We start from the raw sequence: 72089 nt of genomic DNA, 5'->3' as shown, positions 1-72089 counted from the left end.
CAGCTGAAGCCCAGATGTGTCAGGAGCCCAGCCCACTGGGACCTTTGATTCTAGGTGTCTGGATCTGTTTGGTTCCAGATTCCTCGACCCTGGGGTCCCCAGAGTACTGTGATCCCAGGTTTACCAGTTCTCAGAGTCCCTTCAGAGCCCTAAAATCTTGAGCCTAGCTCCCCGCTCCCACTCACAGCTTGTCAGCACGTGTCCCACCCCAGCAGGCTGGTGGCAGGCGGAGAACCCGGTCCTGAAATAGAGGTATCCCCCCCCCACGCCCCTTCCCGGGACCTGTTACCAGGCGGAGATCTACCGGAAGGTGTAGTGCTCTCCGGTCACCCTGCTAGAAGGTGGGAGAAGGGGAAACGCACGGGCAGTCACCTGCTCCATAGAACTAACCCCTTTCTATGGGGCTGTAGCTTTCAGCTGGACGGGGGTGGGGGGAGGGTTGCAGGCACATTTTTCAACTGAGCTCCGCAAAGAGAATTGTGGGGATCGCCTGAGAGAGGTTTGAAAGGGGGGAGTGGGCCAAGTCTCCCTTTTCCCACGTGAGGACAAGTGAAAGCAAAGTGTCTCAGATTTCTATCAGCAGGGCTGGACATTTAGTGGCTCCGGAATGTGGCGTGGAGATTTATGCCATCAAGGGGCAAATGTCAAGTGTACTTTTAAATGGCAGCTATACGCACTGAGCAGTAGTGGGGAGGAAAATGCGAGATCCCATGTGAGGTTTTAGGGTTGAAAACGGCAACTTGAGGGTTGTAAATTGTCCGAACGCTCTGTGCTTATTCCTGCGGTTAAGATCACTCAACTCTTCCAGCCACGGGTAGGACGATCTCGGACGTGTGGGTTTCAAACAAGAACAAATCTGTTGCTCCTCTAACTATATCTGAGTCTGAACTGGCTTCATGTCACATGGGACAGGCACGTCAGAAAGGGAGAGGAAATGTACCAGGTGGGTAAGAAGATGTCAAAGGACGGCCACATCTCGGCACTACCTGAGGTCCAGAAATTGTTCAGTCAGAAAGCTTTTCATCAACTGATAAAATTGCCAGTTCTCCTTATTCCGTCAAAGGGGCCAGGGCACTGGTTATTTCAAATAGGCAGCTTTGAATCCGATCAGATAAACGTTGTTTGCTCACTCTTGTAACCTAATAATTACAGATGAAGACATAATCCTAAACCATATTGGCTTGCTCCCAATGCAAACAGTCAAGAGGGTGGGAAAACCAGAGGAGCGAGGGAAGAGTGCGATGTGTGTGGGGGGGGGGCATAAAAAATTCTAGAAATCTGAGAAAGACGGATCCTTTTTTAGAAACTTTCAGTCCATTTGTTTTCCGTTTTACCGTGCAAAGAGCACAGTAACGGTGAAAACACCCCTTGCTCTCGCTCACCCTTTGTGGTAGGGTCTTACGGTGTTTATGGGCTTTGCTTCATTATTTACCTTGAAATCAAAGACATGGCTAGGGTGGAATCTGTGTCCTCAGACAACACATTCAAAATCTGCCCCCTCTCAGCTTATTGCTAACCTATTTCCAGAGCTCAACAAATGTACTGTATTGCTAAAGCACACAAGTGGCTGTTGGAAACACGGAATTACAGAAAATACCATAGGGAGAAGTCAGCCTCCAGGTACCCTGGTGTTTGGAATTTAAATGTGCGTACACCTGAGTGTTATATTATTCTTTCGAATGTCCTTTTTGTTAGTTGTCTATGTGAAGCTAAAATATTGCGGTGGGAGACGGATCTATCTGGATTCAAGCACGTGGCACTGGTGGGGAAAAGAAACAGCCTGATGTAGACCCTGCCCTTTCAAGCGTGTCCCGGGAAACGAATATGCTGATCGTGTTTTGCCTTGCGGAATTTTGCGTGGGACACCTTCATGTCACTGCTTTAACAGAAGAGTCTGTGGGAGAAATGCCATCTGAGCTGGAGCTGGAAGGGTTCCCTCCTAGGAGCCCTCCTGTTATGTACATTTCCTTTACTTTGTGGTTGTGGTGGTTTTTACCATCTCTAGGGTTAAATTAATTATTTGCACGGGATGTTTCCTTTAACTCCCTGTGTTAAACGACTCCTGCTTCCCGAGTTCACTTTCTAGCAGGCAGACCTGAACTCCGAGGAAAGGCTGGGATTAATGAAGGCTACACAAAGTTTCCCTTTTCATGGCAAATCAGGTACTGGGCTTCCCGCCAATTCATTAGGGCTCAAATCTTAACTTTACATCACTACAAATTATACCAAAACCACATTCAAGAAGAATTTTCTCTTTCCCAATTCTCTTTCAAGCCATATTTAAACTCAAAGCAAAAGCACATTTGCAGTTTAAAGACCGTTTAAAGACTCTCGTTCAACAATAATCTGAAAGTTAAAACATATATCCTCAGTAATCATGACAGGCTGCCTACACATTGTCTGCACAGTAACAACACTGACAGGTAGTACTTTCTATGCATGATGTGGGCTATAGAGTAAAGAGGCTAGCTCTCCATGTGTGGCATTTCTCCAGTTTGAATTCCACATCTCTGAGCGCCTTGCACTGGCTTTTTATTGCACTGTGTGACTAGGTTTAAACGTTTCATTCGCTCACTATCAGGTAACTGGGAAAGACCACACCTTCCTAGAATCTGTTCCTCATCCTGCCAAAAAGTGAACGAACTCAGGGTGATTATTTAGTGCATATTTTACAGTCAAAATGCCCACAGCTAGCGTGCATTTATTTTCTTGATCATTTTCTTCACTGAATCTATGCCTGAAAATACCGAATACTAAATCTTACATTTTAGCTGTCTCCCTCTGCTATGGCAATTCTGTTCTGGGTTTATCACCAGCCTCTTCCTTGCTCGCTCTCTCTCTCTCTCTCTCGTTTTCTCTTTAATCCCATGAACAAACTTCAACAAAGTGACAAAACAGACAAATGTACTCTAGCCACCAATCTGAAGTTATAGCCCTGTCAAACTGGACTGGATAATACAGTCCTTATGCAAGACAAATCCAAAGGGAGTTTAGCATGGGTGTTAGTGCCCTTTTATATAACACATTTAACAAAGTTAAAATCGCCCTCACTGCTTCGTAGAAGAGTAGGATGCATGCTAAAGCGAAATGGCTTCACTCTCAGAGCAAGTTAAGTGTGGTCCCTCCCTACGTTAGTCTGAATTATTTTCTTACCTAAATATTAATTTAAATAGCCCCCCAAATCCTAAAATATTCCTGTCCCAAAATTATTTGTTTTACAGCTCTTGGATTATTTCTGAAGCTAGAGATACAGAAGAGTAGAAAAACGAGACGAGAAATGTATGTGTGATAAAGACCAGCACTCATTTCAGCAAATTCGGGGCTTAAATTTCTGCCCATTCTTTAGCCTACCAGTTAGTAAAAAAATAAAATGTCCCCCTATAGTTTGGAGACCATCTTTTAGTCCTGTGGCCAGGGAACAATCGGAGTTCCCTATTGGCGAGGCTGACTAGCTCCAGAACCTATTGCTAGTTTGTTGCAAAACGCCACAGCAGGGCATGCGAGGAAACAAGCGTTTCCACATCGTCTTTTCTCTCTCTCTCTTTTTTTTTTTTTTTTTTTAGGATTAAGAAGTAATGACGAAAGTAATGAACGCGATGCGGCAGATCGCCTGATTAACGTCCCCTTACAACCCCACCGCTGCGGCTACTCTTGCTCTTAGTTCGCCAGTGGCAAACAAATATGTTGCATTCCGAATCTAGTTTGAGCGTTGCATGAGGAGACTCGGAATTCTAAAGGACTCGTGTACGTGTAAACAGTCTAAGAGGCGGGCAGGCGTGTGTGGATGGTAAGATTTCGTTCTCGATCTCCCTGATCAGTTCATATTTCATCGCAGGATCCTATGGCATTTTGCTGTGACCCTAGTTTTGCACAACATTCTGGGGAAGAGGGCAAGAAAAAGATGGGAGCTTTCTAAACAGCAATAACAATTCTGAAAACAAAGAGCTCGATCCTACAGTTCTTACCAGGGCAAATCTGTCCCGTAGGAAACAAGGGAAGGGTTGGGGGGGGGGGCGGGCGGGAGGGAGGGGTAAAGATTGTGGGATCGGGTCCAAAATAAGCATTTGGAATTACTTTAGGTATTTGGACTCCTTGATTTTCAGTTTGCACTGGCTGATTACTGCACACTGCATAGGGCTTTAAAGAGACTGTGTGTAGCATTTAAGATGTACCCGTGCCTTTTTATGAGGTAGCGACTAAGATCAACAGAATGAGGTGGTAAACGGTTTTGTTTGTTGCCCGATGAAATGGATGGCTAATGGAGGATTTATAGATCCGAATGCAAGTTGGTTGTTTTGCTTCACCTAAATTAAAAACGCCTAGCCAGTATCAAGAGTAGATGGAGTGATCTTTACAGATACAGCTGGATTACTGCTGCAAAAGGCCGGTGTCTTGTTCAAAAAAGACACAACAAACAAGGGAGTGTTCTGTGGCAATTGCTTTGCGACTATTCTATAACTTTTCTGTACCCTCCCACTTCTTCCCTCCCAGCTACCGTCCCAACATCTCCCAGCTCAGTTCCCAGGACTGACAGAAGAAAAACCACATCGCCCAAAGAGAATGTGACAAGAGGAATTGTGGCTGCCCCCACTCCATCCCCGGGAACAGAAAAGCCTCCCCCACCTTCTAGCCCCAAATCTAGTTCCTTTCTCTCGCTCGTGGCTAGTCGCAGGATCTCTTTCGAGACCTTTCTGTCCCTTGTGGTTAACAAAGAGACAAGATGTCCCCCACCCCAGTGGTGGAGGGTACTGCAAGCACACCGCCTTCCAACCTTCTCCCACCGCCAGTCCCTCCACTCTTTCCAAGGCTCTTACCAGGGAAATAAAGCGCAGATTGGAACCTTCTGCAGGCTCCCTCACTTTGGCCGTCTGGTCTGCATTAGTGTTTTTATAAGGGGCTCAGACAAATCGAATACAAGGTCACCAAATAATTAACAGTTGTGAATTCCCTCCTTCCCCATTAAAATACTTCCCTGCTTATATTTCATTTTCCTTTTGCCAACGACAACATTGCCTGGGCAAAGGCTCTACACTGATCACACTGCATTGCAGCCCTAGGTCCACCCAGAAACCCGCTGTTTTGCATAAACATGCAGCACAAAATGAACTTCAAGTGGGATTTACATTCCTTTTCTTCTGCCACATGAACAGCCGGGACATTTTCAGATTTTGCACGTGGATTTCCCTCCCCCCGCCCCACAACATAAAAGGGAAACAACACAAAATTACAATCAGATTCCTGTAAACTTCTTAATGAACTATCTTGCCCGTGCAACACAAACTGGGGGGAAGGAGACGGTCTGCATCTCTTTCAAATCCGGCAATAATATTCAGATCTTACTGTGTTTGTTGTGGAAAAACTCCTCCAATGTAATAAGGATCCTCTCTTGTTTGGAACCGACGTAGAAACTTTGCATCCAAAAGGGAAATCTGACATTAACCTAAGGGCCAATTGCCTGCCCCCTTCCCCTGTCCCCTCGTTATTGCTTGGAAAGAAGCTCTCCCTGACACTGCCTCTGTATGTGAACCATTCTGCATTTCTTCCTCTTTGCCAGTTTCCTTGTTGATTTCTCTCTCTCTCTCTCGCAGCTCCCTCCTTCTCTTACTTTTCTCCTGCCTAGTTCTCCTTCCTAATTGTCCTGCTTTACTGTGGCGCTCCAATGCTGGGGGTCCTGAGGCCAGAGAGCACCATCTGCGTTTTAATGAGTTACTTCATGTGCCAACAGTAATTTTCCTACATTCAGCTAGGTCCTGTGTGATCTTGCGACCGTAACAAGCGGGGTGGGGTGGCAAAATGAGGCGGGGGGAATCACAGCCTATTGCTCCCTTTCTGAATTATTTTTAACGCTTGAGACTAATACAGGCTAGCGCGGCTTCTTCCCCTATCCAACTGCCCCGAAAGCGATCTCACTCGTTTAGGGGAAGGAAGAAAGCAACGCCAGAAGGGATAGTATTTGGAGCTTCGATTTAACCGCTCTCCACTTCTTAACTCGTTACTGAGAAGATACCGGTGCACTATTTTGGGTGTGCAGTGGACAGATCAGAGGCTATGTTCTTTGGCTGCAATTCCATGCATTCACCCAAGGAGACACACACACACACGAGTAATTGCAAATCATCCAATAAGAAAGTCTCTTACTCCTGTTAACTCTTCTTGAAATTCTCCTCCCAGAGAACAGGTCTGGGAACCGAATTTCTTTATGTGGCCAAAGGATTCTCTACACTCCGCCCCAATTGTTATCCTTATGAACCCCTGCAATTAACAAGGTCATGTGGGCAGACAAGGTATGGCTACCACTGTCTCCTCCAGAATTCCTAGTTAGGTAAATAGCAGCCTATCTAATTGGGTCAATTGGGGGGCTATATTGTCTGTAAATGAATTGACAGAAACTTTTCTGAGCAGGGACTGTTCAGCAGCCGCACAACTCCAGCTCGGCAATTAACTGGGCGAGGAGCCCACAGGGAGGTGGGCAGTAAAAAAGCTACCACTTCAGAGGAACGGAAGTTCTCTTGAAGTTTTTGGTGATGTGCCATTGGCTGGTCCACTTCATTATGGGAGACTAGACAATATTTGATATGTTATGACATGAACACTCAATTAGATCACTGAGTTGAAATACTCCAATCAGCGGCTTGATGCTAAGCAACCCATAGAAGGTCCAGCACAAGGTCACAGCCTGTGACACATCAAATCAAAATCAATGAGGGAAAGTGAGGCTTTTCCTTCATCAAACCGGGACTTCTGTTCGCAAATCACTTCCCCACGGAGTAGAATCCTCCATGCAGCAAGATGAGCTAAATTTGTTAAATTAACTGTCTTTCCTCTGGTGATCAAGAATAAGATGATCTTGAAAGGGGTGTTTTTATGCGGCTTTCAGGGCTCTGCAAACAAGCTGGCAGTAGGCAGTGGGGTAATTGTTATGGCGGGGAAAGAAATCTTAATTTCAGAAAGCAACTTAAAAAAATAGACACAACCGGGAACCAAAACTAGCTCTCGGTTTCTGTCTTCCTAGAAACCCTATCCGGGACCTACGGGAGTTTCTGACACACACACACACCCCCCCGAGAGGGAGTAGTTACAAAACAAGCAAGCACCAAAAAGCACTACGCCTTCACTGGCGTTTTACTCCGCGTCCAAAATCGTTCAAAGCTCATCCCACGCATCCTATTCCTCAAAGCGATTTCAGAGTGAGCAGACGACTTCGGACGAGCGACGCTTTTCAAATTAACTCTACGGGGCCAAATATAAGGGGCATAAAAGGAGAAAATGTAGAGTTTGAAAACACATTTGCCGTTAACCCTCCCCACACTTTTCTTCTTTGACCATATGAAAACAAACTGCCTCGAACATTACCGCCTATTGTCCCAGGACCTCTTGGCTGTGTGGACCCCTGGCTCAAGAGTAGCGTGTGAAGCAAGGCGCTTGGACTTGGAGGAACAGCTCAGGTAGGAGATAAAGGATGTCCCTCCGCAGAGCAGACAAGAAGAGCTTCGGGGGCAAACAAGTCTCAGCTGCTTTTTGGTTTTGATTGAAGCTGGGGACTGAATAACCAGCTCATATAACTACAAAGGAGCCATGTGGCTTTTTAAAGCTGAGCTTTGTCCGAAAAATCATCAAATATCGGAAGGTAATTTGCTTTTCAGGGCTTTCAACAGCTAATGAACCCCCTGACCCAGCTGAAAGAGCAGCTTGCTCTTTCTATAGGGTCAGAGCTGCAGGCAGGTTGTAGTGTGCAGGTTGGCGGGGTGGGGGGGTCCTAAATAGTTAGGGGGGAAGGGAAGGAATTTACAACCCTCCTTAAGAACTATTTAATTCCTCTGTCATTAATAGATCACAAGCCCAGGTAACAAAATGTTTTTACACTCTCTGTCCCAGTCCCAAAGCATCCTCAACTTCACCTTCCCCAGTATAAGAGCTGGCAAAGAATCAGTGGGAGAGGCAGTTCAACAACCTTTAAATGCGAAAAGGGCTGAAGATCTGGGGTGGATCTTTCCCCCCGGCACACAGCTGTAGGGGGAGGAGGGGGTGACATAAGTGATCGAGAACAAGGCGGTCTCAGGCTGCCCGTATGGCTCGCTAAGGTTCTATCGGCATTTGTCACGTTAACCTGGTGCGGCGGACGAGGTTTACAACACCGGGAGAGAACAGCTGATGCCCGGGCAAAACAAAACACAAAGCAAAAGAGCGAGGAAGTGCAGATCCTGCATCCACTGAAATCCACGAGGGTTTCCCCCGCGGGCTTTAATGGAAGCAGGATCGGGCCCAAATAAAAGCAGGAGCAAATCAAAGCACCTTTCAATCCTGAGCTGGCTCCCCGCAAAGAGTTTTGCGCCTATCAGCGAACGCTCTGCTATAAGACTTTCCTGGACTTGAAGGGCAGCGTCCATGAACTAGCCGGCACTGCTTTAGAAGAGCCCAGTTAAAAGCCGCTTCCTACTCCGAGTGATTTCAAACGGAGCTGGGCTTGTTGCAGGCAATCTTGATAAAAGCAACCCTGATAAGCTAGAGCAGCTTTAAGCAGTAAAGCTTTGCCCTCGGTCGGTTTGAACTTTCTATTTGCCTTACCGTTGAAGCGATAAGAGTGATCCTTTCTTTGCAAGAAGGACATAAAAAGAAGAGCAGTTTTTAAGATTGCGTTTACACTCGAGAGCGCTTGTATCTTTTTAAAATATCTCTTGTGAATTCAGGAGCGATCGTGCATGCCTCACTCATGTAAACCCGTGGTCACTGCAATCCGGATGGAGTTGCTAATCTTTTTGCTACTAAAAAAAAAAAAAAAATCCACTATTTAGAATAAGATCCACCTTCCCGATCTTTCGCTCCTTTTTACAGAAAAATCCAAATCAAATATTCTCCAGAGATCGGCTGCAGAGAAACGCAGCCTGGCAAATAAATGATCTACAAACGCGTGGCTGTATTAAGAGCGCTCTGAAGGGCTTACTCGGGATTTGGGCTCAAGGCGCAGGCTCCCTTCTACGCACACGGGTACCCGGCGGCGGCAGTTTCGGGTGGGTAGAGGGATGCGGCTCTTTGAACTTACCTCGTCCCCTGTCTACAAAACTAGTGATAGTATTGGCGGATTTCGATGACTGAAAAAAGCTGGCATTGATCCCCAGTTTCTCCGCTATGGAGTAGGTCCTGTACAGAGACAGCATGTACTCGTGGGGCTCCGCTCGCTGCCGCGCTTTGCCCCCCGGCTGCGCCTCCCGCGGCAGCCGCGGCTGGTGGCTGGCCAGGGCGGGGATGCCTCTGGGGGACCTGGCCACCTTCGCCTCTCGGCGGCTCCTCGGGCCCTGGGTGGAGGAGCCGATGGAAGCCAGCTGGAAACCGGGTAAATCCCACAGGAAGCTGATGAGGAACACGGCGGAGAGCAGGGCCCGGGCTGCGTTCATAGCGAGCGGCTCCCCGGAGCAGAGCGCACGGAAAGCCCCGGCCGGCGTCGGATCGAGCGAGGGCGGAGCGCAGCAGCCCGAGCTCCAGCGGCCTTGGGTGCTGGGATGAGTGCGAGCGGGCAGAGCCGAGCGGGGACTGTACCAGCCCCGGGCGCGGCCCCGCCTCCCTCCCTCCCTCCTTCCCAGCGACACGCCCCTTGCAGCTGCGAGGGGGGAGCGCGGCCTGGGGGACACCGCTCGGGGGGGGCGGGGCCGCTGCCCGCCCGGGGGCGTGGCTGTGCGGGTGAGGGAGAGGCAGTCCGGAGGCAGGCCCCGCCCCCAGCAGCTGGCTAGTGGAGCGAAGGTGGCCGGGTCCCCCAGAGGCATCCCCGCCCTGGCCAGGGGTGGGGCACAGAGCTGGGCCTACGGAGGGGCGCAGCCCGCGGCTCCCCCTCAGTGCGGGAAGGGCTGGGAGCAGCCGCACTGCTGCTAGCTAATGCCTTGTAATCAAAAAAGGCTGGCTTCTCTGCCCGTCTGTTTGGGTTCTTGTGGGGCGCCCATCACCGGGGTATCTGAGCCTAAAACCAGGGCAGTGGGAGCTTAGGAGGGAAGAGTAAGCGGCAGCACCTTCTGCTGACGGGAGAGTGCAGCCCTCAAACTGGAAACACTCCCCACACTGGTACTAGGGTTGCCAACCCTCCAGGGTTGTCCTGGAGTCTCCAGGAATTAATTGAAGGTTATGTCATGTGATGAAACCTCCAGGAATACATCCAACCAAAATTGGCAACCCTAACTGGTACCCTGCCAGGCTGTGCCCCCACTAGCCAACCTCCATCCCCCTGGGACATTCAAATGAGATGTCATTATCTGTGCAAATGTGCCGTGATCATATGTACATTGCTGGGTCACCTAGACCTGAGCCCAGTTGGCGGAGGTTGAGTAACGCAACTGAGCACTACTGCGCTCGGTTTTTCTGGGTGAGGCTGGAATGGACCCCTGGCCTCTGTTCCTTCTTGCCTGCAAGATAGATGTTGGGGGGGGGGGGAGATAAATGGCGTTACTCTCCCAAGTGCTGCCTACTTGTGCCAAAGTGAGCTGTCACTGAGACAGAGTGCGCTGTACACATCCGTAAAAGAAAATTGTGCTTCTCCTTTGTTACATCCTTTGATCAGCTGTGAAGTAAGTAACAATTTTGGCATTTATATGGCGGTTCTCAGCTCTCCAGCTGTCGTTTCAGGTTGTGTGCAAACTCAGGCTAATAAATGGTATTGGTTACAGCTGATTCCCATTTTCCGTGTTATCTTTGCAACCGTAAGGGCTAAATAATTCTCTTTTTTAAATGAAAGCTGAGATTCCAGAACAAAAAACCAGAGAGAGAGAGAGGGAGATACCAGCTTGTCCAGCAACTCTGAGCCAGCCCAGTCTGACTCCCAAAAGGCTGAGAGGGAAATTACAGAAACTTGTGCCCTCCAGGTGATTCGTATTCTTCTAAACTGTAAGACCAAAACTGAGGGCAACACGGGCAGGCAGCTAGCACCAGGCCAGGGCCTGGTAGGGAGCACAGGCAGGCGGGCAGGAAACACTAGAGAAGGGGAAGGGGGGCACCAGGAGGCGCTGAGCCAGGAACAGGCAGGAAAGCCTGCTGGTGGGGCAGCGATTCCACACTCTGCTCTTGTCACACTGGGCACTTCAGAGTTAAATGAGAGAGCAGCAGCAGGCAGCAGAGGAGGATTCTTCCTGCTCTGTTCAATCAGGAGCCTCTTAGAAACCATTCCCCATCACCAGGCTTAGGCTGAGTGGATAGATTGTTCCATACAGTAACTCACAGGACATCCCAGCACAACTTCTTAACGCAGAAGAGCAACAAACCCACTTTACCCTATGCACCCACTGCCTCTCCCTCCCGCATTCCCTCTTTTTGCTTTACCTGCCCCTCCCACTGAATTCCATGCCGCTGCCTTCCCGTTGCCCCTCAACTTTTCCATTACTCTTCCAGACACTCCTGTGGTACCCAGGCTCCCCTCCTCCTCCCATTTAGCATGACCAGCTGTCCCAGTTTTATAGGGACAGTCCCAATATTCAGGGCTGTGTCTTATATAGGCACCCATCATTCCCCACCCCCATCCCGATGAGGAGAGCTGCTGTGGGTGGAGGGCAGTATGTTGTCCAAAGGTGGCCTATAGACCATCATTTAAAAGGTAATCTAGCCCTTTCCACACAGTGAATTTGACCCCCTGCGCTATGATATCTCTGCAAGCACATAAGCTTCTGCTCTTCTATGAGCCATGCACACAATCTCTGACCCTTAACCACAGCACTGTAATGCTGACTGTCTAGTGCCCCTGACTTCTCATTTTCCCATGCAGGATGTGGCGGCAGGTCAACAGCAGACCCCTGCACAAGGGAGGGAATTCATATCTGCTCTCCTGGTGCATCTGACATTACTCCCAGCACACCAGACATATTAGTGAGAGGAAGCAGACATAGCCACAGCAGCATGGAGCAGAGGTGTGTCCTGTTAACCACAGTTTGTCCACGTTGGAGTTCAGCCTGGCCCACCAACTTTTGGAGCCACATTTGAGAGAGACTTTCAAGGCCAGATCCACAGCTGGTGTAAACTGACATAGCTCCAGGGAGTTCAGTGAAGTTTGGCCAGTTTACACCAGCTGAAGTATTGCCTCTGTGTTCTATTTTTTCATAAACCAAGCACAAATAGTCTGTTGCCATTTGCCAGTGCTGTCCCCATGTGCCCTGCAGGTTTAGTATACAGCTCCCGTGCCTCATTCTTGTTCTGTCTCCTCTTATTCCTCTCATCAGTCCATTCTTTCATCAGCCTTCTGCTCTACTTTCCTAATTTAACTTCTTGGGCTAAATTCATTCCAGGAGTAACTTCAGTGACTTCCCTGGTATTCCACCAGGGATGGATTTGGCCTAGTGAATTTATTTCCCTCCTGTTGCCGCCTTCCTCCCTCACCTGCTAGTGGCATCCGTGTGTGGGGTGACCAGAACCCCCAGAGCCAGTCACACAAAGAGGCAAAGGTGGGTGACCACAGTCTGAGGACACAGGTGCAGGAATTACAGAGGTGGGGGAGGAAGTATGTTGTTGCTATTGGGGGGAAAACTAGTCACAAGTGAAGGAATCACCTCACAAAACCTAGCCCCCTCATTGCCTTCCTCTGCCACTCCCCTCTTGTTGCTCCCCTGCCACTCTGCCCTGTGTTTCCCTTGCTACTATTTTTCCTCCACTTCTCTAGTTCTCAAGCGCTCCTCCCTTACGACAGTTCCCCAGCTTCACAGCTCCCAATCCCCACGACTGCTTTCTGCTCTGGTGCTGTCCTGCCATTCCCTCACCTTCATCTCTTCTACTGTTCCACCCACCTCTCCACCTGCTGGCTTTCCCCAGCCATCCCTCCTGCTGTTTCCTTGACTCATCTTGCTACTTTGTCCTGCCGCTACTTCTGCCCTTCCTGTCTCCACTCCCCTCCTGACTCCTCCATCCCTCCCACTGCTCCTCCATGAGCCTTAGCACTACTTTCTGGTTCCTTCTGCCCCTTTGGTGCTCTCCCATTGTCCTTGCAGTTTCCCCTGTCCTTCTTGCTGTCTCAGATATGCTCAACAGCTCCCTACTTCTTCTCTCCTATCATCTCTTCTCTGTCCCCAATCATGGTCCACGCTGCTTTTCTCCCTCACACTGCATCTCACTGACCCCACTTCCTTCCCATGGCACTGCTCCTATTACTACTTCTTCACTTCATTTCCCTATCACACTTCTCTGCCCCGGTCTGCTTCCCCCTGCCTCCCTTGCTGGCCTCCAGTCAGTCCCTCTACGGCTGTGTCACAGCTCACATCCAGCTTCTTTCCACAGTTCCTCTGTGACTCCCCAAGTGTCCATTTTGCTCCCATTTTTGTCTCTCGCTGCCTCTCTTGTTCTTGCATTGCTCTCTGCTGTTTCCTCCACTGATTTCCTCCATTCCCTGGGGTAGGAGGCTTAATACTAATGCAAAACTACAGATCAGTAGTCTCAGGAGCAACCTCCATCATTTGGATTTTATTTCTACCTGCTGCTTTTACAATAATATGCACTTTCTAAAATTGACCTGTTGGGTGGTTTTCCACCCTCATTTGTTCATTATGGGCCTGATCCAAAGCCCATTGACATCAGTGGGCTTTGGATCAGTCCCTAGGCTATCGTGCGTGTGTGTTGATGATCTATGTCCACAGTGTTGTATCCCAGCCTGGAGTTTGAGGAAGTGCATAAAAACAAATGCATGTAGTAGATTACAAGAAATAGAAATAACAATATCCACTTAGAGCAGGGGTTCTCAGGACAAATTTTTTGGTGGCCTCAGAGTGCTGCTACCAACTCTTGCTGGTGGCCGCTCTTACACTTTTTCCTAAAATACTTAATTAGCTTCAGGAAAACCAAATAAATATACATGTATACATGTCCAAATCATTGTAATTTATTTATTGCTAGCTAGTACGTCTGTTGCAAAAAGTGATATTAACAACCATACAAGTATCATTTTTCACAGCAGGCTTACTCAGCCCTGGCAAGCCTGGGGACAAATTAAGCCTTGGATGGAGGGCCAGGGGAAGCAGTGGGGCCAAGGGAGATGGGGGTGAGGGGCTGGGGTAGGCAGCAGGGGGCCAGAGCCTGGTGCCTGTAGCCATGCAGTCAGAGCCCAGGGCTGGAGCCTGAAGCCCCATGGCCAGAGCCTGCCACCCTAGGGCTGAAGCCCAATGCTTGAGCTCCACCGCCTCTGGGAACGGAGGGAACTCATCGGCTGCCTGCTCCTAAAGCATTGTGCCCCAGGGAACTCCAGAGGGGGGCAAGGCCCAATCTGTGCTGGTGGCCCCAGCAACCAACTCCAAAGCAGTGCATTCAGAAGCAACAGGGAGGTAGGGTTGCCAGGATTGGCCTGAAGTCTTCCAGAATCGGCATCGATCTCCTGGTGATTATTGAAAGAAATCCAGGAGATTTTAATAGAATATTTTAAGACAATGACATAACATTATGCTGGGAAAAAGATCTCCTGGAATATCTTCAGTCAGAGTTGGCAACTGTACAGGGAGAGAGGGAGGGGCCACTGCTTTGCCTCCCCTCCTCCAATCACAGCCCAGGAGGCTGTGGCGGCAAGAAAAGCCCCTGGTGGCCACATTTGAGAAACACTGATTTAGAGGACCCAGTCAGGATTAGGGCCCCCAGGATGTTCTAAAACCATACAGAAAGGCACTGTCACAGTCCAAAACAGCGTACAATTTAATTGAAGCGACGAGTTAAGTTAATAATAGGACAAAAGGGGGAGGGAGGGGGAGGCAGCGGTAATAAGATTATATAGTATTGCAGTCAAAGTGCCCCACTTGAATGTTTCCAGCCACACTAAAATATTCTATTTTAATTGCTGTTAAGGGAACAAAATGGAATCTGGTTAACAATCACGGATTATTATATTCTGCCTCTATTAGAACCCGATCCAAAGCCCATTCAAGTCAATGAATGTCCATGAGGTTAACAGATTTTGGATTAGGCCCCGGATGAAGCCACCCACTCCCACAGTTTTCAACAGCATCCACTGAAATGGAGTCCTTGAATTTTTGGTTGCCTCCCTGGAGATGCCCACAGCCTGATTAGGTGCGGACTACCCTACGCCTCGGAAAGTTAAGTCCTAGGTGTCTTAAACTGGGCACCCAAAAATGTGGCATCTAACATGACTGAAAATTTAGACCTTATTGTTTGCACAACAGTTTCTCCATCAGTAAAATGGGGATAGAAACAATCACCTCATAAGACTGTATGAGAATTAATTAATGAATATACGTGAAGTACTTGAGATTCTTGGATTCAGAACTTTGCAACAAGAAAACCTCAGCAACACTGGTCAGGTTTATTGCAAGGCTATACTAAAAGGATTTTGCAATGATTTTCATGCTTCATTTAAATTTCACATAATTACTACTTTGTTATGAGAAAAATTGAAATTTCACTAACTTTTCCTTTAAAACAGGGCTGTTTTCCCCCATACCCTAAAAGTGGCCCTTTGGTGGCAAAAATCCTTTAAGATTTTGAAACCGAGTTCTGACAACTCTTTGCATCAAAACCCAACCTTCCACTATGTTATATGTTTCTTTTTATGTGCAACTGTCATTCTGGGAGAATTTCACAAAAAAACAAAATTTGGTGATCAGAAAACGGCCTGAAACAAAATGTGAATATTTTTCCCATGACATTTGGTGGAAGAATATTTTGTCATAGCCCTAGTGTGAGTTGTAGCAAGTGAGGGGGCTTGGAGGGCTATGTTGCCTAGTGGTTAGTGCACCTGATTTCCAACTCCTTCTCTCACTGTCAGGGGGCAGTAGCAGTGCCTGGTCCCTATCTCCAGTCCAGGAGTGTTTGGGCCTCCCCACTACATCTGGGGCCTTTGCCCTTAAGTGGGGCATGGTAGGGGGACCTAGCCCATCCCTCTCCACCAGATCCCAGCCCAGGACCCTATGGGAAGTAACACTGGCAGGTTCCTCCCCATAGAGGGCCTAACTGCCACTGTGGGCTACTTCCTACCTATGTGCCCCTTCAGTCTGGGGCATGGCTGGTATAGTCCAAACAGTCCATAACTTCACAAACAAAGTCCCAAATGCGCAGGGCCCTGCAAGACCTGCTGCTTCTTGAAGTGGGTAGTAGGGGAAGCCTCTGCCTGGGACCTTATCTGCTATGTAGTCCCCTCTCAGGCTCCATCTTCTGTCTGGCTTCTTTAGAGAAGGGTTCTTCTCTCCTGCAGCCCGTCTACCACCCCTTGCCAGAGTTTCTGAACTCCTTTTAACACACCCCTCCAGCTGGAGCATGCTCAGCAGGCCGGTAGTAGCGGGGTTACGTCAGCCCAGTATTTTATTTTAACCCCTTCAGGCCCAGTATGGGCTATGTATACCTCATCACAGAGGATTTAGTTATAGTTTCAAAGGGTACATCTACATTGCAGTCTGGAGGCATGGTTGTTCACTTGGGTAGATGTACCTGCACAAGGTTTGACTGAGTTAGTGTGCTAAAACTAGCAGTGCAGCCATGGTGGCATGAGCAGTGGCTTGGGCTTACCGCCTGAGTAGGATCCTGTCCCAGATCCTAGATACGTGCTTGGGTGGCTTGCCTAAGCTACCACCCATGCTGTTGCAATGACACTGCTGTTTTTAGCCTGATAGCTCAATCGACGTTAGCATGTTACCTTTACCCATGTTGGAAATTTCACCTCCTGCTTGTGTGTAGACATACCCAAATGATTAAATTTGCCCCTGTGCAGAGTGCCAGCCCAATGCCTATGTACCACTAAGCCTCACTTAAGCTCTGCTTTGTGAATGTTTGTGGGACTTACTGGCACTGAGGCCTTGGGCTGGCCCTATGTACAGGGTGAATTTCACCCAATATGATGCAGCCTCACAGCAGATTCATATGGCTATGATGTAGCTGTGGTGGCATGTAGGATAGACTTCCATCATGAACAGTCCCTTGCACGTCTTCTTCCTTTGGCAAGAGTCAGTATGGGAAGGGTTAGGCTTCTTAAATTCCTCACCCTTGCACCTTCCCACCTTGTTTGTGGTTGGCCTTGTTCTCTGCGTCCATCAACCTCAGCTCTATATACCTTCCAAGTGTATCTTGTCTGCACGTTGGCCGCTTGACCAGCCCCCAACATTGCAATCATCTTGTTCTCAAGACTGCAGCTTGCCAGGATCATCTAAGCGTCTCCTTGTTTGTGACAAAATCAATCCAATGGATGTTAAGAACACACAGTAACTCTGACACTGAAAATGGTTTCATTTCCTCTCCTTGGCTGCTTTAACGGCCGTGTTTCTGCTCCATGCAACAGAGTTCTCATCGCTGCCATGTTAAACCATCCTATCTTAGCTCTGACACAGACTTCCCACCACCCAAAGAGAAGTCTCTAAGGACACTGAAATGCCACTGACACAAAACTGATCCAAGGTGTGACTTTTTCAGGTGTAGAGCCTCCTGCTATCAGCTGACTACTCCTCAGTAAATCGCAACCAGGTTCCCCATCCCCTTTTTTATAACCAATTCATTGTTTATTTCAGCATGAATGATTCATACTACATTTTACAAAAGCTTCTTCTATTAGTATGAATAGACAATTTGTCCAGCCAAAATATTAATTTCTCTTCATCACAGAAAGTCCTAGAAGGATTGATTAAAATCAGAAAAGCATTGGGCGGGGGATTTTACTGGCAAAGCATTTAGGGCAAAGTTTTCTAAAGTTTTTAAGTAACTTAGGAGCCTAAGTTCCATTTTCAGAAGTGGCTTAGCTGCTTAGAAACCTATGGTCCATTGATTTTCAAGAGAACCTATGGTCCATTGAGTTCCAGTTCCTCAAAGATATTTAGGTGCCTAACTCCCATGGGACTAAGAGCCTCAGAGTCACTTTTTAAAATGGGACATAGATTCCTAAGTCATTTAGGCATTTTTGAAAATGTTACCCTTAGTCCATAGTACTGTGAAGAACATTCATGTTCCAGAAATTTATTTTCACTCACAAGATGCTCCCAGTTACAAAGATCCAGCTATTCCTCCAAGGAGATGGACTATCTCCTCCCTCACCTTCTGGCAAATTGTTCCTGAAGGCACTCTGCTATAGCCAAAGGGAGTTTTAGGATGGATTGTGCTTCCATGCAGGGGGATTGAGCATGCTGCACTATCCTGAGTGATGGCGTGTCAAGCTCCCCTGTCCATGATCTGGCTTGATACTTCCACATTACTCAAATATTTTTTAAATTACAGCAAACTATACATTACTTCTCTGTATTTGTTTCAGTCTGTTCAGTCTCCAGATTGGTACTGTAAACCTCTAGAGCTGGTGTAACTGGACCAAGAATTGTAACGGGCAAAACTATGCCATATGAACTAGCAGAAGGCTGAAGTACTCAGACTGCACCCAGATAAATAGGACTGCTTTAGGAAAATCTGAATCAGCCTTCAGATGTTCAGTTCATCGGATTTTGGACCACCAGGAACATTTCTGTTTCCTTTTCTAACTATATTGTAATTTAATTTGCATTTCTCCCTCCCTCTGAGCCCAGAGTGATCTGAGTCTCTCTTCAAGGGTGATTATGTATAGCCTGGTCTCTAGAGGCATTTGCACAGTACCAAACAGTCTCATACTTTTAATTCTTTTTATTTGTGTTTTTGTTTGTTGGCCATTTCATAAGACAAGCCAGGGAAAGGAACAGAACTAACCTTGTTTGACACAGTTTCTTTTTTTTCCCTCCAGTGTTTATGTTACCATGAATCAGCGACAACAAAGCTTTTCTGCAAGCACTCAACGTTTTTTGTCCCTGTCCTAGATTACAACCATACTGGACCTTGCTCGCAGTTATAAACTTAATATATGGCACTAAGTGTGAAACCAGGCCCGCATTCGTCACACATCCAAAATACACACTGACATCAGTGAAACAAAATATGGCATGCAGAGTATGAGAAAGTGAAGATGTTTATAATATAGGAATGGTTTTTATTTTGCTCAATTTGGCACAGAAAATTAAAATTATATAGGAAATTGACTTTCCTGTTTAGGATCAGATTTGTTTTTGAAAAATTACTACCAACTTTGTAAACATTAAAATAGAAGCAGTAAAGATGTGAAATTTCACACAGGGGATCTACAATGTTTGGATAATTATAAGCATATGGCTACTTTACATGAGGTCTCTGTTATACTTTTATTTACTAGTGCTTTGGGAAAACAGGGGTTCTCAAATTCAGTGTTTATTTACATGTATAGAGAATGTCACATTTCCCATTAACCTGTCATAATCTGTATTTCTGCTTCAGAACTCCAGCTATATAAACTGAACCACCACTTTTACTATGCTTTACAATTTGCTCAGCTATACTGCTAACACAGACAGAGTCTATTGTTTCTAATAATGTACATCCTGCTGCCAACTCCAACATGGAGAATGACTTATAGCCATGGTGTATGAACAACTGCACAGAACTAATTTCAGCAAGTGGGGGGCCTGCAATCCAAAGGCTGGTGCTTTGCTGCCGTTCAGTCAGTTTTTAAATGTTTGACTGCAGCCTCACTTACCGTGTTCTTGTGGGGTATGCCCACACTGCAGTGAGACACCTGCAGCTGGTCTGGGCCCGGACTAAGGAGGGGACTAATTGCACTGGAGGGGTTCAGGTTTAGGCTGCAGCCCAAACTCTGGGACCTTCCCACCTTGCAGGGTCCTAGAGCCTGGGCTCCAGCCCAAACCCAAATGCCTATACTGCAGTTAAACAGCTCCTTAGCCTGAGCCCCATGAGCTTGAGTCAGCTGGCATAGGCCAGCTGTGGGGTTTTAATTATAGTATAGACATACTCTTAGCCTGTGTAATGGCCCTCACTTGGGGTCTGGTATGGAAGTGTGGCCTAGTTGTCAAGGCCGCAACCCATGACCAGCAGGGAGCTTGTGGGGACGGGAGCCCAGGACCTTCCACTCCACCAGGCTCCAGCCCAGGGCCCTGTGGGCTACCAGTGGTCTGGCAACCAGGACTGCTTAAGGCTGCCCTCCCTGGGCCACTTCTTCTCATTACCTTCCCCCTCCCCCCTGCGCACCCCCCCAGTCAGCTTAGTTCAGGGCTTTGCCCTGTTGGGAAAGTCCAAATCAAATAAGAGGGGATTACCAGTGTCCAGGATCTACAGGCATGGGGCAGGAGGTACTTCCCTTCTCTGATTGTTTCTGGGGCAGGTCTTCCCTTCCCTCAGGGAGGGCCCTTTTTGGGCAGCTGTATCAGAGACTCTAGGCTTCCCGCTGTGCTGCTGGATCTGTGGACTGCAGGTCTGCTCTCTTCCAGCTCTGCCACCCAAATGAGCTGTTTCCCTGTCTTTTAATTGCTCCATCAGATGGACCATTTGCTACAGGTGTGGCGCAGCAGGGCTGGCTGGGCCCAAAGTAATTCCTTAATCTCTTATTGCCCAGTGTGGGGTTTGCACACCCCATCACAGTCTGCCATTCCACTAAGATCAGTCCACGGAGATGCTGTGCACTTTTTCTCAGGTGCTGAGAGCCTTCAATTCCCTTTCCTATTCCTGCAGGATGCAAGACGGCTTCATCCTTGGCCAGGATCAGGCCCTACATTTGCAGGCTGTCCTATGCAGCCTGCAGTCCCCAACACTTAGGCCTGGTCTACACCTAAAACTGAGGTCCACCCGACCTAGCTACATCACTCAGGACTGTTGAATATTTCATGCCATGTCCATGGGCCATGCATATAAGAGGCTTGGGGAGGCTAAGCCGAAAAAGGCTGGCCATGCAGGAGGGCAAATGCCGCGGATGCAATGCAGGTCACCTCCCTTTGGAGGCAGCCTATCACCTTTGGAGCACCAGAAGCAAAGCTCCCTAGAAGTAGCCCCAGCCGCACTCCATCCAGAGGCCTCACCCCCACTCAGCCTCTTCCCATGAGGCCGACAGAGAAGAGCAAGCCGTGGGCGGGTGGGGGGCCTCAAGGGGAAGAGGCAGAGAGGAGCGAGCGGTGGGGGGGGCACCTCGGGGGAACAGGTGGAGAGGTCTGGGTAGGGGGACAGGTGGGAAGGGGCAGAGAGGGGGCAGGAAGAGGCAGAGTGAGAGGAGGCCGAGGGGGAAGAGGTGGAGTGGGGGAGGGGCCTCAGGGGTGGGGCCATGGTCTGACACCGGTGGCCTCCCCACTTCTAGGGAGCTTCTGGCGCTTGTGTGTAAGCCTCCTCAATGCTGCCCATGGCCCTGTGCAATGCAGTTAGGTTGACCTAGTCCCCCCTTTAGATGTAGATAGGTTGACAGAAGAATTCTTGCAGTGACCTAGTTACTCCCACTAGAGTGGGTGGATTTACTACAGCGATGGAAAAACCCCTTCTGTCTCTGTAGTAAGTATCCACACTATAACAGCTGTACCTCTGTAGCACCTGTAGTGTAGACACAACCTTAGTAAGCATGCTCCCATGACTACAGCTTACTTCTTTGCAATGCATTCAGGAAACAATTGATGAGACATAACCTTTGATCTTTGAGAAAATGTTGAAATCATTTCCATCATTTTCTTACACTTTTGCCGTTTTAAGTATGAATATTTGCCTGCCTGGTAAGTCAACCTTTTCTGCTAAATATTTCAATCCAGACTTTCAGTATTGGCTTTGCGAAGGCTGATGTTGTGAAATGCTGTTCACCAATACAAATGCTTACAAGTCTGCCTGCTCTCTAAAGCATAAGAGAGACAAATGAAAACAGCTCCTTTTCATAACAGCTTAAAGAGTCCTTCTGAATAACTGCATCATTGTAGTCTGAACTAATGATGCAGGAGGATTTTTTTAAAAACAATTTTCCATCTTTCTCTGCTTTATAAACTTTGGTTAACACCCTCACTACTTTGACGTTGCTTGAGCACTTATAGCCAAGAGCCTGTACTGTTCTCACAGGCCTTGTCTACATGGAGAATTGTAAGGAGTTCTCACATTATTAAGCTAGCACCAGTACAGCTCAGCCGGTGCAAGCAACAGTGAGCCCACCGAGGGAGTGAATGTTGTCTGGGAGAAGGGCAATTGACTGAGATTCAAGAGACTTGGGTTCTATTCTGGTCTCTACCACTGCCTACTGTTTGACTTCAGGCAATTCACTTCACCTCTGTGTGCTGCTCTTTCCTCTCTACCCTTTGTCTCTCTTGTCTATTTAGACGGTAAACTCTTCAAGGCAGGGACTGTTTCTCCCTCTATAAGTGCTGACTCGGGGGCTGGAGCACCCACGGGGAAAAGCTGGTGGGTGCTGAGTACCCACCGGCAGCCCCCATCAGCTCCCCCCAACACCCTCACTGTGTCCTGCCCGCCGGCAGGCCCTGCAGATCAGCATCTCCACCTCGCGCCTCCCGTCCTCACAATCAGCTGTTTCGCGGCGTGCCGGAAGTGGGGAGGAGCGAGGACATGGCACGCTCGGGGGAGGAGACGAAACTGGATGAGAAGAGGCAGGGCAGGGGTGGAGCAGGGGCAGGAAAAGGCGGGGTGGGGTGGTGCCCTGGGGGAAGGGGTGGAGTGGGGGCGGGGCCTGGGGCAGAGCTAGGGGTCAAGCACCCTAGCACTTTGGAAAGTCGACGCCAATGTCTCCCTCTATGAGCATAAAGTGCCTAGCACAATGGTACTCTAATCTATCTAGCTACATGGGTTGTCATAAAGCGCCTATCACCATGGTAAACTGACTACACACAAAGTGATCTCTTATGCATGGAGGGTGCAAATTGAAACTATAGAGGGAACTGCTAGTTTTTCCTCTAGTCTCTTCCAGTTATAGTAATTTTAACCCTTGTCCACACTAGGATAAAGGTTAAGCTAAAATGTTTTAAGACAAGGGAAGTTCGGTGCAAGCAAGAGTGAGCCCACCGAGGGAGTGAATGTTGTCTGGGAGAAGGGCAATTGACTGAGATTCAAGAGACTTGGGTTCTATTCTGGTCTCTACCACTGCCTACTGTTTGACTTCAGGCAAGTCACTTCACCTCTGTGTGCTGCTCTTTCCTCTCTACCCTTTGTCTCTCTTGTCTATTTAGACGGTAAACTCTTCAAGGCAGGGACTGTTTCTCCCTCCGTAAGTAAAATGGTAGCTGGTCAACGTGAACCCTAAGTTTCACCTCGACCAGCCAACACATGTTACAATACAACGAGCTTTCTCTCTATTAGGGGTTTAAATTATGTTAGTTAAAATGTATTAACTAATTAATTTTTAAAAATCCTTTTATTCTAGACGACCCCTTAGAACAATAGCAGGCAGAACGTGCTCAAAAAGCATGGTCTTTCTTTGATGGTTCCCTTTAACAAGTATTTGGCTCCCCATCTGCACAGACATCGCCATTCACATCACTTAGAGCTAGTGGGCTTGATTCTCAGGTCGCCCATTCCTCTGCTTGTGCTTTAAGTTTCCTTCATGCCTCCAGTCTTGCAGGCTATGCAAGTGCCAGGTTGGCCCACAATATAAGAGCAAGCACAGATTCTGCAAGCTTTGCCCCAGGCCCAAGTGGACAGGAGCAGGCTGGAGTGCCATTTGGACTTCCTCTATGGCTTCATCAGTTCATACAAACTCGAAGCTTTTTTTTTTTTAAATGAAAATCCTTATGGTTGCAAAGCAATCTTCCATATCTGAACAGATACAGTGCTGTTTCCATAGTAAACGTTATTATTAATTATTATTATTATGACTAATTATTGATAATAATGTGCCAGAAGGCAGCCTTAAACAATAGCTTGGAGAGTTACAAACTGCTGTATTCTTCTCTATGGGCTGTTAACTGAAGTCTAATAATGACAGTTTAATTGCAGACATTGCTAACTCCTTTGAAGCAGATCATTTGAGCTGAATCTAATGTGGTTTTTTTCCAGGGAGGTTTGAGAGCATAGAAATTAGAGCTAGAAAATACCGGTTAGATCATTTTATCTATCCCTGGAGTGAACAGGAAAGTTTCTGGTGTTTCCTGCAGTCCAGGTTTAAAATTCCCACGAAATGGTGCTTCTGCCACACACCTTTGGAAATTATTCCACAGTCTCATAGATCAGTCACTGCTCAGAATTTTTCTTTGATTTTTCCCAGCTAATTTTTTTTTCTTAATTTCATAACATACTCCTAGTTCTATCCAGATTTCTCAAAGTGAACTACCTGGAAAAGGGGGGGGGGAGGGAAATGAGGAGTGCCAGCCCATGGAGGAAGAGAGAAAGGTTAAATGAGAGAAGCCACCAGAACAGAGGGCATGGAAAGTAGATCCTGAATAGAGTTCCATCATTTTTTTTCTCCTCCTTTACCGATACTCCAAAGTATGACTGGATCTGGTTCTGCAAAACCAACCCTCATCTCCTTGGTACATTTTTCATTCAGTGATAGATAGATAGATATAGATAGATAGATAGATTCTTGAGGAAAAGTGTTAAATAACAAATTCTGATACGGTGCATGGTTTTCAAGTAATTCTTTTTTGTTCCCAAGCTAATTGAGTTATTTTGCTATTTTATAGATGGTTAAGCAGATAGTAAGATGTTCTCGTTAGAGTCTTCACATTGCCTGGATTCATTACTGTAAATACTGCCATAGTGAGTGTACAACTTACTTGAGTAAGTATGTTAACAGGCTAATGTTTCCTTAAACAGTGCCTGTGAAATGTGTGAGCTGACTAAAATGTTTACACAACCAGATCGGTTCATCTTAAATGAACACTAATTGCTTTATAATTAGCAAAATAACACAGTTATTCTTCATATAAACTGCACAATTAAATAAAACCGACACCCCAAAACAATTTCCAAGGCTATATATATTTTTCAACATTACAACAACTGTTAATACAAAAGAGTGTTAACGTCACAAAGTGAAGCACTCACAAGTCAGGGGATAGTGAAGGTTCTGCACTGATTTTGGTGGCATCAGGATTTAACCCTATATTTATTCCATGAGAAAAAACACATAAGAAAATATTAAGGTTGCACAGGCAATCATTCAAATATCAGGAAATGCCAACCGTTACTCTGCTCTGTAATGATGCCATGAGGGAGAAAAATATGGAAAAAATTAATAGGTATTTCCATACCATGCCATGTTTGGATTTCTCTTCAATTTAATCTGAAATTTGGATTTCTTGGGTCTATAATGCTTGTCTGGGGGATAATTACATCATGTTTGTTTCATACCCTTAAGATATGTACTCTCTACCTTAGCTATTTCTTGATGTAGGTATTTTTCTAATAATATACATTAACACTAGTAGCAAATCACAGTAGTACAGTACTAACTAATGGTAAAGTCATGTCACCAGCACAAAAAGAATAAAGCTATCTAATGAAGTGCAGTGTTGCCTAGTGGCTAGTGCATGGACTGGGGCTCAGAAGATCTGAGTTCTATTCTTGGCTCTATCACTGGCTTGTTGGGTGATCTTAGGAGAGTCATTTCCCTTCTTTATGCCTCAGTTTCCCTACTTGTAGAATGGGGATAATGGCACTGTCCTCCTTTGTAAAGCACTTTGAGATCCACAGATGAAAAGTGGTATGTAAGAGCCAGGTATTATTATTATAAAACAAGACCATATTTACAGAAGGGCCTTCTAACTTTGCACTCACTAAATTGCATAGACACACACTTGCCCAAGTGAAATCTGCATTTTCACATGCCTACTTACATGTGCAAACACAGATTTGGTGAATGTGCAAATACAGAGGTTGACTAAAAAATATCGAAAAGAAAAGAAAAGAAAAAGGTGGCCATTCCTGTTTATTATTGTTCCAAAAGGTGCTTTGTCAAAGCCAATTGTCTTTCATAAATACATTTAACTGCAAAAGAATCATTAAGAAGACCAATTTTAAGCTACACAGTACTGATAAACCCCCTTTCTCATTGTGAATTAAATAGAAAATAAACACAACACACTTTGTGAAACCCCTTGGCTTGCCTCTGGATTTCAGAAGCCCAGAGAGGTTTATTCATTTTGGGCCTGAATCGAAAGCCAACTGAAGTCAATGGGAGTCTTCAATGGGTTTTGCATTGGGCCTTTTTACAGCAATGTTACAATGTGGTTATCAGAAAATAGTGGCTTTCTTTTTAGACTACTTCCCCTTCTAATGTGGGAAATATACAAGTGTAACGCTCACTAATATTAATGAGAATTATGGTTGCAGTTTAACTTCCTTTCATGCCAATGGATCACATAGGCAATGGCCCATCTATATGTAGAACTATTCATCCTTAAAGCTATACAAGCTTCTCTTTATAAAAGAAGAACAGTCCCTCTCTAAGAACAAGCTGTCTGCAAGGTATTTTATTTACTAAACTTTGGAAAGAAAATGGAACTGAAAAGAATATGACTGCATATTAAATTACATGAAGTGGTCATGACAACTGGAGATCTCTACATCATATCGTTGTACCAGCTGGATACGATTAGAGGGGATTTTCCATATTTCGTTTTTGTTAAACTTTGATTCCCTTAAATGAAAAAGAAAAAGGAAAATACACTTCATTTTACTCCAAGGGGCTCTTTTACCCAGTTTGGGTTTTTATGCTTAATATCAGCCTGTTGTCTTTTGATCCCTGGCAATCTTAAAATTGTCCATCCTCTTATAACACACCATTTGGGATAGGGATCTACACAAGTAGGAAATGTTTCACACCAACATTAGAGGAAATGGGACATAGAAAAACCTACCTTACTTGGGGACCTTCCCTAGAAACATTAGAATTTTAGCTATAGCCATTTCATTAATGAGGTAGATTTTGTCTAACCTTTTGTGGGGTTAAATCTGTGTAAAGCACCACAATATGTCATCAACACTGATGATGTGTGGAGTGTTTTTAAATTAATTATTAAGGCATATCACTGAAAAAACATTACTGTTTGGTAATATATCTTTTAGTTCATCATAGATAAGTGTAAACTGGATGTCACCTTATGTTTATTTTGCCCTAGCTCAGTTCCCTCCTCTTTGAATACATCCCCCCTCTGAAATATTTCAACAAATATTTCACAGGCAAGCTTAATCACAGATGTTGAAATGCAGCGCATTATCGAGTGTTTAATGGCCACCTCCAAAGAATTAATGCATATAGGGCCATTTTCCAATACTCTTACTTCAGTTTAGTAGACGCTTATTCCTTGAGTAGCCCCATTGAAATCAAGGGAATGACTTGTGGAGTAACATAGTACTCAGGTATCAGAATATGACTCATGATTTGATTTTTTATAGGTTTGCCTGGATGACCTCCAAACTAACCTCCCTCTTCATATTGTTGCCATTTGTTGATATTTCCTAGGTCAGTTCAAATAAGAACCAACTTCAGCCTTTGTCCAAAACTCGACTAGAAACATTTCTGACATTTGTAAAAATTCATTTAATCTTGTATTGATTACTATTACATTTACTGATTCCAGATGAAGCCTGAAGAAAAACTGCTGATGTATGTCAAGAAAGGCTACTCTTGCTGTATTTCCAGACCACATATAAAGAGGAAGTGTGACAAGAAACCTGTCTTCACAAGATTTCCAGGCCAATTTTCAAAAGAAAGAGTTTCAGATAAGGTTCTGGATAAACCCCTAGGCCTGAGTTCTGAGTGTCATGGAAGCCGTTGAGTTTCACCCAGGGAATGCAGCACGTGCCCCAGTCATCCTGAAGATGATCAGGCAAACAAGGTACGGGGTGTACAGTGGCTGCTGAGATGCTTTGTGAGGGTGTCTTGCTGAGGCCCAGAAGCAGGTGGAGAAGATAATTCATGTGATCTCCTAATCCCCTGGGCAGGCTACCACAGATCTTGGCCTTTTTGTCTCTCCCATGAAAACCCAGGCTCTGGAGGCTACTTTAGAGAGGCCCAGAGATGAGGGGCTCAGTCAGAGTCGAACATAAACATTAGCAAGTGGTGGTTGGAGAATGAGAGGGAGCTCTTCTGTGCTCCATACCTCAATTGCATTGGAAGAGGAGTATCTTCAGGCCAGATGGACCCCTCTTTCTATCATCTGGAATAGTGATACAGGCCTGAGCCCTGCTAAACAGTGGAGCATTGGCCAGACTACTGAGAACCAGAGTCAGGGTTTGGCCTCTGAACTTTCAGGAGCTTATCTGAACTGGACCAATGCTCTGCACCTTTTGAGGTTGGTCTGTTACAAAGCAGGAGAATGGAGCTTACTGAGAAATTTGTTGCAGTTTTAACCTTTTCTAAGAGAAATGTGAGTTGTTGTTGAACAATGTCCAGAATACACTGACAGTGCCATGGAATGAACCATCAGTTGGCGTTCAGAAAACCCCAACGCAAAATAAAATTATCCAAGGGGAAAACCAAAGAGAAATATGCACATAATAAAATCAGTTAATAGCGGGACTGAAACCAGAGGTCTGAATGCAGGCAGTGTGATCTAGAAGTGAATGCAAAGGACTAGGAACTGAGAGGGATTTTTCTTTTATTCCAAGCTAGTTACCAAATCACAGTGAGACAGTGGTCAAATCATTTAGCCTTTTTGACCATCAGTCAAAGCATTTGCAAAATCAAATAGCAAGACCTGAGAGAAGAATCCCATCTGCCTGTAAATGAACCGTTTTGAGGAAATAAAATCTTTAAAACTAGGGGATCAGATCCTCAGCTGGTGTAAATCAGCAAAGCTTCAGTGCCCTCAATGGAGCTACGTCAATTCCACTAGCTAGGTTCTGGCCCCCAATTTATACTTTTTACTCAGGGAGGGTGCCAGTCAGGCATGTGTGGAATACTTGTGACATACTTACAATACTTACTAGGAGCACGGGGTTTTTATTTAGGACCAAATGATGCCTTCCCCTTGATCCAGGACCAAGCGGGGAGGGGTGAAAGCAGCCTTCTCTTTTTGTATTGGATCTGCAGCACGCAGGCTTCCTCTGTGCACCTCCAGAAAGGGAGCTCACCCCACCCCCGCCCACGAACCAGCCCGCAGAGCAGAGGGCTCTTTACACTAGAACCTGGGAAGCTCTTGGAGACACAACCTGTCCCCGAGGTCCCACAGTGGCATCTAAGCCCAACACCACTGGTAGCTGTGCCTTACCACTGTGCAGCACTTACCTATTTAGAGCCAGGATATGGGGTGCCTGACAGTAAATGTCTTTACAGTCCAGCTAAAAACTGCCAGCCTGTTCATTTAAAGTTAAAGCCCTTGTGCTTTATTGGTACTGGGGCTTCTGTTCTTTGTTTTACCACCACAGCCTGGAGCTACTAGAGTTTTAAACTCTGGCTCAAGCTGATGTCAGAATATTTATTCATCTTGAGATCTCTGGGCAGAAATAAATGAACCCCGGGTTTATTTTATTACTAGTGCGCTAAGTTCAAAAGAAGGTGCAAAGTGCTTTGCACCTGGATATAATATTACTTTTTTATTTTATTATGTAACACCTGTCAGGATACATTTCTGCTTGGCACAGCTGGAGGCTGAGGCAGGTGGGCTCACAGCACCATCTTGTGGAGAGAAGGAAATTAAAACCTGCAGAAGGACTAGAGCGTGAGTAACAAACTGAAACAATACAAATGAGCAACTGTTAGGCCCTCACTCAGAACCTACCCCTTGATGTTGAGCATATGTATCCCTACCTATTGCCCTGTCTTGGCTATCTTTAATATGATCCTGACCTTTTGGGGCAAAGTAGTTGAGAAGGTGAAAATGAGACAGCTTTGGTAGTATCTCCAGACCCTGGCAGTCACGTTGCAGACCAGTTTCAGAGGAACAGCCGTGTTAGTCTGTATTCGCAAAAAGAAAAGGAGTACTTGTGGCACCTTAGAGACTAACCAATTTATTTGAGCATGAGCTTTCGTGAGCTACAGCTCACTTCATCAGATGTTTACCGTGGAAACTGCAGCAGACTTTATATACACACAGAAATCATGAAACAATACCTCCTCCCACCCCACTGTCCTGCTGTTGCAGGACAGTGGGGTGGGAGGAGGTATTGTTTCATGATTTCTGTGTGTATATAAAGTCTGCTGCAGTTTCCACGGTAAACATCTGATGAAGTGAGCTGTAGCTCACGAAAGCTCATGCTCAAATAAATTGGTTAGTCTCTAAGGTGCCACAAGTACTCCTTTTCTTGTTGCAGACCAGGAAATTGTGCTTATTTCATTGATCAGTGATCTCCTGTAAGTGATGGACCATGCAGATTCTTTTAGATTTGCCAGCAAGTTTTGGTATTATTAATCACTGGGTTTGACTGGATTGTGAACTGTGGTAGGAGTAGATGGGGGTCACCAAGTAATGAAGGGTTTCATTCTTAAGTCTCAGAGGGATCCCACAGTGTCAGGTGATTATACCAATTGAGAGCGCTGTCTTCTTGGGTTCTACAGATTTCTCTGTAGTGAACCCCTCCTGTTTAATGTGTATGCAAGACTGCTGGAGAAGATTGCAAAGAGGTTTGAACCTGTGATGCCATTAGTAAGAACAATCTCTCTCTTTTGTTGGACCTGGTCAGTATGGTATTTTTGCTTTCTCAGGGCCTGCCTGAGGTAGGGAGTTTGGTAAGAGTGAGCTAATGAAGGGTCATGCCAAATAGGAGGGAGGTGATGCAGGCTGACTGGGAGAAGCATCTAGAACAGGGGTCTCAAACTCAATTTACCTTAGGGCCAGCGCCAGTCCTCAAATTCTCCCAGTGAGCCAATAATGTCACTCATGCTGCCCAGAACCCGCCCCCACAAACTCCGCCACAAACTCCGCCCCCACCTGCCTAAGGCTCTGGGATAGGGTGACCAGATGTCCCATTTTTATAGGGACAGTCCCATTTTTGGGGACTTTTTCTTATATAGGCACCTATTACCCCCACCCCCGACCTGTTTTTTTCACAGTTGCTATTTGTTCACCCTACTCTGGGAGGGAGTTTGGGTGGAGGAGGAAGTCTGGGGTAGAGGATTGGGGTGCAGGGTGCAGGCTCTGGGAGGGAGTTTGGATGCAGAAGAGGTGAGAGACGGGCTCTGGGAGGGAGTTTGGGTGGGGGACGGGGTCTGGGGTGCAGGCTCTGGGACGGAGTTTGGGTGCTGGGTGCAGGCTCTGGGCTGGGGCAGGAGGTGGGGGTGCAGGAGGAGGGGGTGGGGTTGCAGGCTCTGGGAGGGATTTTGAGGGCAGGAAGGGGTGTGTGGGGAGGGAGTGCAGGCTCTGAGAGGGGGTCTGGGGGTGCGGCGCTTACGTGGGGCTACAAGGCAGGGCGGGCCGGGGAGGCCTCCGCATGCTGCTGCCCCCAGGCACTGCCCCTGCAGCTTCCTATTGGCCGCAGGGGCGCTCGGGGTGGAGGCACAGTCCCGCCCGGCCCCGCCCTGGGGCCGGCAGCCACATGGAGCAAACGCACAGGAAGCCACTCAGCTCCGCTGTGCTGCTGATGGTGGGTGGGACCCTGGGCCATTTTAAATGGCCCAGGGGAGGCGGGGGGGGGGGGAGCCAAGGGAGAGACCCGGCCCCAAAATTGCTGGAGCCCTGCGGGCCACATTGGGGAGGTTCTCAGGCCGCAGGTGGCCTGCAGGCCGGGAGTGCGAGACCCCTGATCTAGAGTGTGTGCTCGCAGTGACTGAGAAAGTTTGTCCATTCTTTGTCAATGAGGTTCACTGTTTAAGAGTACTATCTGGACCCTAGATTGCTGCTGGAGTCCCAGGCAGTGCCTGGAAGTGCCTTGCTTCATCCGATATGATGACTGCAACTGTTTGTCTCACGGCAGCAATGTTCCACATGCCTTCGTGACCTCCAAACAGCATTGCTGAAATGAGGGCTGCATGGGGCTGCTTGTCTTTCGTAACCTGTAGCAGGATTGACCAGTGTGGATTAACCACCAGTTAACAGGATTGACCAGAGTGACCCCATTGCACAAGGGCTCTGCAGACCACACTGGCTTCTTGTTAGCCATGTACAGTGTTTTTGAATGCCTGATATGAGATGCCTCCCAGCTACCTGAGAGACTGCCTCTCTCTTCCTGTGACTGCCCAGCACCTGGGAGCAGCTGATATGCTCTGGCTAATACTCCTAGATCTCAGTGTTTGGAGACTGGAGACAAGGCAGTTGCAGTGGAGGGCTCTCAATACTGGAATTCATTTGCTCCATTGGTCTGACAGATTCAAATAGACTCTCTCTACAAAATCTGGGCTTTTGATAAACAAAAAGTGTGATAACCATTTTGATAATTATTTCAACAACATTTTTGAGACACACAAAATTATTTTAAAATGAATGAAATTAAAAAGAGGCCTATTCTGAATCTAGCAAAACAAATCTTTGAATTTTTTGGGAGGAAATGTTTTTTCTGGTCTTTTGATCAGGTGTACTTCATAAGTTGCGTTGGGGCTGGCTTTCTTTTGTTAACCCGGTTTTGACACATGCACATTCTAAATGCACTAACACTGAATCAACACATCTGAAATGCCTCTGATGGACTCCTGAATTTTTAGAAAGAATTTTGGGGGTAACTGCACGAGGTTTTTTATGAGATATATTTGAATTTGAAAATCAGTGGCATTACATTGCTCATACATTATTTTCTTTCTTTGGAACATCGTATCTCAAGAATGGTTCAGCCTAGAAATACCAAGTTTGGTTAATTCGGACACCATCAGCAAGGATTTGTCTCTTTATTTATATTTGGGAAGTTTGGGCTAATTAATTTTGTAAATTGTTCCATTTTTGTGGGGGAGGGGTCTTCAGCTTGATCAATGAAGTCTCATGAGAAGGTTGTAATCTCTTTGAAGTGCAATGCACATATTTCTGTGTTCGTCAATATCGATTGTGGACAGTGTTATCATTTCTTTAAGATATGCTGCACAACTTCCATGTTGCTGAGACAAAACAGGACTCTGAGGTGGCAAAATAGATATGGTGCCAGAGCAAGGAGGCCTGGATTACAGAAAGGAAGAGGTGCGATATTGCAATCAGTGAGCTGCCCAACATGGACATTACAAAAAGCTGCTCCATAGTCTCAGGGGTGCTGAAAGCCATTGAACTAAACTGTAAACCCTGTACATCAAGCCAGGGGGTTCAGCAACACCCCCAGCACCCTTAGTTCCAGCACCTATGCATAATCTAAGAGAACTGTGTACTACGGGGCCTCAGTCACAGGAGTACTTGCAATAAATGAAAACTTTATTTCCCTAAGGCTCATCACCTGACCTAAATTAACGCAAAGATTAATGTCCTTATCATAGGTTAGGTCAAGATGCATTGACTGCAGTGGCTATGGTTACATTGATGGTAATGATAACAATCACAAGGACTCTCACAGAGATTCAAAATACTTCAGGAACTCTTGTGGAGTTCATAAACTCTCCAAAGATTCCTACTATTCTTATCAGCTCACCATACACTGCTATAAGTTTATAAACCCTGCAAGAAGGCCTTCTGAGATCATAAATTCCAAAGGTTTCATGCACTGTTTATAGTCTATATGGGCTTCTGCAGAGGTTACAATAATCCCAACATCTTTGCCATTGATGCTATGAGCCAAATACCCTCACTAGACTGTGTTGGACTCAAAAACTAGTGTATGCATCAATCGCCGCTTACAGATTCACAACCCATACAGTTCTAGACTGTCCTCCAATTCATGTTCCATGTACAAGACAGCAATACCAGCATGTTACCTCTTACACTTCATATACACCTTCCAAACACTTATCCAGCATTCCGCCCACCTTCTCACTATTGTTCCCTCATGCCAGGCATTCAGCATTTTACAACATTATAACCAACCATGGAGATTGGACATTTTATATCCTGGACACACTCATAGTTTGGCTGCAAAGACCACAATGAATGTTGTCATAAACACACAGCTAAGGGTAGCATAAAATCCCTCCTTTATATGTGAAGGGTTAATCAGTTCCATTAACCTAGTTGGCACATGACCAGAAGGACCAATGGGGAAAGAAGATACTTTCAGATCTGGTAGGTGGAGGAAGGTTTTTGTTTGTGCTCTTTCTTGTTCTCTCCAAGACAAAGAGAGATCAAGCAAGTAATTCAGCTCCTACTGAATGATAGATCTAAAATTACAGAAGTAGTAAGTAATGGCAAGGAAATGCTTTAGAGTGTCTTTTGTTTTAGCTTGTGAATTTTCCCTGTTTTTTTGGAACTTTAAAGCTTTGCCTAGAGGGGAATCCTCTGTGTTTTAAATCTTATTACCCTGTAAAATTACCTTCCATCCTGATTTTACAGAGGTGCTTCTTTTACTTTTTTTCTTTATAATAAAGTTGTTTTTAATAATCTGATTGGGGTTTTTAGTGTCCTAAAAACCCAAGGGTCTAGTCTGTGCTCACCTTGTTTACTCTCAAGCCTCCCCAGGAAAGGGGGTGAAGGGGCTTGAAGGGACATTTTGGGGAAACAGGAACTCCAAGTGGTCCTTTTCCTAAATCTTTGTCTAACTCACTTGGTGGTGGCAGTTATACCATCCAAGGACAAGGAAGAATTTGTGCCTTGGGGAAGTTTTTAACCTAAGCTGGTAGAAATAGGCTTAGGGAGTCTTTCATGCAGGTCCCCACTTCTGTACCCTAGAGTTCAGAGTGGGGAGGAAACCCTGACAGATGTGCTTAAGGATATCCATAGCTGTGCACTTCTTAAATTCTGTAGGTAAACTGCCAATATATATGAGGATTAAGTTGTTCGTAGCAGGTAGGGTTGGCAGGCAAACCACCAAGTTTTAGAAGCTTTAAAATCAGAACTAGCTGTGATAATTTTCATAGCCATGTATCTATCTTACACTGTGTGATGAGGCTACAGATACAGAGGTAAGATTGTTAGGGGTACCTGCATTCTGCAGTTCCATAATCTCCAACACTTGTAAGAGTTTTTCTTTAACATAGAACTTCCTCACTTTGCAATGACGTTTCCCCCCCCTTTCATGTAAGATTTGTTCTTTTAACTTATAGATAAATATTTCAACCTTCTCTCCATCAAAACGGAGTGTTTAGTTGGAGAATCTAATATTCCAATCAGATTTTCACAACCACAGAAACACTTGGAAAGCTCATATCTCGCATGCACTATACCAGACCACAACTTTTCCTTGAGGAATTCCACATCTCTCAGCTTGGGCCTCTGATCCCGGTAAACCCTCCTCTGTGGTGTTTGAATGTTTGTAATGCTTCTCAGTGTTCAAGCCTTTACAATACTTATGCATAGGTGCTGGAACTAAGGGTGCTAGGGGTGCTGCCACACCCCATATCTTGAAGTGGTTTCCATTATATACATGGTTTACAGTTGGTTCAACGGCTCTCAGCACCCCCACTATACGAATTGTTCCAGCATCCCTGTATTTATGAACTCCGGACAGATTTCCATCCACTAGCAGGATGTGCATCTCCCTGCCTTGTTTCTTTCTCTGAATCCACCCTCACACCCACGGGACAGTCCTGCCTCTGCCTGGTCTGACTCACACAATCAGTCTACAGATGGTTATTACTACAGAGAAATCCTGGCCCCAATGAGTCAATGAAAGCTTTGCCATTGACTTCAATGAGGACAGGATTGGAGCAGCTTGCTACCACCACTCTCAAAGTATGCCTCAGCCTTCTTTCTATTCTAATCTATAACCATCCATCCAGGACTCTCAGTCTCCGCACTGCTGCAGATCAGGCAGCATATAATGTGAATCGTTTGCTTGCTCCCTGGAGGATGGAATCCCCAGTCTACGTTCCCCAAGTCACTTTGGTTGTTAGACTGAAGGAGCTGTGCTGCTCTTGATCTAGAAGGAATGACTTTTCAATCCACTTGCTTGGCAAGAGAAAAAATGCCTCTGTTGGAAGTGCTTGGGTCTGGAGTTGCAAATTAAAGTGAGGGGATAGACTTGAAAACCATGCCTGGCCCAGTCCATGTGTCTCAAGACACAAACAACGGAGAGCATGAACTCACATGCCTGGGGTTTCCATTGCAGAAAGAAATATTGTGCTTAATAAATAAGATTTAAGACTAATGTAGCAGTAACTATAGTAATTTCGGAGCTACATGCTGGTAAATTTTTATCACACAGTAATACATATGGCACCAGCAAAGAGAGTCTCTGATTTCTTTAGCATTTAAAGTACCACACATTTATAAAACCCTGTTCATATTCTGTTATGCTATTCGGCATGTGTTTGAAAAGCACATTAAAGTGTGGGGAAGTGTCTAAAAAGTTGGATTGCCCTGTTTTATGACTAACAGGAAAGGCCAAGCAATTATCTGAACTCCTGACATGACAATTTTATTCAGATGCATTTTGGGGCCACGAAGCAAGAATTTCATCGAAAGACTACTTCGGCTCATGAAACATACAGGATGTCCAAAACAAGGTCTGAAATCGCTTAGGCTTAAGCATTCAAAAGGAAATGATGTACATGACTGGCACAGAATGTATTGTCTTCAAACTGAAGCGTAGCCCAGCAACACTGTGATAACTTACAATAACACGACTTTATGGACCCAGAAATTTTTTTTCATACCAGTAGTATGTATAAATCTCCATGCATCAGGTGAAAATATAGGTGGTCATCCCTCCCCCTCTGGATTGGAGAGAGGCCACACCACCTCACTACACCATCGGGATCTCTGTTTAGTTTTAGGGGAATTTGCAAGTTAGGTTTAATATCCTGACTGGCCTAATGGGGCCAACCCCCCAGATAGGCAATTATTTCCAGTCTGTAGGCAGAAACAGGTTCTCCCAGGAGTCCGTATGCCCTGGCTCTTAGGCGGGGGCTGAACAGTCAACAGGCTACTATAGCCCCTGGGCTCTTTAAGCAGGGACTGGGCAAACACCATAGAGGCTATGACCTGAGGTCCCTTCTGCAGGAGCCAGAGCAATCCCAGCAGTCACTTAGATCTGGTTCCTTGATGCAGGGCAAAAGCAAACCCAATAGTCAATTAGCTCTGGGCCCTTGGTGCAGGGACAGAGCAAAAACCCCAGGGGTCGGGTGTCCGAACTCCGGCAGGGGAATCGACAAACACAGGCCTCTGGAACTGGTGAGGGGATGCTGCCACCCCAGGGGTGAGGCAGCAGGTGAGGCCCAGGCCCACCCTACTCCACCGGACCCCAACCCAGGGCCCTAACAGTGGCAAAGTGGTCCGCCACTGGGTCAGCGGGGATTCCAGCTGCAACATGCCAACCGTGCCTCAGGCAGAGCTACAGCCAGATTGTCCCTGGACACTTCTGCCCCTCCCCTCGGGGTTTACCTGGATCTGCGGGGCATCCTCCGTCTCTTCTGGCAGGTCCGTGGCAGACGCAAGTTCCCCGGCAAGCAGGCCACCACTGGGCTCAGTAGTAGAGTCAGCGGCCAGGAGCAAGCAGGATCCGTCTACCTCCCTCGGTGTCTCAGCTCCAACTGAGCTGGAGGCCCTGCTCTTTATACTTCCTGTTACCCGCTTCCAGTGGAAGGGGTGAGGCAGGCCTGGCTCTGCCCACTTGGGCACAGAGGGTGGTTCTTCCCCCTCTGGCTCAAAGGGAGGCCACACAACCTCATTACACACCCCAAATTCATTTCACATAAGCCACAGAAGAGTTATCAGCTGGTAAAACTATTTGTCATGGCTGACCTAGGTCAACCTGTAAGTTAAAGGCGCTATAGCCCATTTCCAGTCCCTGTAACATCAAGGCCCACACAATCTACGGCCTCATACCTTGGGGTAGGATTTTCACATGCCAGGTGAGAATTCTGAAACAAAGGAAGGGCATACAAGTGCCAAGGCTATTTGGTGGTAACGTGGGGAGAGGGGGCTTCTTAAAGATGTGAAAGGAATTCTAAGGTGTGATGGTCATTGTGAGTTCATTTCCTCTTTACTGTACCTGTTCCACCTAGGTTCTCTTCTGACTCACTCTCTCGCTCTCTAGTGGCTTCTCCTTACATTCGTCAGTCACAATAGGGGCGTTAAACAGCAATTTCTGCCCCTGCATTCTGCACTGCAATTCCAAAGGCAGGGTGTGGGTGTGATAATACGTGTACTAATAGACACACAGGCATCCCTACATTGTCAAATGTGCTTATGATCAAAGGAGGGCTTCTGTACAAATAACAGATCATGGTTCCATATTTATTCTCTCAATTACTTTTGTATCAAATGCACTCAGTTCAAAAAGAAAACTCAGTTTGTTCTGCCTCCCAACCTTGTCAGTTCAATCCGATATCTGAAAATCAAGTCACATTGTTTTCATTTCACATATCATTATTCATCATCAGCAATAAACTCTGAGGTCAGTACTTAACTGGAGGTGCGTGAGACAGAAAAGTACATTGCTTCTTTTCCTATCTCTCTCTAAACTCTGTGGGCTGACAGTAGTCCAATTGTTTAATCAATAATATAGAAACATATAACAAGAGGGGACAAATATCAATATTGGCTACTGGTTAATACTAAGAGCCTAAAGACAAGACAGTGCAGTATATTATTGTTGTTGTCTTTAGATACATTTAGACAGGCCAGAATGAGGAAACTGAATCCAAACCCCATGGAACTCTGGGGAATTTTGGATCTGGACCTGGATCTGAAATTCACAGGTTGGAACCATCTGGGTAAGAATAAGAACATCAAATCTGAACCTTCTCAGATAAGGTTCCAGATCTAAATCCAAATGTGGAGGGCTGTGACTAGATACATCATGACTGTGTTTGTTCTCTGATAGTGTAATTAACTGTCTCAGCATTAAAGTGCTTTGATTTTGGCCACTGTGCCAATCAGATTGTATGCGTCAGCAAACCAAGTGATTGAACACCACAGTTCAACACTTCCGCTAAGCAAAAGACTTCTTCCAGCCTGAAAGTTCTTGCACTGTTTGGGGAATAGAATTACTGCATTGTTAAAAAGCTATGGCCGAGACTGTGCCACCCTTACTCATGTTAAAAATTACCGTATTCCTCCAGTACTTCCGTTCAGTATAATGGGAGTAAGGGTATAAAGGCTTTCAGTGGGCATCTAACTCCTCTTTATGCCTTAGGAAAAGTTCCCCTAAGGTATTACTTCAGCAGCTGGCACATTCTGGTTCTAAGAGGGCAGGTAAGGACTCTTTCGTATGGTTAACACATTTGAAAACCTGCTTCCAGGACAAAATAAAGATAAGAAGAACTATAGAAATACCATAGTGACTACATATGCTAACTGGTATATTCAGAAAGGCTCTTTTTCTTTTAAACCAATATAGAGAACAATTAATACTGTGACGACCAGAAATATCAACCCTCTCACTGGTCCTGCTGGGGCTGCTGAATCATACAACCTCCCCCACAATTCTCTGTACAAGTCATTTTCAGAATAATGAAATCTTTGGGTCACATTCTGCTCTCCATTCAAGGGATGCAACTTCATTAGGGTTGCACTGATTGGAGGAGCTCAGAGCAGAATTTAGCTTTTATCTGACCTGTAAAGGAATAAGGGGGAAGACAATTCTGAAGAACACATTAAGATAAAATTGAATTTCACTTTATCCATGTAAGTCTTGGCTTTGTGAAGACTTTTTCAGATCGTTGCATTTCTTTAGGCAGGCCAATAGGCCAAATCCAAGGATAAATGCAAAATCCTGAGATCATTATTCCCTTCTTCTTGGATTTAAATGGATGGAAAGTTCAATTCTGCTTGGATGGGATACAGTCCAAAATCCAGTGACCACCTTGCTGCTGCAGAATGCTAAAATGGGATGTTCTTAGAAATGCAAAACATCGTTTAACTTTTACAATATTGACCAGATAAAGTTCAGGGTGTCTCTTGCTTTAATTGTTTATGCCTTAGCAGACATTTTCCCTCTGTGCTTGAAGTCTCTTTCTGTTCAATAATATAACAATGTTGGGCACTCAGTGACACAGTCGATTTTTGTACTAATATTTCGCATCTGGAAGCCAGGCTTACCGCCATGCGGAGTGCAGGCAATGCTGTGCAAACTGCCTCACAACCTTCCGTCAGTGCCTATCGGTCCTGACCAGCATCAGCCTTGATACTTCCGTCCTGGCTCACTCCATAGAACAGACTGTCAGCTAGGCCAGACTGCGCTGCATTCTTCGGAAGTGGGCAAATGTCCACTGGAAACTCAGTTGAAATCATCAGATGGATTGTTGTTAGTAATCTAGATGGGATTGCAACTGAGACTTCTAGAGTTAAGAGATTTACTCCTCCACCCAACCCCCTTCCTATACAATTGCAAACCTTGTAATGTGGTTTTACAACACACCATTTCATACTGGTCTAAGCAGGGTCTGACTGAGCTCTCCCCTGACATCCAGTGATGCATGGAGGGTCGGGGGAGGCTTCAGAAGCAGACTGTGTTTGCATAGACATACCTACTCTGCTTAGGTGTTCAGCAGACAGACCTGCTTTGCCAAAATGATCCATTTGGGCTGGTTTGGGGTTACAAATCACTCTAGTGTTGAATGCAGGGGTAATGGAATATTGTTATCCTTATTGTATGAGTAAAGAGCAGCAGAACTGCACTTAGCCTGCCCTGATTGAGGGGCTAAACTGAACCTCACCTGCTAAGCTGGGGGTAGGGATGCCAAATTCCACTACAGATAAAAAGAAGATGGGGGCAGGTGTTTCTACTTGATGATTTGTTGGCTGCTCAACACCAGCTATCCCTCTCCCACACGTTTAATGCTAGAGCTGATTAGACGTAACTCAGAGTCCTTGTTTCTGTTCAGTGATGAGCAGATCTGGGGGCTAAGCTTTAGACCTGATATGGGAACAGTATTGCACTGCAAGAGAATAAAAAAGCAGCAATACAGAGCTTCCTTACTATCCAGTGAAATCACTAAGAGCTGGGCTAAGACACGCAGCATTGCAGAAGTGGCAGAGAGCAGCAAGCAGCAGTGAAACCAGTGGCAGAGATGAATGGCAGCAGAGATAACAGCGACAGCAGCAGTGAGCCAGTTGTGAGGTGAGGGCAGCAGTGCAGGCATTGCCCAGTGTCCCCTCCCCGCTTCCAGGGCTGGCCGGTGGACCCAGGTGAATGCACCTCTGAACTCTGCGTCTTCGCTGAGTAAGGAAAACCAATGGTGAGTGGGGTGTGGCAGAGGGAAAGGGGAGTGGCATGTAAAGGGGACATTTTTTTGTACTTTCATGGGGAAGTATTGCCTCTTCGAGGTGCTCGGGGGTAGGGCTTAGTTTTCTCAGATTACTGGGTGCAGGCTCAAGCTGGTTCTGTTTTGTCTTGTTAAAAGGAACCTCTCGATATTGAACCTTGCCCTTTTTGCTGCCGATTCCACCTGTCAGAAGGTTACACCGGATATAAATAGAGGGTGTTTCCCAGATGAGCGTATTCAGTAGCGTTGTTCTATATACTGTATTTTGCAAATACGAATTTTTTTAAACTTTAAATACTATCACACTTTTCATTTTAAACAAAGAGATGGGCACCATAGGATGAAAATAATGATAGATCCATTACACGTATCCTCCTTCTCTGTGTGGGAAGACCATATTTCCCAAAGGGAAAATGGGACACCCCCAACCACTTGCTCAAGCTGCCCCCCCCCGCGAGGCTGTTGCTCGGTAACTGGAACCTTGCCGGCCCCCGTGCACGAGGCTGTTGCCGTCCCCATGCATACTGGAACACTGCCTTCCCCCAAACCCTACCTCTGCCCTCCCCTCCCGTGTGGGGCTGGCATCTCCGCTCACACACACCCCCACTGCACGTTCCTCTGCACCCCATTTGTCTGACAAAAGTGGGCATTTGTCCCATTTGCTCTTGCAACTGATCGAGTTGGCAAGAGCAAATGGGACAAATGCCCAGTTTTGCCACAAAAGTCAAAAAGGTCAGGACAGGGCTTAAAAAAGGGACTGTCACAGCCAAAACGGGATGTATGGTCACCCTATCTCTATAGTAGGTGAAACTTGCTTTCCACAGGAATTGCCATAATCTGGCTGATTAACTTTCCCCAACTACATTGCAATTTGCCAGGAATCCAAGGGCAGTATCAAATTTAATACAAAGGTGCAGCATACACAGGTCAGAACTACCAGCATGAAATGTTCCATCTCTACTGAGCAGCTAATCAGCTCAAGCTGGTGCATTGTATGCTGTGAGTTTAACCATTTGATCTCACTAGGATCATTGTAACACCCCTCATATCCACACACAAAAGCGTTCCCAACAGTGCATAGGTGTTCGAACCAACATTTGCATTAGACTTGCTTGGAACAAGGCTAACCGCTGTGTGGTCTTCCCCAAGCCAACTTCCAGTGGTGTAGAGCCAGCATGCATGCAAACTGCTGGCATAAGAATGATGAAAAGCCCTCCTTCTATTGTCCTGTAATTCACCACTAGTCACTAGCTAGGTGGCCTGTCTGGTTTACTTTCTGCACACCACTGTCCAGGGATAAAGTTTGCCAAAAGTCACCTCCCTGTCCAAGTAACACTGAACACACTGTAATGCCCCATAGCACACTACTTTTACCGCAATACTTTGGTGTATGGCTGTGAGCAACTGGCTGAGATGGACATCACTCAGTGCTGCAAGAAGGCAGAGAAACTGGCAGTCCTATATAACAAGCCCGGACAATAACAATAGGGCTGCACTGTGAGATTTAGGGGGAGAATTGCACTGTCGGCTAGCTGCTGTGGGACATCAAACACATTCCTAGAAATCTAGCAGACACTAAAGTTAGCCCTTCATTTTCCCCAGGCTCAGGAGTCATATAAAAACGTTCTCTTAAAGCAAGTGCTCCAGGCTTGCAATCAGTTTTTGGGTCACTGCACGTTTCTGTCTTTCCCCACCGAAACTTGCACAACCTCACCATTCACAGAACTAGTCCTTTCATATCAGTTATGTGAACAACTTGGCTGTACTGTTATCTGCTTTCCCCTTGCTCTCTGAATTCTTTCTCTGCCTGGGATTTTCCGCCAAGAGATGTTTTTGAAGGTCCTGTTTGCCTGCATTACACAACCTCTGTTAGTCCAGTTAGCGTGATAAAGACATGCCTCTCCAGTGTCAAATTAATCTAGCATCCCTACCTACCTTCCTCCTTATATTGTAAGTGCTGTGTGTGAATGTTAGTATGTCTGTACCATCGCTGATCCAAGAAGCAGCCTTTTGCTTTGAATCTGAACTGTGACTGTTATTTTTCTCACATTTCTTGGTATTTCAACGTATGGATGGGTGAGTGCTCTGGTTATGAATGACTTTGGGGTTTGTGCTTTATACTAGTACTATGGATAAGCCCAGATCCTGGTGTGGTGCAGGGGTGAGAGCAAGTTCACGGCACAGTTAGGGAATCCCAGGTGTTTACATTCCTCAGTGGTCTCGGTACAAGTCACCTTCATCAGAGGTCTCTGTAACACACTGTGTACTGCCCTGTAAATCTTCACCACAGCAGCAGTCACCAATGGCCTGCCCACCCCAGACTTGTGCCCTTTAACTATTTAGGCAGCTATTGTTCACAGCGCGATCACTGCTCTCTTCACAGCCAGGAGAGCTCTCATCCTCACGGTCGGCTGCTGCGTTGGCAAGGTGCGCTCATCACAGAGCTACAGAAAAGTTTCTTTCCTCTTTCTGAAGTCATTTCTTGGAGGTTCCCAGAGGGCCTTTTAATATTTCCCAGAAGCCACTGCTTAGGGGATCTGTGTCAGGAACTGTGGAGTGGGTTCTACGGGGGCAGGGCACCTGCCTCTGAGCATTAAAGGGCAAATGTATTCACAAGGCAAAACTGCAACCAAAACAGCATGGCTAGTGAAGGCACGCTGCATGGTTGGCACTTACTCAGGTGTCATCCCACAGCTCTGTTACCACTGCTTCCATTCTCTAGTGGAGACAGAGCACCATTTAGCCACATGCTGCACTTCAGCCACCCAGCACTCCTAAGTAAAGACCCCTCTTTTTATAAACACATTTCCCCTGCCTATTTCTACTATTTCTTTTAGTAGCTAATCCCAAATTCTACTGAGCATCTGAAAGAAAAAGCTTGTCTTGATTTGTAGCCCAATCTTTCCTCCCGTTTCCATTCAGGTCCCCTCCTAGTTGTAAAGCCAGCTCCCGGGAGCCTGAGGAGACCTCGGCATTAATCCTTGAGTGATCCCCTAGGATATTTAAACACTGACATGAGGTCCGCCCCCGCCCCCCCCTCCCTTCTATACTGAAGTTTAAGCAAGTTCAATCCATGGAGCCTTTTCTCATAGGAACAATTTAACCATGGGATTGAGGTTATAAATTCAGTCAATCCCCACGGAACAGCGCCAAATTAAAGCATTAAAAAATAAACCACCAAAAAAGCAAATTTAAAGCTAACCAACCACATAATAATTTAAAACAGTTGCACACTAGCAAGCAATGTCTTTCTCATTCCTCCTTTTTTCTATAGGATATATTTTGGGTTAAAAAACGGGTTAAAAAATGTGGATACCCAAATAGTGCCATTTCTTTAGTATTACACAGTCTGGACTGAGCTGTGAGTTTTCTATGGCAATTTATTATGAACAATCCTAGGTTATTTAAGCAGATAGGATTGCATTATATAGACAGAGAAGGAAACTGTAAAAATTGTTTACCCAGTGAGAAATAATTGCTCCTTATTAAGCCCACTTGTTATCACCATCTAGGACTAAATATTTTTTCGTAACACAAGGCAGTAACACAGTATTCTCTCTTCAGCTCCCTTGAGTCACTTGTACGGCATATGGGAGATTTGTCTTTGCCTGCTCAGCCTATTTCCAGGAAGGAGCTCTCCCCTGATATAAGAATTGGAATAATTTCCAAGCAATTTAAACTTCAAATACTGCAGGGGTTACTAACGTATGTAATTGACTCGAACAAGTTTTATATACTTGCACATTCATTTTACTCCCTCTTGCCTATGCAAGTGGTGTGTGATTTTATCATATTGCTTCTGCTGTCAACATGCTGCTCCCATAACATCAGAGCAAGGTTGTCTACACTGACTGTTTTGTAGATCACTATTAGAACATGGGTTCTGATTTCAGACTGTTTAATGTGTGTTTACCATACAGTTGTACAGTACAACTTTAGGCCCTGCTTCCACTCCCATTAAAGTCAATGGCAACCCATCCCTCCCTTTTGATTTCAATGAGAATGGAAGGTCTTTGTTTTGTATAGTATCTCATCTACAAACCATATTCCCAAATGATTTACAGAGTTAAATAATCAAGTCTCAGCATTCATCAATAAATGAGAGCGATAGGAAAGGGATTTGAGCTGTAAATTGCCTAGAGGGATACAGCCAGGCTGTTGCAGATGGCAGGAGCTGCAGAAGAGAAGGCTCCCATACCAAGAGTTGTGAAACAGGACATTGAGCTGACTGATGTTACAAGAGAGGCGAGAGAGAGAGAGAGAAAGCCTGGGTGATATGGAGGAGCAAGTCCAGACAGAGTCAAGAATAAGAAGGATGGTTTTCAATCACATACACATTTAGTTATCTACGGAGCCATTTTTTCTATATATTTCCCAGAACCATCTCAAGTGTCTGCTCCTGGACAGAACCCCACAGGAAGTGGGGCACAAGGGCAGTAAACTATTTTGATAGTTACTGCCAACGAACATGGGCTCATCATCCCAAATGAACACATCTATGCCAACTCCTTGACTCAGTGACTCAAATTTTCACCCATCTCAGCACTGCAGGATATTCTGTTTTTTATGCCAATATTCCAACCTTCAACAGTGCAGAGAAGACTCACTTTGCGATCACAAGGGGGTCAAGAAACATTTTCTAAATGTGTGTACCTTTCCACTGGAACGGTCATTGTGATGCTGAATAGGAGCGGTTGGTCCAGCCAGCAGAAAGAGATATGGGATTCCTCCAGTTGGGTTCACTCAGCAGAACAAAGTAATATTGCTAATGGTATTGGAGCAAATCCAGAACAGAAGATCGAATATTTTTAGGACAATTCCACTCCACCCTCCATGCAGCACATTTACAGTTTCTGGGGTCACCTTTGACTGTTAACCTTGCCAATCAAAGGAAAGAAAGGGCATATTCTGGGGTAAATCAGAAGCAGCTTCACAGAAGTCTGCAGTAATGAAGCTGGCATATGTGAGATGAGAATCAGGACCAAAGTTCTTTAAGCAACTGCTTAAATTGCAGTCGTCATTTACATAAGAATGGGTACAACTCCCAGTCAATCTACGATAATGTGATGGGCCAACAAACATTTTCTTAAATTATATATCCAAGCAATCATTACTTCACTTGGAAAATTAACACGTTAAACATGCCACACAGTATTGTTACCAGGACCACAGCTGATTTATTGGCTGGCCATGACACAGGCAGCCAGTCACATTATTTAGTTTCTACGGTATATACTAGTTTCTTCTGAGTCAGCAAATGGAGCAAGAGAAATCAAATTTTTCAGCAACTGAGTGCCAGCAGGATATCTTAGCGAGACAAGCTGAGTGAGGTAATATCTTTTTTGGACCAGCTTCTGTTGGTGAGAGAGGCAAGCTTTCAAGCTCACAGAGATCTCTTCTTCAGCTCGGAGCTCTGTGTAGCTTGAAAGCTTCTCTCTCTCACCAACAGACGTTGGTCCAGAAAAGATATTACCTCACCCACCTTGTCTCTCTAATATCCTGGAATTGACACAGCTACAACAACAGCACATACTAGGATATCTTATTAAGTGACCCTCCTGGGAAAAGCTATTCTGGGCTTCTACTGAGAAGGTTAGGTGAGAAACAAAAGCAAACTTATATCAGATGTAATTTGAGGAGGAGAATAAAGCCTGGGAGAGAGAGGATCTTTCATTGACTACAAAGTTAAAAAAAAAACCCAGCAAATATGAATTCTTACATCCTCTATGGAACTTATGGAAAGCACAGTTTGTTTCCTCCTGCTATTTGCAAGTTACAAGTAATGCTTGGACTTATTCTATGAGATGTCTCAAAGTCTACAATGTTATGGGGGATGTAAAAGAAATACACAAAATAAATATACAACATATTTGCCAAAACATGTTTTTGGATGGCATCTGTTAACAATACACAGCTGAAAACAGTTTTAAGAGCTATGTAATACTAAGTGTATTAGTAATTTATTAAGGACCTAAAGGGTAAAGAGATGTCAATTTCAGTTACACTGCTTTGTCAACTTTTCCTACATACAGGGTTATGGCAGGCCAGTCCAATGGCTTGTTCCCAAATATTGATAAACTGCCAAAATGCTTTTAATGGAGTTAAACTGTGCCTTGTAACTGTACAAAAGACATATTTCAAGTATGCTGGCCAGTCATTTCAAGTGCCATCTCCCTCTAGCTGAATTAGATCCTGGGACCAGCTCTGGGCTTTCTTCAAAGGTAATATAAAGCTCTTTATTCCATACCACTTTGAAGTTCTTTAACATTTTATAAAATTACTGATAGAGATATTAATGGGAGCGAGAAACAAGATGGGCCTTTTGAGAAACATCTTAGCATACACTCTTATTGAGAGAATTTTTTTATTCCTAGATTCCAAAGCCAGAAGGGAACCACTGTGATCATCTAGCATGACCTCTTGTATACCATAAGCCGTAGAACTTCCCCTTAATAATACTGTTTAGATGATTAAATAATTTTGTATTGGAACTATTTTAAGGCAGACAATCCAATCTCCACACACGGAAAGCTGGTCTTGTTTATCAACAGCAACAATAACAAACAAATATAAAATGAAAAATGGGGTCATCAGGTCATGGGATAATGGAAACTGGGCAAAGCTCAAAGTCTTTGGAGGGCCAAAGTGAGAGGGTTTTTTGTCATATTAGTCTATTGACATTTTTCTAAGTCAAACAATGGCGCTGCAGGGATGATCTCATAGGGCAGCCCTGACTGATGGGCTCTCCAGCAGGATGCCCACCCCCTACCTATGTACTCGGGTGACTAGCCCAAGCTGCCACCTGTGCTATGGTCACACTACTATTTTTAGTGCGCCAGCCTGGGCAGAGTTAGCACACATATCTCTGCCTGAGCTGGGAATCACATCTCCCATCCCAGCAGCTGGGTCGATGTACCCTTAGATGTAGGGCAGTACTGTAGATATTATTAGAATCTTTTAATGAGAGCTTCTTTGCGTCCTGTTGTTCCATTGGTATAGAACTAGAACGCCCCTTTTATTTCAATGGGGGCCTATTTTTGTACAGCGGTAGCCATGTATAGCCATATCATTAGCTGCAGTCCTTATAAAATACAAGGTATCTATGCTCAAATATCAGGGCAGTACCTACATTAAAGTGCACGAAGGTCTCACCCTTTGATATTTTTATTCCATGGAGTATATTATACTAACCCTCATTAAACCAATTTTAAAATATTTTCCATGAGAATTCAACACTGTTATAAACATCCTAACAATGTCAATAGGGAAATTTCAGCTACTATTTATTATAATATAGTTTAAGACAGTTAATGACAGTTTTATAATTGAGTTATGCAGACACTGGTTCTGATCTTATGTCTGTTTTATAGCTATGTAACTCCACTTACTTCAAAGGAGTGCATTTGTGTGAGACCACATCAGCCCTACATGTCAAATGATGATAGCCTTGTAAATGTAATGCAAGAATTGGTTTGGGGCAAAACTTAGGAGGAAATTCCAGGAGGCTATGGTGACAGTTTTCATACCTCTGATTTTGCTGTAGCTTATAGAACACAAAGCCTGATTCTCCTTTAATTGACAGTGGTATAAATCTGGAGTGAGTTCAGTGAGTCACTGGAGGTGCCTGGGTATAAATGAGATGAGAATCAGGAGAATAGTTTCTATCATGAATGGCATGTTTATAGTCTTTCCAATTTTCTATTAAAAATGAATACTATTTTCCTCTTCTTCCTTCTTTCCCCAAGCACCGTCACTACCAATTAATAATGTTTCTCAGTAGACATAATTAAGTAGTGCTATCCAATTATTTTCTATCAAAGATCTGAGAAAATACCAACAAGGTATGTACTGTTTTCAATATGACAGCTCTCATTGCTAGAATGAAAACAAATTTACGGCAAAAAAATTAAAACATTTACATTCTAACATCTCCAGATTTTATTAGGTGTTCTCTATACAGTCATCTGGTATGTTTAAAGAGTGAGCAACCATATAAAAGGAAATATGGTCATAACTGATTGAAGTAATAAAATCCTGAAACTAAGTAACATCTCATAATTCATTACACAGCATATATTAGATTTCATTACATCAGTATATGACTTAGTAGTAAATTCTCCTGATGGTCATAAACCTCTCAGGTGTTGTCATCTGAAAAATGAAATAAATAATAATAACAAAAAAAAAAGACAAAGCCAGGATATTTCTAGCAGTGCCTTGTAAGGTTATGGTATAGACCCATCTAGTGTCAGGGTGAAGAACTGGTATGTAACAGGACGCAGCAATGTTAGGCATAACAGCACATTTGTATAGTTGGGTTTTTGTTTTGTTTTTTTGGATGTTCATGTTTAATATTAGGATTAAATAGTTCTACAAATTAAAGATGATGATGGTAGGCTGATAACATCCAGAGCTATAAATTATTAATTGGTGTATTCCTGATAATTAATCTATTCTTTGTGATTTCTGCATTTTAAAATATCTGCTGCAGCTTAAACTTTTGTTCAGCTCGTACATTCTGAAGTTTAAAGAGACCTTGGAATGCCATGATAAGCACAGACTGGCGTCAGCAGGTCCTCAGTTCCAATCCTACTTCAGCCATTAACTTGCTGCTTGGACTTAAGCAAGTCACTTCATCTTTCTTGTCTCAGTTTCCCCTGCTGTGAAATGAGCATCTTACCCACCTACCACTTAATTGGTTGATCTCAGGACATTGTTTTGAACATGTATAGTGTTTAATGCTGAGTATTAAGTTTTGATGTCTAATTAAGGAACTAATGAACTTCAATGCTTTATTGACCTCACCTTTCTGAAGTCTGCTCATTAAAGCTGTAGCACGCTATTTATGTTTCACTACATATCTGCTTTCTCATTCAATGTTTTCATTTACTCTTTGAGGTTTGTTTCTTTATGGGTGCCCTATGCAAGACTGATTACTCCCTTTCCCCTACTAACCCATCCAACACAGCAATCCAAACCATCTAATTTTTTCTTCCAGCATGGCCCCTCTTTCAGTGCTCGGTCATACACAGCAGGGGGTCTTCATGTTCAACATATACATAACAGTCCTTTGCAGCAACCTCTAACAAGTCGTCACCCCAGAGAGTGGAAAAGCTTCTGGGGCATTCATGGGAGGTGAAGACACCTGTTGTACAGGACTGAACAGAAACAGGGACACCATTTCAGGGATGGGGAACTGGGTAAGAACAATCTCTATCAGAGAATCAGTGCTGAGGTGTTGATTGCTGCCAAGTCATTACAGTAAATCCAGTGAGAGGTAACGAGATAGCCTATTTAGTCCTTCACTGACTGGATCTATACCCCAGGGCATTAATCATTTTGTAGGTTTAACTGGTGAATCTTCTTTGATTTTCCCCAAAAACTTTATACATTAATTTCCCTGAAAGTGTGATTCCCTTCTCCCATTTAACAGCATATCATTACGCTGCGGTACCAAGTGACAGCTGTTACATGTCTAAGGGTATGGAGATTCTAAGGCAGATTCTGATCTCAATTACCTGTGTGTAATTTTATTTCTTTTGCTGCTTGGGGGATTATCCATCAGATTTCTTATATGCATTTGTAGTGCTTTAGAAGTAATGTTCAACAAAAACCCCATTGGATAATTTATTGATGGCAATGTGATAGGGCCTTTCCCTGGAGCACCCTCCTGCTGCAGGCCACTGCAGGACAGATACAGCTGCCTCAGAAATAGTCCAAAGTATCTTCCCAAGTATAATTACAGCCCTGGGGGGTTCACTTATTACAAGAGTCCTGTGCACACATGTCATAACAAAAGTCCCACAGCCACAGTCCAGAATTCCACCAGCATAGTCCAAACAGAGCATGCAACATAGAGCCCAGCCCTCCAGCACTGTCCTCCTACAAGGACAGTTCTCTAGCTCCCAGCTGAGAGAGCAAGCAGGCATCTCCTTCTGCTGCTCTCAGCCTTCAGCCCTCTCGAGTCTTGGCTCTCTAGCTCAGGAAGATCAGCAGACTAGCCCCTCCCTTGGCTTCCTAGCTCTCAGCCCTTTGCAGCCTCCCAGCTCTCACTTGGACTCAGAAAGGTCAGCAGGCCAACCAGCCCCTCTGCTGGCTTCCTGATAACATCTCTCACTTTCCAGGGAGAGCTACAGAGCATTTTCTGTCCTCTGACATTCCCCAGAGTTCTCCTCACATTTCCTGACTAATTCTCACCAGAACTCCTCCCTGCCTGGGTCTCTCCCTGACCTTTTATAGCCCTCAGGTGCTGCCCCACCCTCTTAATTGGCCAAAGTGGGAACACCTGCTCTGGCACAGAACCTGCTTCATTTATTAGGGGCTAGCACTCTGAGACAGGCTTTGTTACTACGACCCTGCAAGCTTTTAAGCTGTTGGATAGAGGACACTAACACACTTTTCCTTTTCAACTAAACTCTTGTGAGAGAGATTGTGACATAACAGGGCATTTTAAAATAGAAAAAGGCCATAGTTGCTGAGTCTATGGGAGATGTCCAGCAGCAGAAGATCCATGGAGAGGGGAGCAGCCAATTAAACAACCCATGAGACACACTGATCCAAACTCCTGTAGGCAGAAAACAGCCACAACCTCCCCTCCTTCTAGGAAACATGCTGGAGTCTAGAACCACTACAAAATTCGGCTGTGCAGTAGCATGGGGGCATGCAAGGACTTTGCAATCACTGACAGGAGGGCTCTGACGAGGCCTGACTAATCCAACACTGCTCTCCACTCTTAAAAATCCAGAGGAAGGATGGCAGCACCTGACCTCTGTTGGGCAGAATGCAGAGAAAAGAATGGGGGAAAAAAACAGACACCACCTTGTGCTAGGTGAGGTGAATGTGGGCCATTGTGTATAAATGCCAAAATACGTGCACAAACAATAACAAAGGGAACAGTAGCTGCTGTATAAGATCATTGGTCTTCTGAATTAAACACTATTTTATCCTAAAATCACAAAAGCGAGTGAGACGCATGTGGGGAGGGGGAACCCTCCCAACATCTATGGTTCTGGATGCAGCCTCATGCTCTGATGTGTCTGTTGTTACAAATCAGCATCCCTGGATAGAGGTGACAGCATCAATAAATCTCTAAAATATAGTCCCTGCCTCTCCCCCCATTGCTGCTCAGCTTTTTCAGGGACCAGACCAGTTTTGTACGAGCCTGTCTAGCCATGATGAATGTGACACATTTTGAGGCAAGCACACTACACATTTTCAGACAGGTAGTGTGGCTTCTGAACCTGGCCTTGCCTGAGTAATAGTCACAAAATTAGGGCCTGGTTGTTTACCAATGAAAATCAAGGAATTTTCTCCCTACATCTGGCTCCCAAGAGGGATGCTTGCTGCTAACTCAAGCCCAAGTTCAGTAACTTTCCAGGATCTTCAGGCTTTTCATTAACTGAAGAAAACCAGCCACATTCAGCATAGAAGCTTCACATCTGTCTGAGGATTGAGTTCCATTATGGAACTTGTTTTAAAAAATGCTGCCACCAAAACTGGAGGTTCTACCAACAGAAGAACTCGAAAGTGCCCTGAAGAGAGCTGAGTTTGGGATGCTGAACAGCAAAGGGCTTTTGCCTTGTTTCTGGACTGCAAGCACCGAGGTTGTAGTTTGCAACAGGAATGGAGAGTTTTTACTACTTCCCAGGACTGGGCCCACTCTCAGTGAAAAAAATGTTAATTAAGGGCCTCATTTGAGAGGCTTTAGGAGGGCTGTGTGCTATTTGAGATTGGGGGAGGAAAGGAGGTGAAGATTTCTGTCTACCATTAGGATATTGGGCCCAAGGCTCAGCTATGCAGAGTTTGCTCTAGCTTTGCATTACTCAAGGATTGCCTCGGCTGCTATTCTTTTTTTTTAAGCTTTCAAGTACTTTTAGTCCAGATGTAGCAGGGTTTAGATCTTGTTGAAAGCAGCTACATCCATTGATTGTACATAATCTTCAAAGGTTGTTATTCTCTCTTCCAACATATCTGTACCAACTTTATCATCTTCAACTACATACTGAATCTGAAGCTTCTTGATACCATAGCCAACTGGAACCAGCTTGGAAGATCCCCAGACTAAGCCATCTGCCTGAATGCTTTGGACTCCTCCAATTTGGCCACGTCTGTCTCATCATCCCAGGGTTTTACATCCAGTAAGGTGGATGATTTGGCAATAAGAGTTGGGTTTTTGGACTTCAGATTCATATTGAGCAAGACGCTCTTCTCTCAGTCTCTTGGATTCTTCACTTTCCTCCTCATCATCAGATCTAAAGAGATCCATGTCATCATCATCTTTGCTATCTGTGCTTGCACCTGTGGAGTCTTCCACATCAGCAGGACCATATTTCCCCAAAGCCTTCTTTACTCCTGGCAAACTTGCCTTTTGCTTTTCATATGACTTCATGTGGTTGTCCCAGTGGAGAGCGTGGAACAAGTCAGCAGGAGGCGGCGTAGACACTGCTTCAAAAACAGCAATGTCAGCCTGAGAGGGCACATACCCCTCGATGTAGCTCTTGTTGGCCAGGAAGTCGTTGAGGAGTTGGAGGCCGGCAGCGGACCAGAGGTCCCCAAAGCCCATGATGATGGCGGCAGTGCGGCACACAGACAAACCGACCCTTGCAAGGCAAAGGATTCAGCCCATGATCTCTCTCTAGAGTGCCTGAAGCTTGAGTGATGGAACCTGTAGGACAACAGAAACCAATACCTATCTAGAGAGAAAATACTTTAAGTAGGAATATATTTATCACATTAATATTTAGCGCAGGCTTAGATCTTGTTGGGCATAAGTAAACCTGCCTATAGCTTGATTTGAGCGTGAGGTTAAACTGTAAACAAGGTGTAACAGGCTGTGTGCTGGATGGTGTTTTTGGGCTAGTTGAGAAAAGCAGAAACACCCTGAACTGATAAGCTTGAAGTACAGATAGGGGAAGGATGTAAGTGATTGGTCCTTACACTCGCCCTACAATGTCCAAACCAATTATATTCAAGTAAAGATATTAGTAGCTAGGAAAGATGTATATAAACTATGTAGTGTGAGACATGATGTGGAATTACGGTGGTATTACCCAGTACCTATTGCCCCATGTCTGGGCCTGGGCCCTGTGGGCCTAGAGCTGTTACATACATAACAAAGTAACATGAATGATGAGTGGGCATCAGATGCAGTTTTTGGATCTCAGAGAATTAGCCGAACCGTTTTCCCAGAACTTGACAAGGTGTTCTGTATAAACCACACAGAAAAGGCCTCAAAGGGGAATCCCAACATTCAGCAGCTCCATTAGGACAACCATGGATATTTTATCAAAAATTCCTTGGGGGTTTCTCTCTGTTTTAGTTTTCATTAGGGTGGAAGTTGGATTTAAAACAAACATTTGTTTCTAGTTACAGAGCAGTTTAAAATAATCCATTGTTTCTGGCTTTGCTGTTTCAAAATTTAGTTGAAGAAATTAATACGAGGACTTCAAGTGATGGGCAAGATGACTTAAGAGGAGCGTGAAAATTGAATTCAAGTCAAATACCATTAAACTGCAGAACAGCATTAACTTAGACCATCTTAAATCGACAAACAATTTAATTGCAAGAAAATGAGAAACAAAACCAACCACCTGTGAACACTAAGTTACTTGCCCAGGATTTCATAGCAACTCTGTAGCACAGGTAGGGATAGAATCCAATTTGCCAGGCCATTCAACTGGCTTAACCTCAGGATCAGCCTCTCTCTTCCTGTAATCCCCTACCTCATTCTCTACACACCTTCCAACTTCTACAATGAATGAGGCAAGGGTCCTGCAGACAGCAGCCTCATCATTACACAACCATGATTCATCTCTAGAACTCCGAGCCTGAGCACTAGGATCTTGTGGAAAAATGGTATTTGATCATGCGATTGAAGATTGTGTAATACACACAAGGGGGCTGGACTAAGGTTTCAGGGCAACCATAAAACTGACTAACTTTTGAATGCTTGACTTTGCAACCTTAGTATTCTTTAATTTTTTTAAAATGTAATTTCCTAATTTTAAAACAAAAACTGAAAAACCCCAAATGTCCTCCTGTAGAGCCATATTGATCCTATCTTGGATCATCAGCAGCACAGACCTCTACACTTGAGCTAACAGAGTAACTGGCAGCATTAGTAGGCTGTTTTCCTCTGTGTGGACTACACATTAGATGGCAAGAAACAGATTACTATTGGGTTTCTCAGTTGTTTATTAAGTGCAGAGGAACAGACAAGAATCCTGGATTCAATTCCAGGTTTTGGAGAAGAGTGTCTTTAATGGCTAAAGACTCTTCTGCTTCTAGGCTCCCACTGTCAGTTCCCCACCCCCCTTCAGTACCTGTTCTGTATCCTGCCTCCACCCCCATGCTCCCAGCAGCTCATAACTTAGCCAAATTTACACAAATTTTTATGGACACAGCACAAAGGCACAACCCTCATAGCACTGCAATACCTTTGCCAAATTTCAAATCATTCCTCCACAACATGAAGGTAGTAGAGGTTCTCAACTAAATGACTAGAAGAATTTTAAACATGGGCAGAATGCATTTTTTCCCTCAAACGTCACAAACAGCTGAACCATTTTAGGCTGAAGTATTTGAAAATTTCAGCTGAGGCAGACATACACAATGGAAAATTTCAGCCCAATGGATTAGTTTAACAAAGTAATAAGCAACTGAAAACAGGTTTATAATGGAAAGTCAACCTAGCAATAAATAGTACAACCACCTATGCTTAATTTGGTTTCCTCCCTGCCACTCCCCCAGCACAGAACTTTAAATGCTATTTGGCAAAGAAAATTGAATTTATACTTTGCTTCATTGTTTTAAGGCAGTTCAAAAGGCTTCTTAAGTTTTTTACAATACAAGTGTAGATTTTGTGAATGCTGCAGACATTTATTTAAAAAGTCAGTGATTTCAAGTGTCCATTTTTAGGATCCAGTTTTCAGAGCATGGGTGGCTCAGCTCTTTCTAAAGAGTCAGGCCACTTTAAGGTATCTCACTTTGAGCACTCAGTCACCATTCACTTATGAAAACCTTAGCCTCCAATACTTTATGAACTAGTGTTAGGATTAAGATATTGCACTACCAAAGTCTAATCATTTAATTGAAAAGTTTTTTTAATTTAGATTTAGACTACTTGTTTAGACACCTATTTAAACTTCTGCCTACAAACACTTAAGAATTTTTAAAAATGAGATTAGACTGTCAGAGCACCAATCCCACTTCTGAAACTCCCAGGAAAAGCAGACTACACATTGCTGATACTTCAACGGTTTAAAAAAGTCTGATAAGCTTTCAGGACTTCTTTTTATAGTTTATAAAAAGGTACATCCATCTTTCATTTGCAGGTCTGTAACAGCAAAAATGTTTTAGTCAATACATTTTACTAGGATTTCAGGGAAGCAAGAAAATAACTGGATCCTTTGTTGAAAGAATTTGTAAGGGGCTGTGGCAGATGGAATTGTGAAAGCAACTTTTTCAAACTGCTAGTCTGAGATGGTCACCATCCATCTGCAAACTGTGTGGACCACTTATTTCAAAAATAGATGTGTAATACCTAGCTCTTACATAATGCTTTTCATCCATAGAGCTCAAAGTACTTTACAAAAAGAGCATATCCCTATTTTACAGATGGGGAAACTGAGGCACCAAGGTAACGTGACTTGCTGGAGGTCACACAACAGGCCAGATGCAGAGCTAGGAAAAGACTCCCATGTCCCATCCCAGTGCTCTAGTCAGTCGGCCAAATTAATCCTACCACCAGAAGACTTGGCTTCCTCCATGTTTTCATAGTTAATTTGTTTTTACAGCGTAATATGTAATCCTCTTAGCTTTGCCCTGCCTCCTTTTATCTTTCTGCAGATCACAAACATGTGCTATTTCTTAAAGTCTGCACATCTTGCTACTATCTGAGCAAGACTTGTGCATTTCAACAGGATTGCACATGCCCAGAGTTTTGAGGCAGGCTTTGGAAAAAAATGCAGGAAAGCATATGGTCCACCATCAGGTTTTAATTTTAAAACAACCCACATTTGAGCTCCATCTCCTTTTTGAAGATTCTGTGGCCTCACAAGAAAGCTGTTACTTTCTCTGTGCTTAAACGGTCCATATGCTTAAACTGTCCATATATTAAACATGTAGACATTTGTACTTGAGATCAGCAGCTTGCACAAAGACTTGCTTTGGGCAAAGGGAGGAAGGACATATGCCTCTTTAAATTAGTTTCTAGAAAGGGTATCAGAGTAAGTCACTATAACCCAGTAACATTGTAAAATTTCAAGAATTTAGAATTAGAACTACCCATTGTTACCAAAGAAGACAGCTATTCTAAAGTGGTGTTCAGCATTTAGTATATGAAGGGAGTGACTAGGACATTAATAAAACTGAGGCAATCTTTATTCTGTGGTTAACAAATCACTCAAATTCCATTCCATTCCTGTAGTATTCCATGTGCTTGGGTACACACACAGTTACATAATGCTATTGAATAAGTACTCAAGCACGCATCATAGTATTCCTGTCTCCAGGGAAGAGAGGCGATGAAGGATATAAGCCTATCACTCCATGTATAAGTATCCCTTTTATAAATTAACTAGAGGAGTTGGCATAAACACCCAAAGACTTTTGCTTACCTACCCTCCCAGCTGCAGGAAGCAGCTGTACTATGACAAGAGTATGAATCAAGAGGCTGGAATGAAGACCACATTTATGTGAGGATATGCAATGTATCTGATTGTAGGAAAGGTCTGAACACTGCTTTGTTACAATTTACAAAAGAAGTCTCCAACTAGATTTTGTACTTTTGACGTGTTTATTTTATTTGGACTGACAAATTCAGTGAACAAAGTTTCTTCAGCCTCAGATTTTCCTCCCAACAGATTTTTACCATAACTTTAAAATATTTGTTAGAAAGAAATGCAGCAGCTTGCATGAAGTATCTTCCCAGCAGTTACTTCCTGTCCCACTCTTCTCTTTCAAGTCGTTCACGGATTACCTCTTTCAGGTATGGTTCGAGATACTTTTTATCCTGAAACAGAACAGATTTTTTAAAAAAAAAAACACACATATACAAGAAATGTCACACTAAGTGCAGCTCTAACTCTGGAAGTGCAACTGAAAATGGCACACAGGGGTTCTGTGTTTCTCAAATTCGTATCAAACTGTGCCTACTTTAAGGGGCCAAGGATGAATTTTCTAGCTCCAATTTCTGCAAATTCAGCCTGTCATCTGATAGTCAAGCTGTGTTCTACCTTTTCATGCCTCATCACCATGAGCAGGCCAAATCATGCTTTCATGTGCAACCCCATCTCCAAGTTACGCCCTCCTGCAGGTCTTCCATGGCAAAAGCACAGGAGTTTTCCCAACTCATTGTTCAATACCAAAGTGCTCTAGTGAATAACCAAGCTTTGATCATCCTACATTTTAGAGACCTTCTTATTCACATGGTTTTAGCTATTTTCTGGGTGGAACTTGAGTTCCACATGATCAACAATTCGAAGGCCAATTAAAATGGTTGAACTAAGCTCTTGCTATTTTATCTGTAGAATACAATTTCTTTGCATTTTAAGCATTTAATGCCCTTCAGTTTCTTCCAATCCACTCCTTGAGCTGCAGAAGTAGTGTCCAAGAAATAGTTTCACACCTACATGCAACTATTGTGAATCTGTCCTGCTATGTTTAGTCACTTGAGTAATCCATTATCTGTAGGATCCTATGGATTTAAAAATGTATTAATCTTGCCCACAAGCAATTCTAGTCTTCCTTTCTCCTATACCCCAAGTTATTTTCCCTTTGGATAGCTACTGACCACAGTTGCACTGACTGGAGAAGTCTTGCACACCACCTTTCCAATACTGATGGTTTGAATCCCTTTTGTTCCTGAAAGGAGCTTCCAAACACTTAAAAGCAGGTCATGAAAGACCTGCCCATCTAAGATAAGATCCAGAATCTTCAACACTTAATGTTAGATTCCAAAGCTAGAAGGGACCGTTGTGATCAATATCCTGCTGCAGACATTTGGGGAGCATTTTTTTGGTTTACCTTTTAAAGTCACACCAGCTTTAGGATAACAACTAACTCTGGCTTCCTGGCCAACCTCTTGTTTTGGAATGAATTATCTGAACTAGGCCATGCAACACAATGTTGTATAATGAACAACTCCTTTTTGTATTTTGCAAATATGCCAGGTGATTTGGCTTCAACAATCAAGGTTTATTCTTTTAGCCAACATATCTCATCCAGTACAGTTTAGGAGATAGTACCATGTTTCATGAGATGGTTATTCTTTTATACATAAAATAATAACCATGCAAAATATAACACCTTGCAACCCAAATTCATACAAGATGTTTTATAGAACATTTTCGTTTGCAGTTGCAGAGCTATTTAAGTGCTAAGAATTATTAGACAAGACACTGTTCTCCACTAAAGAGGAGTGTAGACTTCTGTTAAAACACAGCAATAATACAGAACTATTACTCCTGGGGGCATTCTGTGCCCAAAAAATAAAAATTCTGTGCACAATTTTAAAATTCTGCAAATTTTATTTATCAAAGTAACACTATATAAATCACACCATTTCAATTATTTTGGTAATTTATTTCAAAGTATGTCAGCAAATATGTCTAACAATACAGATGCACACAGAAATTCCCCCAGGAGTAGAGAATTAAAGAAACCCCTATGACAACCCAGTTCCTGTTTCTCTGCCCCCTTCCCTCTCAGATCCGGAGGGAGAAACAGCCTGATGCTTGGTCCCAGGCTTGCATGGAGTTTCTTGTGCACTGCTGTCTCTTCCCTCAGGGTATGCTGGAAATTGCAGCTGCCAGGAACCCTCCAGCTCCCTCCCCCAGGTAAAAAGAAAAGGAGGACTTGTGGCACCTTAGAGACTAACGAATTTGAGCATAAGCTTTTGTGAGCTACAGCTCACTCATCGGCTGCAACTCACGAAAGCTTATGCCCAAATAAATTCATTACTCTCTAAGGTGTCACAAGTCCTCCTTTTCTTTTTGCGAATACAGACTAACACCGCTGCTACTCTGAAACCTCCCACAGATAGTGTCTCTATGTTCAAGCTAGGCTCTGCCGGGTCCAGCGGCCCCTAGTGGTGACCTACAGCACTGCAGCCCATTTCTGTGCAGGAAAGGAAATTCTGTGCGCATGTTAATTTCTGCACAAGTCTGCTTTGCTCAGTGGTGCAGAGTTCTCTCAGGAATAAATACATATCCAGTTGAAACTGGAAGGGAAATTTTGGTAGGCAGAATACAGACTTAAGTTGAAATTTAAACAAATGCAAGCAGCAAGTCGCTACTAAATCACTGTCATTCAAATACTGACCCATATTAGCAAGTGAATTAAACAGGATTACAGCACAAGGTGCTATAAATGCAGCTGGCATAGTGGTATAATCATAGACTATATTGTTAAATGAAGAACTTGGCAATGTGACCGTTCAATTACCAATACCAAGCACAAGCTATAGATTCAAAGATCACATGCATAATTTTAACCTCAACCTATGTATACATTTTGTTTGCGCATTTAGACTGCAAGCAGCTTTGTGCAAGGACTTTTCTTCTTCTACAGCAAACAATTGCGTTTCAAATCATTTGCCCTTGTTGGAAGACAAAATATTAAATTCAGAGCTCTGCAGGCTTTCCTTAACTTTTGTTAAGGGTTTGGGGATCTTTGGAAAATTCCAAAATACAGTTATATTTGTTGTGCTAAGTACATACATCTGAAAATTCTTTTATAACAGGTTTCCTGAAATACCTGTCATTGCCTTCAAATTCATTGCGCAATTATGACTCTTGAAAAATTAAGCCCACAACTGCATTTCCCTCCATACTCCAGCTGAGAGAATCCTACAGAGGTGGAATGTTAACTCCATGCCAAGCTGGGATATTTTGTTCCACCTCAACTGAATTCAATGGCCAGTCATCATGCCTAATGGGGTGCTATTGAAGGATATGACCCTACACTGTAAATTTAGTCTCACCTATGCCATCTAATGTGGCTAGGGATGCATGAAAATTTGGTGTGCAAAACAGTGAAACTTGGCTAAGCTAGCGTTTTCAGCAAGGTAAATTCTGCATTTAAAAATTGGGTCGAGCAACTACATTGAAAAGTGATTAAAGCAATCTTTTAAAAACCTGAAAACCGGGGGGAGGAGGGGGAGCAGGTTGCAACTTTACAGTATAAGATTCCTGCAACTTTGAGAAGCTATCACATCTACACTGTAACAGGCCTTTGAAACTCAGTAACAAGAAAGCCCTCCATCTAGAGAAGTGCCTTTTCCCATGAAATTCCATTCAAGTTTAGCTAACTTAACACACTTATTTACATTTCCCAGAAAATTTAGGCAGAATGCCAATAGTAAACATGACCATTCTGAAGGCCAACCACCACGTGGATATACAAGAGCTGTCAGAGCAGATGTAGCACCAGGGGAAAGAGTAGAGCCACCCTATATTCACTCTGGCCACCACTATAACTCCAGAAGCAGCATATGGTCTCAGCAGCTCATCCCTCACCCATGGGGCACCAAACTGGTGTGTGTGTGCGCGTGTGTAGGAAATCCCATCTCTTGGGGGGGAAGAGAGGTAGACAGCCTGGCCAGGTTCCCCCAGATCTACCATATGGTGCCAGCAGCCCATTCCTCACCACCCTTTGGAATAAATCATCCTTAAAACAGGATTTGAAGACTACAGTAACTGTCAGAGGCGACAGGTTTCAGAGTAACAGCCGTGTTAACAGCTCACTGCTGTAGCTCATGAAAGCTTATGCTCAAATAAATTGGTTAATCTCTAAGGTGCCACATGTACTCCTTTTCTTTTTGTCAGAGGTGAGCAATCTATTACAGGTGGGTGAGGTTCTGTGGCTTGAAATGTGCAGGAGGTCACACTAGATCAGGGGTGGGCAAACTTTTTGGCCCGAGGGCCACATCTGGGAATAGAAATTGTATGGCGGGCCATGAATGCTCAGAAAATTGGGGTTGGGGAGCGGGCTGCAGGGTGGGGCCAGAAATGAGGAGTTCAGGGTGCGGGAGGGGGCTCCATCTGGGGGTGCAGGCTCTGGGGTGGGGCTAGGGATGAAGAGTTTGGGGGTGCAGGAGGGTGCTCCAGGCTGAGATGAGGGGTTTGGAGGGGGATCAGGGCTGGGGCAGGGGCGTGGGGAGAGGCTCAGGGGTGCAGGCTCCAGACGCACTTACCTCAAGCTGTTTCCAGAAGCAGCAGCAGCAGCAGCATGTCCCTTCTCCGTCCCTTACACGGAGGCGTGGCCAAGCAGCTCTGCTGCATGCTGCCCCATCTGCAGGCACCACCCCTGCAGCTCCCATTGGAGTGCTAGAGGGGGCTATGCCACGGCTTCTGGGAGCCGGGTGGAGCAGCCCCCAACCCTGCTCCCCACCTGGAGCGCCGAAGAGGGACAAGTCCCAGACCCCGCTCCCCAGTGGGAGCTTGAAGGCCGGTGGCCCATAGTTTGCCCACCCTTGGACTAGATCATCATCATGATGGTCTCTTATGACCTTAAAGTCTATGAGAACAGCCTTCTCCTGCTGTTTGCTAATGTAGTTGGTCCAATAGGTCAAGCATGCAGCAGTGCTGAAAGCTCAGGATTCAAACCCCAATGAAACTGTAACATCCATCACCATTGTGTAACCAGAATTTGGGTTTAACCTTTCCTTTTCTAAAAGGCTAAAAAATTATACCAAAAATACATTAAACAATCACACAAATTCATTCAGTGCATGAGGAAGGAGTCCTGTGGAAAAAACAGTATGTGATCTAATGATTCACTATCAGAATGCATACACACACAAGAGAGCAGAATTAAGGTTGCACAGCAAATGTAAATATGACATTTCCAAACTTTCAAGTGCTTGACTTTGCAACTCAGACGATTGTGTGCATCAATACAGATGCACACAAGGATACAGACTCAGTGGTGATGCTGCACCTGACCCTAACACAGCACAAGGCCTTGGCCTGCCCTGTGCATTAAGTGTGGGGCAAGCAGGCAGGATCCAAGTGTGGAGAGGGTCAGTGTGGGTGGATCCAAGTGTAGAGTGAGAGGATTTGGTGTGGGACAATCTGGGTGCAGGCAGTTCAGTGGGGGTGGGGGGCGGAAGGGAGAAGATTACGGGGGGGGGGGGGGGAGAGAGAATCTGGAAGCACAGAGGCTTGTTGGAGGGATTCCAAGGGCAATAGGACTCTGCAGGGGCTTCCAGGTGAAAAAGTGGTTGGGGCTCAGCAGAGAGGTCTGGGTGTGGGGAAGTCAGTGGGAGTGGGGTGGGGGTCTGAGTACAGCTAATGGGGGGGGGTCAGTGGATTGGGGGTCTGGATGTGGGGGCTCAGGGTGGTGCAGGGGGGGGCCTTGAGTGCAGGGAGCTCATCAGGGGTGGTCTTGGTGCATAGATTGGTGTTTGGGTGCAGGGGTTGGGGTCTGGGTATGGAGGGCAAAGGGGGTTCTGGATGTACAGGATAAGGCTTGGTGGGGACATCTGGGAGGTCCAGATGCCTGGGGTTGGGGGGGGAATGGGGGAGCAGCTCCCCATATGGTACCCCTCCCCCAACAGCTGAGGAGCAATGGGGGCAAGAAGCAGGGGAGGATGCTGAGCTTCCTGCAGCTGGGGGGAGGTTTCTGGGGGTGGGTCTGACACAGCCCCAGACACGTATTGCAAGGGAAGAGGAAGTCCCATCCTCTCCTGCTTCCAGCCCAGCTGGGACTAGCAGCTGATCCCAGCTCAGGGTAGGAGTCACTGGCTGGGGTGTCCCCAGCCCTGTAGTGATTTACCTCTCTGCTAGCTGTTCCGAGTGCCTGAAACATACCTGTGCAGCTAGGGAGTGGTGTGTGACTGCTCTTGCACCTTCCCTTTGGCTTCCTTGTCAGAAAGTCATTTTTCTGTTTTCTACAGGGAAGCAAAGAAATCTGCAGGGGACATGAATTCTGAGCACACGCAGTGGTGCGGAATTCCCCCAGGAGTAACTTAGTATAACCTTCCCGTTACATGAATGAGTGGCAACTGCATACAGGAAAGTGTCACAGCATTGCTGGACTTTAAGTGTGACACATTTAAGGCACTTAAAAAGGAAAGAAAGTTCCATGGTAATCAGGTATTTTAGTCATATCTAGGTGTAAAGTTATTTACTTTAAAACTGAAATCTCTCACATTACATTGGAGTTCTCCTTTAAACAATTTCCCCCCCTCCCAATGTCCCCAGCCCATTTTAAGAATAAAATCTTTGGGTCAGAATAGTTTTCTGCAAAATTAAAGGAGCTTATCAAAAGATCAAGATATACTAGTGTTACTGGGAGACTTTTACAATATACAACATTCAGTTTTGTTTGGAAGATGGCATTTTTAACTGCACAGCAGTAAAAATGTCATATTTATAATTGCAGTAAGAATACTCAAGCTTCTAAGTAGTGTGCTGTAAATGGAACTTCCATTTATAAAAGATACAAAATAATACACTGATCAAAGTAAAATACTATTAAATGCATCCTGTAAGATACAAGAGCAAATTCTAAGTATCTCAGAAAAACACTTATATACTTGCTCATCTTTACTCATGTGAGTTGGCTATAGATTTCACTGGGACTGTGCATGTGTGAAATTAAGCACATGGAAGTCTTTTCAGGATCAAGGCTTAGTAGGCTGTCTCCTGTCCAATAAGGATTCATTGTTTTCATTTAACAGGACATAGCCAAACTTGTATAGAAGAAACAAACATTTAAAAATGAAAACAGATAAATTGCCTATATTAAAAAAGTGAATTTACAAATACCTCTTCATATTTCACCCATTGTTCTTCAGGAAGAATTTGTTGTCTCATACTCAAATCAAGGGCTCTCTTGATGCGAAATAGTCGTTCATTATAAAGATTTTCTGGAAGCCTCTTCAGTGCTACTTTTACATCATCATCTTCATATATGGTATCATCTCGCATTAATCCTGTAACAGTAGCATTTTTCAATATTTTTCAAGCTACTACAAACATTTTCACGATTGCAATAGAAGGGTGTGGCTAACTAATTTAAAACCTATCTTGCGTATCAATTTCAAAACTAATGTATTTGTATTCAACTTTAAAAATCTGGAAAGTTTCTTTACACAGGCAATGGATGCACACAAATGTTTGCTGTTTTCAACTCTTAAAAAAATTAAGACACCTACCAAGTTGGTTGAATCCAGCTGCGTTGTAATACCATTTGCGAAAGCCTTCTAACAGTCGACCACTTGCTGAAACTGAAAGTGATCTCTGTTAGTTCAGAAGTAAGACAAAAAACTTAACATTGGCAGATAACTAGCAGCGGATTAACATGCAAATATTTTAATATCTACTTTGCTATGCATATATGTTAATTATGCCATTTAATCTAGGCTACACCAAAGCCAGTTTTGTTTTCATCTGCTCTTCAGTGTTTTTAAAATGATACTGTGCACATAAGATTATAGTACTCCTACAATACTCATTTTGGTATCTGCCTTATTAAACAGGGTCTGAAAGTTATATTGGACCAAGTCCTGGACCAGTACCAAAAAAACCCTCAGACTAATACCAGGAACTAATGACAATTTTAAGGTCCATCACCTCACAACACACCAGGAATAAAAATACACTCTATACCATTAAAAAGCAAAGATGCATTGTTTTCCAATATTACTTGTTTATATTTGTGTATTTCCCCTAGCCCTTGTGCTATGAGGTATTTTACCCTGAAGTCACGTCACTTTGGTTGCTATCTTTTTTCCTCCCCCCACACTTAAGTACAGTATTATTTTAGTGTCTGCTTCCTCAAGCAGAACTAGTTAAAATATCTCTAAAGACTTAAACACCAGCTTACAACTTACAACATTTGTCTAGCTATTACTGAGACACAAGCTGGTGAACATTATAGCATAACTCAAAAAACAGAATTAGACATTTTAGAGCACTGATATTATCAAGAAATTTTAGTTGAGTTTTTACAAACCACTCCCAGATCACAAACTAAGATTTCTATGTTAAAGAGAACCTAGACCAGTTTAAGTGATGTTTAGTAGAGAACAAAAGAAATTTTCAGTGTTTAATAAAATTGGGCAACCATTGCTCCCCTTGAACCCAGAAGTATATCAAACTGCAGAATGGATATTGACAGCCTCAGTTTCCACTGGGAAAGAGAACAACAGCAAAAGTAAATATTAACTTAAATTTTGCTTAAACAGAGTTTGGGGAAGGGGAGGATTTTTGCACAAAGTTAACATTGCACAATACATGAAGAAAATGATTAAGTGAGGCACGGGTGGAAAAATACTTGTACTGATCCAACAGCAAGATCTTTTTAGAACTCTATTTCTATTCTATTGGTTATAGCTTTTTATACCACCCTAATCACAAAGCACTTTCCAGTAGTGCATTAAGCATTTACTAACATCTGTCACGTTTGTTCTCATCCTCTTCCGAGAGGTGTGTATGGTGCAGCCTTATTTTGGTATGCTTGTTTTCCTTTTTGTTCCTGAGCCAGTAATCAACACTAAGATGGATCACAATAAGTGATATTATAGAATAGTTTTACATATTATACTTGTATCTCATTTTCATACATTACTCCGTCTCTCTGGTCTTGCTCAGTGGAAAGATTTTAGTGCTTAAAAGGGACACTATCAATTTGAAATTTAGTCCATTACACAAAAGGAATTAAAAAGAGTTTCAGGTACTACTACATCACCCCTGACATTCCCCACAAATTTTTGTGATTTTACAATCACACTTGCTATATTTAGGATTCTTCTAGGAATAACTTGCATGGCAATAGAGAGGCTTCCAAGGAAGCTAAGTTTGTGTGGGATAGGCAAAGAAGGAGAGAGAGAATGGTGATGAGTGCCTTAAAAATACATGAAACATATTGCAGAGTATGAATGAGCAGTTTTAAAGAAACCATGAACAACAGAAAGAAAAGGAGTACTTGTGGCACACCTTAGACTAACCAATTTATTTGAGCATAAGCTTTCGTGAGCTACAGCTCACTTCATGATGAGCTCACAAAAGCTTATGCTCCGATAAATTGGTTAGTCTCTAAGGTGCCGCAAGTACTCCTTTTCGTTTTGCGAATACAGGCTAACACGGCTGTTACTCTGAAACCCATGAATAACAGAAAGGTAGCAGGTTTACTATGGCAATTAACCAGATGATTTCCCCAGCAGAGGAAGACAGAGCGATAAGGTGATTCTCTCTCCCCCTCCGCCCCCCCACCATCACACCTCTCCCAAGTTTAACTTCCAGGTACTCTACAAGAAAGAGCCCACGATAGAACAAAAACCAATGTGTCACCAACTCCACTGCTAACTGTTTCTCTGCGCCCTGGCCGACAGGCATCCGGACCCTGGAGGCTCCTACCCAGGTCCTGGTCTTGACTTGCTAAGAATGCAGCATACATATCCCCGCTAACAAAAGCCAGGCAGGGGAAACTATCCAGTGTGAGAGGTGTCTGTTGGTGGACTCACACAAAGTGAAAGACACACCCAGAAGGAGGTGGTTTGTCTGTGTAGCATCTGGGAGCACAAGGACATCATCAACAGGATGCTCATGAAAACATCAAGAATGGAGCATGCTAGCTGACTGGAGAACATTACAGCCCTACTAGAGGGGGGAAGGGGAACTGGCTGCTGGCCACCTCATGCAGTAGACAGTGCTCCACTCCCAACTTAGGTCCCCTGTCCATCAAAGTCAAGAACCAGTATGCTGTACTAGCAACATGACAAGAGGAGCAGACACCAATGGCAGAGGGAAAGGAACCACCTGTCCCCAAGGCTGGAATGCTCACAGCCACCACACCCAAAAGGAGGAGACAAAAGGTGGCGGTGATTGGTAACTTATTTCAGAGGGGGACGGAGGCATCCATCTACTGACCTGATTCAACATCCCAGAAGGAGCACTGCCTGTCTGAATCCCACATCTTAGACGTTATGGAAAGGTTGCCAAGGTTTATCCGGTTTCAGAGTAACAGCCATGTTCGTCTGTATTTGCAAAAAGAAAAGGAGTACTTGTGGCACCTTAGAGACTAACCAATTTATTTGAGCATAAGTTTTCGTGAGCTACAGCTCACTTAATCGGATGCATACTGTGGAAAATACAGAAGATGTTTGTTTTTACACACAAATCACTACAAAAGGTTCTCTCTCCCCCCACCCCACTCTCCTGCTGGTAATAGCTTATGTAAAGTGATCACTCTCCTTACAATGTGTATGATAATCAAGGTGGGCCATTTCCAGCACAAATCCAGGGTTTAACAAGAACGCCTGAGGAAGGGGGGGGCGGGGGGAGCGCGGAGCAGTTAGGAAAACAAGAGGACCCCCCCCCCCCCAGACATTCTTGTTAAACCCTGGATTTGTGCTGGAAATGGCCCACTTTGATCATCATACACATTGTAAGGAGAGTGATCACTTTACATAAGCTATTACCAGCAGGAGAGTGGGGTGGGGGGAGAGAGAACCTTTTGTAGTGATAAACACCCATTTTTTCATGATTTGTGCGTATAAAAACAAACATCTTCTGTATTTTCCACAGTATGCATCCAATGAAGTGAGCTGTAGCTCACAAAAGCTTATGTTCAATAAATGGGTTAGTCTCTAAGGTGCCACAAGTACTCCTTTTCTTTTTGCAAGGTTTATCCATCCTTCTGACCACTACCCCATGCTTCTCATTCACTAAGATCAGCACCGACTACTGGGCTCTGGGAGCAAAGGTGAAGGAGTCAGAGTTGCAGGCTGAGAGTAAAGGGACCAGTCAGGGACATGTGTATGTTGGAGATGAATGCATAGCTGTGTAGTGTTGACAGGAGGGCTTTGGCTTCCTCAACCATGGGATACTGTTCAGGAAAGGAGGACTGCTAGGAAGAGATAGGGTTCACCCAACCAAGAAGGGGAAGGGCATTTTTGTGCCCAGACTTGCCAACCTAACGAGGAGGGGTTTAAACTAGGTTCAAAGGGGACCCATGACAGAAGCCCACAGGTGGGTACAAAAATTAATCCTACCAGAAGTGGAAACAGACAAATTTCTAAGAATGACTACAAAAGAACAGCACAACAAAATGACAAAGGCTAAGGCACAAAATGAGTTACACCTAGCAAGGGACATAAAAGGCAACAAGAGGCAGCTGCTAATATATTTACAGAACAAGAGAGACAGGAAAGAGTGGGCCCACTACTTTGCAGGGAAGGAGGCTAATAACAGAGGACATCCAGAAGGCTGAGGTGTTGAATGCCTATTTTGCTTCAATCCTCACTAGAAAATCATGACCAGATGCTTAACACAATTAGTACTGACAAGGAGAAAGGAACATAGACCAGATTATTCTTTAACCTGTTTTGTTTTTTATTTAAATAAGTTAGATATAGTCAAGTCAGCAGCACCTGACAAAATTCACCCGAAAGTACTTCAGGAAGTAGCTGAAGCAATCTAAGAAGATTCAAGAACCCTGGAGAACAGATGAGGTTCCAGAGGACTGGAGAATGGCAAACACAGTGTCTATCTTTAAAAGAAGAACAAAGAGGACCCAAGGAAGTATAGACCAGTCATCTTAAATTTGATATAGTGCCTGAAAAGTTAAACAATCAATTTGTAAGCATCTTCAAGATAATAAGGTTATTAGTAATAGTCATGATCAAATCATGCCAAACTAATTTTCTCCTTTGATAGGATTACTGGCCTGGATGATGAGGGAGAAGCGGTGGTTGTGATACACGTTGATTTTAGTAAGGCTTTTCTGACATATTGCCACACGATTTTTCATAAGCAAACTAGGGAAATGTTATTTGATACTACTACTATAAGACGGGTGCACAACTGGTTCAAAGACTGTACTCAGAATGGTTCATTGTCAAACTGGGAGAATATATCTAGTGGTCTTTTTCAGGGGTCACTCCAGGGTCTGACACTATTCAACATTTTCATTAATGTCTCGGATAACAGAGTGGACAGTATGCTTATAAAGTACGTAGATGACAGCAAGCTCGGAGGAATTGGTAGCTCTCTAGATGACAGGATTAGAATTCAAAGTGACTTTGACAAATAGGAGAATTGGTCTGAAATCAAACAAATGAAATTCCAGACAAGTGCAAAATTCTACACTCAGTGGGGCGGCGGGCAGGGGAGGGAAGAGGAATCAAATACACAACTACAAAATGGGGAATATCTGGCTTGTCAGTAGTACTGCTGAAAAGGACCAGGGATTATAATGGATCACAATCTGAATACAAGTCAACAATGTGATTCACCTGCAAAAAAGGTTAACATTCTGGGGTGTATTAACAGGAGTGTCATATGTAAGACAAGGGAGGCAATTGTCCTGATCTACTTGACACTAGTGAGGCCTCAGCAGGAGTACTGCATGGGCACCATGCATCGAAGTAGATGTGTACAAATTAGACACAGTCCAGAAGACAGCACCTAAAATGATAAAAGATACAGAAAATTTGATCTATAAGGAAAAGTTTAAATGGCTGAGCATGGTTAGTCTTGATAGAAAGACAACGGGAGGCGGAATAAAGGGACCTGATAACAGTCTTCAAATATGTTAAAGTCTGTTAAAACGAGACAGCAATCAATTGTTCTTCATGTCCATTGAAGGTAGGAGATGTAGTAATGGGCTTAATCTGCAGCAAGGGAGATTTAGGTTACATATTAGGAAAATCTTTCCAACTATAAGGATAATTAAATTCTGGAATAGACTTCCAAAACAAATTGTGAAACTACTATCACTGGAAGTTTTAAGAACAGGTTAGAGTTGACAAATACCTCTCTAGGATGGCTTAGGACTCTAGGTATACTTGGTCCAGCCTCAGTACAGGGGATGAACTAGATGAGCTCTCCAGGTCCCTTCCAGCCCTAAATTTCTGACTGTATATGAAAACACAATAGGAAACAGAAACTTCTATGAGGAGGGGAGAAACTAGGCACATTAGGTCAGCCCCCTGACAACAAGTGAGAACTTTAAGCCACCTCACAAATACCTTTGAAAAAGCAAACCTACCTAGACTTCACAAAGAAGCAGAACACTATAGAACTGAATTTACTTCGAGTCCCAATTCCCCAATCTAACTCCCCTCCCCCTCCCACCGAATTCCCAGGTGGGACCCCTTGTCCCCAACCAACCCATCCTTCTGGCTCCCCCCGCCCCCACAGAGCCGTCTGCTGGGGCTAACGAGGCAGGGCTGCCTCCCGGGCTGCGGATGTGGCCGGGCGCAGAGAGAAAGGGTCAGGGGCCTCTCCCCCCCACCCTCGGGCACAACGTCCCAACAGCGGCCGGGGGGACAGAAATCACCCGCTCCGCGCACGGAGCCCGGCACTGCCGTGTCCCCAGGCTCATCCGCGGCCAGAAGCCGGGAAGGACACGCGACTCGCGGAGGCCGCCGCCGACTCCTCACCTGGTGCCCTCACCGCCATCTTGACCTCCGAGAGGCGTGCAGGCTTCTGGGTAAATTACCGAGCCCAGCGTCACGTGAGGAGCGGGCGCGCTCACGTGACCCGCGCGGGGCTCTTTGCGTTTGCGCAATGCGCATGCGCTCCGGGAGGCACGTAACGTAACCTGTGTCAGCAGAGCGGCGGGGCGGCGCCGGGTCCCGTGGAAGAGCGCAGAGCGGGCGGGGGGGTTCCCCAGGGTACTGCGACCCCACTGGCTCCCCCACGCGATGGCGCTGCTAGCGTGAGCGCGTCCCGCTGGCTGTCCCGGCGGCGCGGCAGTGCCCCGTGCTGCCCGGAAGGCTCCGCCCTGGGCAAAGCAGAGGCGCTCGAGGAGGCCGCGCTGGGGAGGGTGGCCCGGCCCGGGGCGCCTCGGCCATCCGCGCGCAGGAGCCGCTCCCTGGGCTCGTTCCTTGGGCCCGCCCCCGCAAGGAGGGCAGGCTACAACCACGCGCGCCCGGGGTCTCTGGTGGGTCCTTTGCCAGGGCAGGGCGCTGTAAATGAACATATTCCCCTCCGGCTGCCGGATATTGCAGCAGCACTTAGACGACCAGCCGCGGTCAGGACTAGGCACCACACCAGCCTAGCGAGAGCCGGCCCCTGCCCCAAAGAGCTGACGCTCTAGGCCAAACCGACTGAATTTGATCGACTGCCAGAAACCCACAGAGTGAAGCACGGTTGCAGTACGGACAAACCTTGTTAGGTTTGTGTCTTGTGTCTCTCTCATGCCAGCTGACCTTTTACTGGGCTTAAAATCTGCGCCCCCCCCCCCCCCGTGTTGTGAGTATTATTGATGGGTTAAAGTCTCCCCAAAAATAGAGAGT

The 72089-nt window shown here is 44.8% G+C and overlaps 2 protein-coding genes and 1 pseudogene across 2 annotated transcripts in view; all 3 read right to left on the bottom strand.

Annotated features, from left to right (window-relative positions):
- GDF6 (growth differentiation factor 6) overlaps window positions 1-9473 on the bottom strand; it is a 14948-nt gene extending 5475 nt beyond the window's left edge. The window contains exon 1 of the mRNA XM_073329363.1: window positions 9041-9473. Within this exon, the coding sequence (XP_073185464.1) occupies window positions 9041-9392 (352 nt within the window). The 5' untranslated portion in view covers window positions 9393-9473. The remainder of the gene's footprint in view (window positions 1-9040) is intronic.
- Window positions 9474-48200: 38727 nt separating this feature from the next.
- LOC140906489 (elongation factor 1-beta pseudogene) lies at window positions 48201-54509 on the bottom strand (annotated as a pseudogene).
- A 3107-nt stretch (window positions 54510-57616) lies between these two features.
- Window positions 57617-71337, bottom strand: UQCRB (ubiquinol-cytochrome c reductase binding protein). The gene is made up of 4 exons (XM_073330522.1): window positions 71232-71337; window positions 65001-65072; window positions 64612-64778; window positions 57617-57851 (listed from the first exon to the last, which is right to left on the bottom strand). The coding sequence occupies exons 1-4, from the start codon at window positions 71248-71250 to the stop codon at window positions 57774-57776; spliced, it is 336 nt and encodes a 111-aa protein (XP_073186623.1). The 5' UTR covers window positions 71251-71337; the 3' UTR covers window positions 57617-57773.
- Window positions 71338-72089: the final 752 nt, after the last annotated feature.

This window comes from Lepidochelys kempii, chromosome 2 (genome assembly GCF_965140265.1).
Source record: "Lepidochelys kempii isolate rLepKem1 chromosome 2, rLepKem1.hap2, whole genome shotgun sequence".
Taxonomy (NCBI): Eukaryota; Metazoa; Chordata; order Testudines; family Cheloniidae; genus Lepidochelys; species Lepidochelys kempii.
Note: the sequence above shows the minus strand (reverse complement) of the source record. Positions and strands in the feature narration are given on the sequence as shown.

Excerpts from the sequence above, each read along its gene's own strand:
- UQCRB (XM_073330522.1), bottom strand. Across the intron at positions 64,779-65,000 it reads AGCTGGATTCAACCAACTTG|GATTAATGCGAGATGATACC; the intron begins GTAGGTGTCTTA and ends CTACTGTTACAG. Across the intron at positions 57,852-64,611 it reads AATGGGTGAAATATGAAGAG|GATAAAAAGTATCTCGAACC; the intron begins GTATTTGTAAAT and ends GTTCTGTTTCAG.